The 67,759-nt window shown below is 33.8% G+C and overlaps 3 protein-coding genes and 1 long non-coding RNA gene across 5 annotated transcripts in view; 3 read left to right on the top strand and 1 right to left on the bottom strand.

The window, feature by feature from the left end:
• The first annotated feature begins 17,206 nt into the window (after positions 1–17,206).
• Positions 17,207–20,996, top strand: LOC145602923 (blue copper protein-like). Its single transcript, XM_081659067.1, has 2 exons — positions 17,207–17,419; positions 20,437–20,996. Exons 1-2 carry the CDS (start codon positions 17,281–17,283, stop codon positions 20,805–20,807), a joined length of 510 nt encoding a protein of 169 aa, XP_081515193.1. The 5' UTR covers positions 17,207–17,280; the 3' UTR covers positions 20,808–20,996.
• A 1,048-nt stretch (positions 20,997–22,044) lies between these two features.
• LOC145602687 (uncharacterized) lies at positions 22,045–32,990 on the bottom strand. Its single transcript, XM_081658852.1, has 3 exons — positions 32,866–32,990; positions 32,610–32,729; positions 22,045–22,574 (listed from the first exon to the last, which is right to left on the bottom strand). The coding sequence occupies exons 1-3, from the start codon at positions 32,899–32,901 to the stop codon at positions 22,236–22,238; spliced, it is 495 nt and encodes a 164-aa protein (XP_081514978.1). The 5' UTR covers positions 32,902–32,990; the 3' UTR covers positions 22,045–22,235.
• Positions 32,991–50,813: 17,823 nt separating this feature from the next.
• LOC145602708 (uncharacterized) lies at positions 50,814–58,043 on the top strand. Its single transcript, XR_014104592.1, has 2 exons — positions 50,814–51,051; positions 57,644–58,043. It is a non-coding gene; the product is annotated as an uncharacterized LOC145602708 (long non-coding RNA).
• Positions 58,044–60,293: 2,250 nt separating this feature from the next.
• The window catches only part of LOC145601919 (2-methoxy-6-polyprenyl-1,4-benzoquinol methylase, mitochondrial-like), a 13,081-nt gene continuing 5,615 nt past the window's right edge, over positions 60,294–67,759 (top strand). For both annotated transcript variants that reach the window (XM_081658008.1, XM_081658007.1), the window contains exons 1-5: positions 60,294–60,452; positions 61,131–61,257; positions 61,606–61,667; positions 65,966–66,115; positions 66,808–66,952. In XM_081658008.1, coding sequence (XP_081514134.1) covers positions 60,359–60,452; positions 61,131–61,257; positions 61,606–61,667; positions 65,966–66,115; positions 66,808–66,952 — 578 coding nt within the window. In that variant the 5' untranslated portion in view covers positions 60,294–60,358. The remainder of the gene's footprint in view (positions 60,453–61,130; positions 61,258–61,605; positions 61,668–65,965; positions 66,116–66,807; positions 66,953–67,759) is intronic.

The following is a 67,759-nucleotide window of genomic DNA, read 5'->3' as shown; positions in this document are numbered from 1 at the left end:
AAACACTAATCGGCATATTGCCTTAAAACATCTATGCACGACTCATATTTGAAATATGTTAACATTTATATTCTACCCAACCATTTTGTTGTGGTGTACCGACACAAGAGGTGTAAAAGAGAATGTAATTTTATTCAAATATAGATTCATGTGTTTCAATTTCATTCCATTATCACTCTGCACACATTTTACAGTAATATCAAAATATCAAATTGCCATTTAATCATAGCTAATACAGAGCAAAAAGAAGAATAAACTTCAGTTTTGTCATTCAACAATTAACCCAAACATCTCTTGAAAAATCATCAATAATAGCAAAAACATAGTGAGCACCACAAGTAGAATGTGTCTTATACAACCCTCACAAATCACAATGTATCATTTCAAAAGTACGACTAGCTCTATTATCACTGTTGGGAAAAATATCCCGAAACTGTTTAGCTTGTGGACAAACATCACATGCTTTATTCAAAATTTCGCTACCAGAACTAGCACTAATAGCAGGACCTACTTGACAACTCTATTTGACGGATGCCCCATACGACGATGCCATGGCTCAAATGTAGAAACTTCTGGATCTGTCACCGCACATACTTTGGGAAGTCACCAAAAATAGTAGAGTCCATCTATCCGTTCACCTCCTCTAATTAGGCTCCCTGAGTGTTGGTCCAGTATAGCACACAAAGAATAAGTGAATTTAACTAAAATGTGAATCATCAATTATTTTAGAGACTAATTTCAGAACAAAGAGAACATGTTCAAGAATAATTCTGTCTGTCAAATACACTCGCCCCTCCTTTGTAGCCATAGCTAAAAATGCACCATCCGGAAGACCGATGGGACACGGCGATATGGCTTGCACATCCGTCAAACAATATTCATCCCCTGTAACATGGTGAGATGCGTCGATGTAGACAATCCAAGAAAAAGAAAAATACTCACCACTCATTTTTTTTCTTGTTGACGATTCTTAACTAACCATATTCAATAAAAAAACGAACATGTTCAAGTTTGAATTCAGACAAAGCAGAGAGGGTTTATTGCAGAAGTGTAAAGGAAGAGTCACCAATAGAGCAGCCCACGATATTGGCACGCACCGTGGGTTTGCTCAGGTCAGACGCAACAGTAGAAGACGACAATGCAAGGGTCCTGTTGCTAGGTACGGTAGGCTGAGCACCCTGCTAATGAATAGGAAGCACCACCCTTCTTCTAGTATTTTTCCAACCACCTAGGAGGGTAGCCATGTAGTATAAAGCAGCCCGCATTATCATGTCCCGAGCGCTTGCAATGAGAGCAGAAAAGTTTTGACTTGTCAACGTGAGCAGGCAACTGAAATTGCCATCGATCATGAGGAAGGGCAAACACATAGGCATCCTCTATTTCACGGGTGCTTTGGCTTGAGAAATGCTCCAAAAGCACTCCTCTTGGAGGAGGGCCTGATGCGTGTTCAAGGGTTGCGAGGGGCTGTTGAGAGAGCAAATTGGTTCGAGCCACAACATATTTTCCATCATCGATGCCGACCAAAAATTGATGCAACATATCTTCATCCCTGCCCTTTTGCATATTTTGCAACCACATTACACGAACAAGTTCCACACTCACTGCCATGTGGAGGCTTAGGGCGCACGAGATCGTCAAAATAACCCATCAATTGATTATAATATTCCTCGACAGTCATGTTATTCAATTGCTTGCAATCGTGATTGCAGCCCTTAATTGTTACAAGCGAGGGCCGCTAGCTTCACAATATCGCTTCTCAAGGTAGTCCACAAGGCCGCTTGGCTCATCAAAGTAGGGTATTGAAGCAACAAGTTTCAGCTCAATAGTGCTCAATATCGAAGACATCAACATGGCATGCACCGTATCCCAATCAAGCATCTTCTTCTTCTTAGTCAGTTTGGAGATGGTGCCATCAACAAATAAAACCAAATTTGCGCCTAGATTTCAAGGACAAAGAAATAGCCGTAGACCATGATAGATAATTTTCACCCTTCATGATCACGTGGGTAATCAAGTTTCCGTGTTGATCGCCTGATAAGTGCATAATATACTGTATATTTAGTCCCTAGTATTAGTCTTATAGTCGTTTTCTATTAATTATTTTATGAAATTAATCACTTTAATATTTTTAGTTCTTATATTATATTAGTATTCTATTTTATAGCTATTATTATAATATTTGATACTTAATATTATAATGTTTGTTCTTGGTAGGAAAGTAAGAGTTAAAGAGAGTAGATTTGATCAAATAAAAAGAAGTTAGCCCATTTTGCTAACTCCAAGCAACAGAAGCATCACGTGCTTTCATCATCAAATAAAAGAAAAGCAAAGAAAATAATAAAAAAAGGAGATAAGGATGGAGTTGGCGTGAAGAACCCCAAAAAAAGGCAAAGACCAATGCAACAAATACTTAACTAATGCCCGTAATTTCGCAACTCCATCTATATCCTTCGAAGAGTAGTATGATGAATATATCAGATTCACAAGATAGAGTTTTGGCCAAGAAAAATTCGCAAAATCAGTTCATGCAATTGGTTATAAATACAGCCCGTATTTCTCCAATAAAAACACACAACTACAACCAAAAGAAATCATAGACTAAATCGGGTTTTGATCGAGTTCGTGATTGAGCAACTGGAAGAGGAGACCGCCATTGGAGGAGGGCTTAGTCTCGAACCCAAGGTAGAACGAGAGCCACGACAATTCGCGGGGTCGAATCCGGGTCTTGTACGGAGTTCTTGGGCATATAATTCATAAGTTCTTCTCGTACTTATTGTTCTCAATTGCTATTCTTTCAATATGATTTAGTACTTTGTCAGATTTACATTGTTAGATTAGTTTGTTTGGATATTATTGTTTACTTTGAGTAATTTAGCAATTCAATTGTTATTTGGACTTGCTTGTGTCTCATTGATTAAATTACGATTATGCATATTACTAAGTGAATGTATGATTGTTAATTATTGTTAACTATGTGGTTTGGCTTAGTCTAGACTGTATAGTCAAGTAACTCCTAATTTACCCAAGGTCTGCGATTATGGTTTTGGTATAAATTAGAAAGTGAGTTCAATCTGATTATTTTAAGCATTTATATGATTAGAGTAATTAGGACTAATGATGTCTCCTAGATATTAATGCTCCCAATATTAATTAAGACATGTTGCGATTATATTTGTGTTAATTAAGTTGGCTTAGAATCGATTTCGGCTTAGTTCAAAATTGGTTTAAAATAAGGGAAGACGGGGAGCCTTTGTTATCAAAGTCTCTACAATTAGTCTAATAATATCAATTGAATAATTCCTTAAAGTCGACTATCTATTGTATTAATGCTTAATTCTGGCAAAGGTGAGAGTTAAATCGATCAGTTGTGTCGTCTATTGTAAATAGTAGATTAGTATTTTTAGTCTTGTTTAGTTTGGTTACTAGATTCATTTTAAACCCCCCCATCATATGTAAATAGTGTAAATAGTTATTGTATTTTATGAGTTATTTGAGTATAGTAGATTAACAATCTCTCCGTGGGATCGACCCTTGCTTGTCCTTTTTACTACTTATAAATATTTTTGAAGGTCTAAGTTAGGTAATTAAATTATTAATTTAATACGGTAAAACGACACGTATCATATTTTGGCGCCGTTGCCGGGGAGATATGTTTAATTTTCTTAATACTTCTTGTCAACTCCGTTATTGTTGTTTAATTATTTATGCATATATTATTCTATTAGTTATATCCTACTTAACTCTACGACTCTAGGAGTATATACACGTAGGCTTGCTTTTGTATGTGCCTAAATGTGGATAGTTAGTTTGTTTTACTGTAGTTGCTTGCAAACTATAGCTGTACAAATCATTTAGACATATATTGCTTGACTAACTAGTATGGATATAAGTACCATTGTAAGCTTTTTGTTTTATCTTAATATAAATGTCATTTTGATCTAACAGTACTTATATATATAATGCTTAGTCCATTGAATCAATAATAATGACTATATTAGTAATAGCATGAAACCACATTTTTGAACTTTGAATATATAACTAAACTTAATTATATGATAGATTGGTTATAATGAGTCTTTTGCTTGTTTCTTGGTACCGTTTTTGCAAGCTTCATTCTTGTTTAACACAATCTGATTAGTGAGCTTAAACAATCAGGTATATGCATCAAAAAAAAAAAAAAAAAAAAATCCATAGCATATGCATAATCTATCATACTTATACATATACAGACTGATTTGGCTCATCAACCAATTTTGAACATGGATGATGGAAATTGGGTAGCATGTTATCATGATTATATAGAATATGTTTGTTTTAAGACCCAAATTTTTGCAAGTTTTATTGATTGGCTTTTTCTAATTATGTTTGTTTGAGCCTAACTACAATAGGACTTGCTTAATCCTCTTTGATATAACTTGGTAAAATCTGATTGACATATTGTAACTGATCCTATTAATTTATTTATTTTCTTCACCGGAATAATTGCATGCTAGCAACTTATGTTCAGCTTTTGCTTTAAGTACTCACATAACTTATTTTTGCAAGAATTAATCTTGTTTATGTAATCTGCTAGAACCATTAGAACTCAATTATGAATGTTAAAACGTGTATAATTGCTTCCTGGCAGAAACTGTATGAGGAGTTAGTTCCCTTTTATGTGTCATTCTGTGAATTATTTTTGACATATGAAGTGCATTAAGTAGCATAGATCAGAGCTTGCTTGTTTTTAGTCTGAGTTTTTGCAAATCTGATCTAATAACTGGTTTTCAAATAGAAATAGACTGAAACAATTATGCTAAAATCCCTGGCAGAATAAATTTAAATGAATATTGTCTGTCTAAATGTTGTTTTTATGCTACTGTGTCAGCAATAAGGTGAAAATCTGAAACGCATTATTTATTTAACATTCTGGCAGCATAATATACTCATTATGTACTTGTTTTATGAAATATTTTTCAGGTGCATGTACGCATACGATAAAGAAGCAAGACTTCAGCGCATAAGAGCGTACATAGACTTGATAAACGGAGCAAATCCAGAGGAGCTTCTGCATATTTTCAGTGCTGAACCAGCACTTGAAATAGAAGATCCATTGCCGATCAAATACAACAATATGGCAGAACAGACGTTGAAGGAGCTGGGAGCCCCAAAAACAGGAGAAGATCCTCTCTGCATTGTCTTTCCGGAGCTAGAAAATCCCCTCAAACTGAACTCAGGTTTCCTTAATCTTCTCCCTAAATTCTATGGGAACGCAGGTGAGAATCCTTATAGACATTTAAAAGAGTTTAAAGTTGTATGTTCTTCTATGAATCCCGAAGGAATAGAACAGGAACATATTAGATTGCATGCTTTTCCTTTTTCTTTGCAAGATCCTGCTAAAGAGTGGTTATATGAGCAACTTCCATCTAGTTCCATTAATTCTTGGGCAGAATTAGAAAAAGTTTTTCTTGAAAGATTCTTTCCTGCAAGTCGTATAGGTTCTATTAGGAAGGAAATTTGTGGAATTAGACAGAATAATAATGAGTCTTTATATGAGTATTGGCAACGTTTTAATAGGCTTTGTTCATCTTGTCCACAACATCAAATTAGTGATCAATTGCTAATTCAATACTTTTATGAGGGGTTGTCACCTAATGATAAGGGTATGATAGATGCATCTAGTGGAGGTGCATTAGTGGATAAAACACCAAGTCAAGCTAGAAAATTAATCTCTAATATGGCTCAAAACACACAGCAGTTTAGTACAAGAAATGATGTTAAAAGAGTAAATGAAATTGATATAAGTGGTATTCAGAATCAATTGCAAGAAAATTCTCAACAAATTGCTACTTTAACTACTCTTGTTTCTAAAATTGCTAGTAATGAGTCTTAATCTAGAGTTTGTGGTGTTTGTTCTGATTTTTCTCATGCTACTGATGAATGTCCAACTTTACAGAGTGAAGATGTTAATGCCTTAGGGGGTTTTTCTAGTCAACAAAATAGGAAGTATGATCCTTTCTCACATACTTATAATGAAGGTTGGAAAGACCACCCTAATCTAAGGTATGGAAATAGACCACAATTTCAACAGTTTAATCAATTTAAGCAACTTGGTCAACAAAACCCATCACCTAAACCTGCTAGCCCTTCATTAGAAGATTTGGTGAAACAGTTAGCAAACTAAATAGGACAGGTTCATGATCAAGGTGTTGAATATCAAAAGAAAACTGACATTCACTTACATCACATAGACACTCAGATAGGTCAAATAAGCAATACTCTCAGTAATTTGGAATCTCAACTCTCGAATAGACTTCCTTCTCAAACACTTGCCAATCCAAATGAACATGCTAAAGCTGTAACACTTAGGAGTGGTAAAGAGTTAGCAGAACCTAGAATGAAGAAAAGAGCAGTAGAGAAAGAAGTAGAAGTCAGACCTAAAGATGTAGATAGTGAGAGTAAGGAAAAACATGATAAAGAAAGCGAGAAAGAACCTGCAGGGAAGAGTAATTCTGATGTGAATTTTGATGTTTCTCGTTTTAAAGATGTTCCCCCTTTCCCCTCTCGTTTTGCTAAGTCTAGGAAAGAAGCTATGGACAATGAAATTCTAGAGACTTTTAGGAAAATTGAAGTTAATATTCCTCTTCTTGATGCTATTAAGCAGGTACCACGCTATGCAAAGTTTCTTAAGGAACTCTGTACTAATAAGAGACAATTTCGCCCTTCTGAGAAGGTAAGTATGGGGGAAAATATTTCAGCAGTAATTCAAAAGAAACTTCCCCCTAAATGTAAGGATCCCGGCATGTTTTCTATTCCATGTAAAATTGGTAACTCTATTTTTGAAAGATGCATGCTAGATTTAGGTGCTTCAATCAATGTCATGCCTAAGTCTGTATATGATACTTTGAATGTTGGTCCTTTGTCTAAGACTAATGTGGTTATCCAACTAGCTGATAGATCTAATGCATTTCCCATGGGAGTTTTAGAAGATGTGCTTGTTCAAGTGAATGAATTAGTTTTTCCTGCTGATTTTTATGTGCTTGATATGGGTGATAAATCTGATAGCGTTCCTTTGTTGTTGGGACGTCCTTTTCTAAAGACTTCCAAGACTAAAATTGATGTTCATGAAGGTAATTTGACAATGGAATTTGATGGAGAACTGATAAAATTCAACATATTTGATGCTATGAAATACCCTAATGATGTCAATAATGTTAGTTCTATAGATTCTTTTGATGCATGTGATTGGATGGCTCAGGATGTCTTTGATGAGTGGTGTGAAAATTTGTTTGAAAATGGTGTTTTTGGTGATATTGAAAAAACAGAATTGGTTGATTCTTTTCTAGCATCGTCTGATGTGATTGAATCTGATGTTTCTAATGGATGCAAAAAATCTTTACCCTCTGTTGTGCCTAAATTGATTCCTTCTATTGTTAAGGCACCTGAATTAGAATTGAAACCCCTTCCCTCTAATCTGAAGTATGTCTATTTGGGTGATAATGAGACTCTACCTGTGATTATTTCAAGTTCTTTAAATCAATCTCAAGAGACTAGGTTATTGAATTTGCTTAAAAATCATAAGGAAGCCTTAGGATGGACTTTAGCTGACATAAAAGGCATTAGCCCCGCTATGTGCATGCATAAAATTTTTCTTGAAAAAGATGCTAAACTAACTAGAGAGGCTCAACATAGATTGAATCCTTCAATGATGGAAGTAGTTAAAAAGGAAATTCTAAAGTGGTTAGATGCAGGAGTGATTTACCCTATTTCTGATTCCCAATGGGTAAGTCCAATTCATGTGGTACCTAAAAAGAGTGGAATAACTGTTGTAGAAAATAATGAAGGAGAGCTTGTCCCTACTAGAGTTTCTAATGGATGGAGAGTTTGTATCGACTATAGGAAACTTAATCAAGCTACTAGAAAAGATCATTTTCCCCTTCCATTTATTGATCAGATGTTAGAAAAACTTGTTGGACAATCTTATTTCTGTTTTCTAGATGGTTATTCAGGTTACACACAAGTACCCATTGCCCTTGAAGATCAAGATAAAACCACTTTTACTTGTCCTTTTGGTACATTTGCTTTTAGAAGAATGCCTTTTGGTTTATGCAATGCTCGTGGAACTTTTCAAAGATGCATGATGAGTATATTTTCTGATTTGATTCAACAAGATATGGAAGTGTTTATGGATGATTTTACTGTGTTTGGTGATTCGTTTGATAGATGTCTTCATGCTTTATCTCAAGTTTTGAAAAGATGTGTTGAAACTAACCTTGTTTTGAATTTTGAAAAATGTCATTTTATGGTTGAACAAGGTGTAGTTCTTGGTCATATTGTTAGTGCCAAGGGTCTAGAGGTTGATAAAGCTAAAATTGATGTCATTAGTTCTTTGCCTTATCCTACATGTGTTCGTGATGTTAGATCATTTTTAGGACATGCTGGCTTTTATAGACGCTTTATCAAAAATTTCTCCAAGATTGCTTCACCTTTATGTGCATTGCTTGCTAAAGATGTTGTTTTTGACTTTAATGATGAATGCAAGAAAGCTTTTGATGATTTAAAAGACAAATTGACAAGTGCTCCTGTGATTAGACCCCCTGATTGGTCTTTGCCTTTTGAAATTATGTGTGATGCTAGTAATAAGGCTGTAGGAGCAGTTTTAGGGCAAAAGAAGGATAAAGAGTCTTATGTGATCCATTATGCTTCTAAATCACTAGATTATGCTCAATGCAATTACACTGTCACTGAAAAAGAGATGTATGCTGTTGTTTTTGCTTTAGAGAAGTTTAGGTCTTACTTACTTGGCACTCGCGTGATTGTTTATTCTGATCATGCAGCTCTTAAATATTTGTTAAAGAAAAGTCATTCAACACCTAAGTTGCTTAGGTGGATGCTTCTATTACAGGAATTTAACGTGGAAATTAGAGATAGAAAAGGTGTTGAAAACCCAGTTGCCGACCATCTAAGTAGAATTGTTCCCAGAGAGGATTGGCCTTTAATAACTGAATTTTTTCCTAATGAGCAGCTTGCATCTTTATATAGTGTTGACACTCCTTGGTATGCTGATATTGTTAACTATCTAGTGACTAGAACATTTCCCCCTACACTCACTAAAGCTCAAAAGAATAAGATTATATCTGATTCTAAATATTATATGTGGGATGATCCATATTTATGGAAATCATGTTCTGACCAAATGATTAGAAGATGTGTAGACAAACCTGAATATGCCTCTATTCTTACTTTTTGTCATAATTTTGAAAGTGGAGGACATTTTGGTCCTCAGAGGACTGCTCATAAGGTACTTGAATGTGGATTATATTGGCCTACTATTTACAAAGATGCATATTTGTTTTGTAAATCTTGTGAACGTTGCCAAAAGACTGGAAATCTGTCTAAAAGAAATGAAATGCCTCAATCTGGTATCCTTATTTGTGAAATATTTGATGTGTGGGGTATAGATTTTATGGGCCCCTTTCCTTCTTCTTTTGGTAAAGTTTACATTATTCTTGTTGTCGATTATGTATCTAAATGGGTAGAGGCAAAGGCTGTGATAACTGATGATGCTAAAACTGTTGTTAAGTTTGTAAGAGTCATATTTTTAATAGATTTGGCATGCCTAAGGCCATCATAAGTGATAGAGGGACTCATTTTTGCAACAAAACCTTTGGTGCTCTTTTGGAAAAATATCATGTAACCCATAGACTTGCTACTGCATACCATCCTCAAACCAATGGGCAGGCTGAGGTTTCTAACAGGGAAATAAAATCAATTCTTGAGAAAATGGTTAATCCTAATAGGAAAGATTGGAGTCTTCGATTAGGTGATGCATTGTGGGCATATAGAACTGCATATAAAACTCCTTTAGATATGTCTCCATTTAGACTTGTTTTTGGTAAAGCATGTCACTTGCCTGTGGAAATTGAGCATAAGTCCTTTTGGGCAGTAAAGCAATGTAATTTAGACTACGACCTTGCTGGAAAAGAGAGGAAATTACAGTTGCTTGAGCTGGAAGAATTGAGGTTAGAGGCATATGAAAATGCCAAAATCTATAAAGACAAAACCAAAGCCTTTCATGATAAGAACATAGCTAGGAAATCATTTCAGGTTGGGCAAAAAGTGCTTCTTTTTAATGCTCGGTTGAAATTATTTCCAGGAAAATTGCAAACTAGATGGCTTGGTCCTTTTGTTGTTACTAATGTTTTTCCTCATGGTGCAGTAGAAATCAAAGATTTTGATACCAACAAAACTTTCAAGGTTAATGGTCACAGGTTAAAACCATTCTATGACCAAGCTTATGTGACCATGATTGAAGACTTATTCTTTGAACAAGCATGAAGGGAAGAATGTCGAGCCAACGACATAAACTAAAGGCGCTTCTTGGGAGGCAACCCAAGATTATTTTTCTGCACTTTCTTCCTTTCTTTAATAGTTCATGTTTTTGTGAGTTCTTTTTGTTTTGAAATTAGCACCAGCCTTACCCCATGTTGCTCTGGCAGATTGAACAAACAAATACAAAGGGTTAGACAGGACATTTCACTCTTTGATAAGACAAATGAACTGCTTGATGCTTCACCGTACTTCAAAGTTTAAAGTTTGCAAATCTTCCAGAACATAACACAAACTTGGGGCTGATCCACAGCATTGAAACAGCTCACATGACCAGCTAAGTTTCTCCTTCCCTTTCTTTCCTTTTGTTTTCATCGAGGACAATGAAAAGTTTAAGTGCGGGGGGGGGGGGGGATTGAATATTTGAAATTGATTTGGTTGTTATGGAGAGAATGCTATTTGAATGGATATTTGGCTGTAAAAAATAGCTCATTTTTGAGTGGATTGCTTTTAATTTAGAGGAGGTGCTGTCGAATAATAAGTTTGTTATTTCTAGTTTCATGAATAAATGAAGGAACTTTGGGTTAATCAGCAAATAAATAAATAAAAAATGTCTCTTATTTATTGCATGCTGTGGATTACAGACATGAAAGATAGATTAAACCCCTCTTTGGTATGATTAGTAAAAGTTTTTGTTTCTCACTAATAATTTTATCATGTATCAAAGCCTACCACTTACATCATCCAATATTGAGCCAATTTGAGCTTAAGTTTCTTATCATATAAACTCACAAATTAATCCAGAAAACCATTGAAACACCTTTTGGGATAAGTAGAGCATATTGTTAAATTGTGATGTAAAGTGGAATGGTGGGTGTCATTATTTGATGGTTTTCTAATGAAAAGTTTCAGATTTGAAGGCTCTGCGTACCAATGTCTGGGTTTAACAAAATTTCAAAAAAAAAAAAAAAAAAAAAAAAAAAAAAAAAAAAAAGAGGATGGTTCAAAACCCAGTTATGTACGTATGATGTTTTTATCTCATGCTTAAACAGTTCGAGTAAGTAGATCCGTAGGGGTATCTTAAAACCTAGTGCCTTGGGCCAATTGGACCGGGAGTCACTGGTTGAACACTCGCTACAAGAACTGTTTGACAGAGACAAAACATTAAGAGTCCTGAGACTAAGTAAAAAAAAAAAGTATGTTGGAGATGTGTGATATAAGTGTACTACGTATTAATGTGCTCTACTAGTCTCCACCTATACCATTACAGGCCCAAACATAGTTCCCACCTTCATTTTACCTTGTTCTTTTAATAAAAGTTCTAATGATCAGAGACATCTAATCAAATATCTAAAATAAAGGTGAGAAACGGAAATGATACGATGTCGGACATTGAGGGTGTTGAAATTTGTATAAATGTTAAATATATGGTCCATGCATGCTGGTGAGTGTTTAAATGCTTATGTTAGTTATGTTTGCTGATTGATTCAAAGATTCCAGATGAAAAGACTTTGTGGGTATGTTCTCACGTTAGAGGACTGGTTGCACATGCTAAGTGTAACCACGATTCCTACGACGGTGAGTTAGGTCTATTGCTTTTATAGGTTAGTTTTATTTAGTTTGTTCGAGGGCGATCAAAGACTAAGTGTGGGGGAATTTGATAAGTGCATAATATACTGTATATTTAGTCCCTAGTATTAGTCTTATAGTTGTTTTCTATTAATTATTTTATGAAATTAATCACTTTAATATTTTTAGTTCTTATATTATATTAGTATTCTATTTTATAGCTATTATTATAATATTTGATACTTAATATTATAATGTTTGTTCTTGGTAGGAAAGTAAGAGTTAAAGAGAGTAGATTTGATCAAATAAAAAGAAGTTAGCCCATTTTGCTAACTCCAAGCAACAGAAGCATCACGTGCTTTCATCATCAAATAAAAGAAAAGCAAAGAAAATAATAAAAAAAAAGGAGATAAGGATGGAGTTGGCGTGAAGAACCCCAAAAAAAGGCAAAGACCAATGCAACAAATACTTAACTAATGCCCGTAATTTCGCAACTCCATCTATATCCTTCGAAGAGTAGTATGATGAATATATCAGATTCACAAGATAGAGTTTTGGCCAAGAAAAATTCGCAAAATCAGTTCATGCAATTGGTTATAAATACAGCCCGTATTTCTCCAATAAAAACACACAACTACAACCAAAAGAAATCATAGACTAAATCGGGTTTTGATCGAGTTCGTGATTGAGCAACTGGAAGAGGAGACCGCCATTGGAGGAGGGCTTAGTCTCGAACCCAAGGTAGAACGAGAGCCACGACAATTCGCGGGGTCGAATCCGGGTCTTGTACGGAGTTCTTGGGCATATAATTCATAAGTTCTTCTCGTACTTATTGTTCTCAATTGCTATTCTTTCAATATGATTTAGTACTTTGTCAGATTTACATTGTTAGATTAGTTTGTTTGGATATTATTGTTTACTTTGAGTAATTTAGCAATTCAATTGTTATTTGGACTTGCTTGTGTCTCATTGATTAAATTACGATTATGCATATTACTAAGTGAATGTATGATTGTTAATTATTGTTAACTATGTGGTTTGGCTTAGTCTAGACTGTATAGTCAAGTAACTCCTAATTTACCCAAGGTCTGCGATTATGGTTTTGGTATAAATTAGAAAGTGAGTTCAATCTGATTATTTTAAGCATTTATATGATTAGAGTAATTAGGACTAATGATGTCTCCTAGATATTAATGCTCCCAATATTAATTAAGACATGTTGCGATTATATTTGTGTTAATTAAGTTGGCTTAGAATCGATTTCGGCTTAGTTCAAAATTGGTTTAAAATAAGGGAAGACGGGGAGCCTTTGTTATCAAAGTCTCTACAATTAGTCTAATAATATCAATTGAATAATTCCTTAAAGTCGACTATCTATTGTATTAATGCTTAATTCTGGCAAAGGTGAGAGTTAAATCGATCAGTTGTGTCGTCTATTGTAAATAGTAGATTAGTATTTTTAGTCTTGTTTAGTTTGGTTACTAGATTCATTTTAAACCCCCCCATCATATGTAAATAGTGTAAATAGTTATTGTATTTTATGAGTTATTTGAGTATAGTAGATTAACAATCTCTCCGTGGGATCGACCCTTGCTTGTCCTTTTTACTACTTATAAATATTTTTGAAGGTCTAAGTTAGGTAATTAAATTATTAATTTAATACGGTAAAATGACACGTATCATCGCCTGAACCAATTTGAAGGATCAACTTTTCCGTCGTCCACCATCGTTGATTAAGTCCTAGAGTATAGAAGATTAGATACATTTTCTTTTAAAGTTTTAGTCCATCTCCAATGGTGAGACTCAAGTGAGTATTTTTAGGAAAGAGAGAGTATTTTTTGCAATGTATACCAATAAGTTGATATCTAAACTTAGCAACTCCTAAAGAAAGTTGCTAAGTTTAGATACTCAACTTTGGCCCTGTTCTTTTGGGCTTCTAGGCAGAGCAGAGCAGATTAAATTTCAGCAGAGCAGATTTCAGGATAGCAGAGCAGATTTTAGGATAGCAGAGCTGAGCAGAGCAGAGCCGAACAGAGCAGATTTCCGCATTATTATTAATACTATTATTAATGTTGTTATTATTAATGTTGTTATTGTTGTTGTTGTTATTTATTATTATTATTATTATTATTATTATTATTATTATTATTATTATTATTATTATCATTATTATTATTATTATTACTATTGTTATTATTTTTATTATTATTATTATTGTTATTATTATAATTATTATTGTTATTATAATTATTATTATTATTGTTATTATTATTATAATAATTATTATTAATAGCAGAGCCGAACAGAGCAGATTTCCACATTATTATTAATACTATTATTAATGTTATTATTATTAATATTGTTGTTGTTGTTGTTGTTGTTGTTGTTGTTGTTGTTGTTATTTATTATTATTATTATTATTATTATTATTATTATTACTATTATTATTATTATTATTATTATTATTACTTTTATTACTATTATTATTATTATTATTATTATTATTATTATTATAAAATATCAAAAAAAACTTACAAAGTCAATCAATTGGTGGGGAGCCGAGATACAATATGGGCCCCCACCCCTCTAGCTATAGCAAACCCGATCCTGCTGAAGATGTGAGCAGCCGCACGAGCACCAATATCTTGAGCCTTAGCGAACGCCTGAACTCGCTTCAGCAACGCAACAGCATCCTTCTCTAATTCCCCCAACGAAAAAAAGGAGAAAGGATGAAAACCATAGCCAATAGCCCTGCAACGCGCCCCATACTTGTCCCGCTTCCGCTGAGCCGCCACAGACACAACTCGACCAGGAACAAAGTCAGACAACCCCGATTGTGTCCAAGGTGAAGACCCCGTCAAGTCAACACAAACATCCAGGCCTCTAAATATAAATATATTATTATTATTATTTATTATTATTATTATTATTATTATTATTATTATTATTATTATTATTATTATTAAGTGCATATACGATTTAGGTGAGTGAAAATATAAATATATGTATACCATATTTAACATATGTTAATAGTATAAAGATAAAAGAAAATGGTTTACTGATATTTATTTCACAAAAAATTTAAAATAAAATGATTTAATGAGTAATAATGATTTTACTTATAAATTTGTCTTAATCATATATTTTTAACCCTAAAAATAATAATAATATACAAAGTACTACTTGAAAGAAACCTCTTTTTTTAATTCTTAAAATGTATGGAAAGATTTAAAAAATAATTTGATTCAATGAACTAACAATCAATACCCACATAAGATTTTTCTAAACATTGTGATTCTAATATCAAATGTTTATAAAAGAAATTGTTATAGATTGTTATTATTATTGTTATTATTTATTTATTTATTTTGAAAGAATTGTTATAATTATTAGAAATTATTAATTAATAATATTATTAAATATTAATTCTTAATAGTTTGAATTATTAAATATTATTATTGATTATTATTATGATTAATAAATATTAATTATTATTAATATTAATAATTATTAAATTATTTTTAATATTAATAATTATTATAATTATTCAAAATAATAAATTATTATCATCAATACAATATTAATTATTATTATTAAATATTAATTATTATTGTTATTATTATTAATTATTTTTTAAATATAGAGTAGAGCCGAGCCAAGGAGAGCAGAGCAGATTTCTTTTGAGCAGAGCATAGTAGAGCAGGGCTCAGCAGAGCAGAGCAGAGCAGCTCTAAAGAACGGGGCCTTTGAGTCTCATTTGACAAAAAGTGTGGGCTCTTGTTAATATTCTAATATATTAAATTTACCTTTTTTTTAATCTTATAATAATTGATGGGTCATAAATTGAAAGTGACATTTGTATATTTAAGAGAGTCTCACCATTGAGAATTCAGACTTCACATGAGTTGTTAAATTGAGAATTGGGTATGGTATCACCATTGGAGGTAAAAAAAAACAACTCATTTTGTATTTCAATTCTCAAACTTGAGTCTCACCATTGGAGAGGGTCTTAGGGTTTAAAATTATAAAGGATCTGATACCATGTTAGAAATTGATTTCGTAGTTTGTATTATTGTATGCACAAGGTATATATACAGCCTAAGAGAGAGAGTAGGCCTTTTACATTGGCCCATTAGCTGAATACAATAGTAAATACAATGTTAGGGCTTAATAGTTGCAGTTCGATAATTGTGTCATCAAGAAAACCAAATTTGCGTCTTCCTTTCAAGGCAATTTGAATGTCAGCCGCCCATTCATCGTTATTGTCAACTTCAAGGCGAGTTGGTGTAATATAATACCCAGGTCAAGAACAAGAAAATAGGGTGAATGAGGTTCAATTTTTGGTGCAGGTGATGGTGGTTTTGTTTCATCGCCACGCCAGGCATGATTGATTATGATGAAGAAAAAAAAATTAACCTGCTCTTGGTACCATGAAAAAATAGAAGGAAAAGATATTCGAATGACATATCTTTCTCATAAATCTCTTTCCAAATATATAATTGTTACAATCGCCCTAACCTAAGAATCAAAAGATAGTTTAGAATACTAGGAAGTTGACTAAATTTACTCAAGATAATATTTGCTAATAATATTTTCACAAAAATAGGAGATACAATAATATCCAATATATTATACGATATCTCATTAATATTTAAAGTTAGTGCATTGACATATATGTCACTAACTGTGGGGCAAAGAAACTAATTAAGATACAAAAAAGAGTTGGAGGGATATACTTACTCTTTGATATTTCTAATTAAAAGACAATAATGCTATATGATTTATTGGAAAACGATGAAAATCAAGTCCAAAGAAAATTCTTATCGTATAACATCATCATATAATAACAGGAACAATTGGTAAGAATAATAATATAAAATAAAGGCGTCTAGCAACTCTAGCTACTTTGAATAATAGAAATTTTCATAGGACGACGCCTTGAGACGTGTATACCATGTTACATCATGGAGGTTACCTATTTTCAAGTCAAAAGGATTAAAAGTTGAGAAGTTAGTAAATTATACTAATATGCATAGTAGTTGGTACAAAGTTAGTAGAGTCTAGAATCATTACTCAAACGTGCATATTAGGTAAAGGAATAACAGCTACCAACCAAAAGTTGAATGTCTTTAGAATTATGTGAAAGTCGTGTTTCAATTGGTTTATATAATGATGAAGCAATTAATTAATAGTATTAGTTGGATAAACATCATTATAGCCAACTAATAAATAATCATGTTCAAATCCTTGTTTTCGCTGTCATTTTAAGACCACTTTTACTATATAATGTTACATGCAGCCCCTTTGAAGATAAACATATAGACATATAGTACACTTTTTTTTAGCTTCTCTTCTAGACTTGTATTATTTGCATCATCTAAGTCGAGAGCGAGAGCGAGAGAGATGGCGTTCGCAGCGGTGTTTCTTGTGATCCTGATGGCTGCACCGGCGGTCTTTGCCACGGACTACCCCGTTACATGGAGCTTAGGCACTGATTACTCGTCATGGACCACCAAATCGCTAAATGCTGGTGATACGCTAAGTAAGTGATCTCTCCCTTTGGCTTACAATTATAAATCTAGAACATTTCCTATACACTTTAGTTCTTAAGCGTGCCTACTACTCATAACTTCATAAGATACACATATATTAAATTGAGCCTAGAAGTAGTGAAATCTACATAATAGTTTTGACATGTGATTGTGTAACTCTTCCGCAACCAGTAATATGAACCTATGGACACACGTTAGACAAACTGTTCTAGTTTAGTTAAATCAATCAAAATAACTACACAACTAAAGATAAAGATGATTATCAACATTCAACGTTGTCATCTTAAACCTAATCTTATTAGATATATACAATTATATGGTGAAAATGACAAAAGGCAGTTGTCCAAAGTATGCCCTCCATTTCGTAATTATTGCTACATTAAGTTATGCACAAAATTTAAGGAAAATTATAGGGTGGAAACTTAAAGAGGATTCATTTTTATATATATACTTCCACCGCTATTTATTAAATGCATCACTTGAGATTTTACACAATCCATATTACTTTTGACTTAACTTTTTAACTAACATATTATAAATAAATGTTATTTGCAGTATGTTGTTGGATTAGGGCCTCTTTACTTTAGCTTAATTTAGTTCAGCTCCAATCAGTTCAGTTCAGTTCAGCTTCTAATTTCCTTCTCTCATAAAATATTCATTTCAGCTCTATTCAGTTCAGTTTAGTGTATTTCAACTCCAATCAGTTCAGTTCAGTTCAGCTCAACTCAGTTTAGTAAAAATGAACAGATCCTCAGTCACAATGTCTACTTTTATAATTTTATTTTATTATAATTTTTACTAATATCTAATTAAAAATATTGATGAAAAAAATTAAACCTCAGTAGATAATGTGTAAATTCAAGTGATGCATTTCCAAAAAAAGAAAAAATTAAAAAAAAGCGGTAATTTAAAGTATAGTTAATAGAATGGAGAAATAATAATAATAATAATAATAATAATAATAATAATAATAATAATAATAATAAGTGGGTTGGTAAGAGAGATGTAATACAATATTTGTGAAAATAGGTTTATTAATAGAGAAAGATAATAAAATAATGAGTGATAAAAGTATTGCAATTATTATGAAACCGATATAAAAAGAAATAGTTACAATGATTATGAATTAGAGAAAGTATATGTTTAATATGCCTAAAAAAAAAAAGTGTATATTTAATACAACCGGCTCTTATTTTTTACTCCGTAATTAAGTAAGCGGATTTATGTTTAATAGAATTAATTGACATTTGACAAGATTAAGATAAGGGATGGCGTGTCATTTAATATGTAGCTTATTATCACCCCATTGGTCATTGAATCTATAATATGCTAGTTGACTCGAATTAAATTAAAGTTGTCCCTTTTTATGTCGTAAGTTCTAAGTTATATTTATCTTAAGTCGTCCTCATCTAGTCATCTTATTGTTAGCTGAAAATGAAAGATAATCATACTTCTTTGTTTGTATCAAACATTAATAATGCAAGAATCAAGATAATGGTGGTCCAACAAAAAAAAATTGAAGGGTTTTTTTACATAGTACTCCTAAGGTATTCACTTTTCTAAACTGTGCCCACCCATTTTTAAATTTTCACACTGTAACCCCAAGATACCTTTAGCGTCTACGATGTAACTCTACCGTTAAGTTGTCGTTAGTTATTACCGTTAGTTTTAGTTTGCCTCCCTCACACCCTCACGACCCAACCCTAACCACCCTAACCAATGCACCTAGCCACCGCCACACCCAGCAACCGCCACACACCAACAACCACCACACCTAGCACAACTGCCACACACCAACAACCATGAAGAGAATTGAACCCAGCCCTAACCCTAACCAGCCCCACCACAAGGCACTGCCAGCAGCTACCGACACTCCCATCCCCACCTACTCCAGTCGATGCACCACCTTAGCCCAACCCCAAACTTTGCGGTTGACGCACCACGTCACCCTAGCCCAACCCAAAACACCTCAGCCCTAACCACTACTGCGCAAAACCACCCCCCCCCCCTTTTTCCTCACCCTTTAAATAGCCAAATCGGCCATTCGAGGTTTCAATGGTCGATCCGGCCATTTTGAGGGTGAAAGGGTAAAGGATTGGAGTTTTTCGTCCTTTAGGGTTCAAGCATCAGATTTTTGGTGGTTGAATCGGCAGCGAATTGTTGTTGTTTCCGCGGTGCGTTGTGCTGGGTGCGATTCGCAGGATGGGTGCAGTTCATAGGGTGGGTGCAGTGGCTTGGGTGAAGTTCGGTGGCTTGGGTGAAGTCCGCTGGGTGGGTGGGTTCGGAGGAGGGAAGGGTTGGTGGTGCGTGGGTGGTTTTGCAGGAGGAAGGTTTTTATTTTTTTTTTAAAAACAGATTTTTTAACAAAGTTAACGGTGTTAACTTTAGGATTAGTAGGGGGTTAGATCGTAGACACTAAAGGTACCTTGGGGTTACAGTGTGGAATTTTGAAAATGGGTGGGCACGGGTTAGAAAAGTGAATACCTTAGGGGTACTATGTAGAAAAACCCAAAATAGAACTAGTTAGTTGTTGTAATAAAGTGGGTAACATATTTTATTCTCCCTTAGTCCAAACCTCCTTCAATAATCTTATCTATATTTTATATAAATTTTTGAAGGGGGAAATCATATCTATAAGTAATGTTTGAGAATACAGATCTAATCGTCCCATGTAATTCCATTTACAATAATTATAGTAATAATGCCTAACGTATAAAGAGAAGATGATATAATTATAGGATCAATATATGAAGCTACAAAATGTTATCTCACAATACTATAGTATACTCTTGAATTAATCACGATAGATTAGGCCAATGTGACAACTAATCTGGACCAAACAATGATTGACTAGTATCACAACTTTGATCAGTAAAAAGGATTAGATGAGAATTTTGATGAAACATCGGCGTGATTATTGAAAACTATAGCTTTGCATTTTTACATAAAACACGTACAAAAAACTAATTGCTTAATCGAATCGGTGGTGAATTTGTGATTATACCAGCTTTTACCTACGATGGCACACACAATGTGGAAGAAGTAAGCAAAAGTGCCTACGACAGTTGTTCTTCTAGCAATGCCCTTGAAACACACACTAGTGGAAAAACCACCATTACTCTAAAGGAGGGTCCAGCATACTTCATTTGTGGCACCGCTGGACATTGTGCTGGAGGCATGAAGCTACAAGTAACTGCCAAAGCGTCCGGAGGATCAACTACCCCATCATCTACACCTACGCCCTCTGGATCAACTACTCCAGCTTCATCTACTCCAGCTTCATCTACCCCAGCTGGTAGCAATGGTGCCGCAGGGCTATCAAGTGTGGCTCCTTTGATTATTGGTTTGCCACTCGCGTTGGTTGCTTTCCTTGGCTAGAGAAGAGGCAGTGCAGATGATATATCATTGACAAGTTTAATGATTATGTGTTTTAAATAAGATTTACTAGTTTTTATTCAGTTTTAAGGAGTTTGTTGATGTGAATTTGAAGATATGTATATTGTATTTAACATTTTAACTAGTGTTTGTCAATTTCATCTGAGTTTGTAATTCTTTCCATTGTTATCATATGGCTGCTTTTACGTAGGTCATTTATATAATCTTACCTGATGCATTGAGCTATGAGTTTCGACTTTTCACAAGTATAACTAACAGAATAACAGTATTGTTCCTGATAAAAATTGATACAGAATCAGAAATTCAGAATCCTTTGCACAGTAAAACCTCAAATGCTGGTGAGTTCCCAATTGTTGTCACTGCGAGCTTAACTCTGATTCTGAATATATATGACACCACGACATTCAATTCAATAACATAACTATTCTAGTATTTGACATAAGAACTAAGCAGGAAATAAAAGTTTCGGTTAAATGCTGTTTGATTGACAAGATCATATAAGCTTGTATATGGAGAAGTATCATTTAGAGGAGGATGTTGCATAATCAAGCTCAAAGATATATTAATGATCACCCGGCGATAATTGACAGAATTCCAACTCCATGTAAACTGAAATATTTGTGTCTAACTGAACAATCACTATACTTTACCAAAGCTGATAGGCTGATGATACAAAGGCTTACATGCATAGCCAACACCTGATTCGCAAAGTTAAACAAAAATACCTTGTTAATAGGATCAGCTTCGGGGCAGGCCAACAGAAGCAATTTATTCCTGGAAGTTCGTAACTTGTCACACCCTTCCTAGATAGATAAGATAAACTTAACCTTACAAAACAGGCAGATAAGGAGAACATCCCTGATCAACACTAATGTTTTTCAAAGCACGACAGAAGCTACGGAAGCCAAGATATGAAATTGGGTGAATCGTAACAGCATACAACTATGGAGGCATTTGGTATAAAAATTGGAAATAGAATGGAAAGAAACAAATAAGAGAAAAGGAATCATTTAACTCTTACCATTTCATTTGCTTGGTTTAATCATGGGAAGGGTCGCTTAAACTTAACTCCCTTTCTTTGTTTAAGGAAGGAAGGTAAGACTGTAAGAGTAATTGAATCCATTTCAAACCTGAGAAAAACACTCTTACCAAACATGCTCTACAATTCTAATCTATCACCAAAAGCGTGCATGTCGCTGACATTCTAACAGTTAATATATACACATAAAGTTCCCTAACTTTGCAATGGGATTTTTATATAAAGAGCTAAACTTTTTAGCGACTGAGGTTACACCGTTACAGTGAAGCTGTAACTACAGAAGGGAACTAACCATCAGTACCCATAAAGGGAAACTCCAGTAAACAGCTGAACAAGCCTGCTAAACTAGCAACAGGCATTTCAACTAGTAATTATAACAAAGTTGTTTCTACAAGTGATTTGTCCAACCCTGTAGGAGGATTTGGGAGTGGAAAAGGAGATGGAACTAGTGGAAGGATATCCTCTGTGGAGGGTGGTGTTTCCTTGTTATCTTTTTGCTTTGAAAGGCCAGCCTTTTCTCTCAACATTTCAAGCTTCTCTTTGATTTTCCGGCGCATTTCTTTCTTTGTAATGCGTGCTTCAGCGATTTGAGGATATGATGGTAGTCCAATCCCACTTGCTGACAAAGTGATCAAATAGATCATTGCATCTCTTCGACTAAAACAGAGTTGCATGGATGTTTCCAGTTCTGATTCCCCCTTACACCTTACCTTCAACAAGCAGTAAACCACCATCAACAAGAATGGTGTAAACTTTTAACATACAGAACAAGAATATTAGCCTGTTTAGACCTACCCCTGAAATTCCAAGTCACATTATTGTAACATTCTGCTGACCAGTTGGATACACCAAAGTACATTGTAAAGTACGTAAAAAAAAAAGATTTTAACAGCTATCAACTAAAAAAGCAATCAGAACTGTTTTCCGACAAATCACGCTTCTATCCACACTATACATCAACCTTTCTAGATGTTTCCCCAAATATTGATTTTTAGGAAACAAAGTACAAATGGTGGTACCATTTGAGGGAGGGGATTCTAGATTACACTGTAAAAGTTATAATTACCTCTGTTTTTTTTTTATTTTTTGAGATGAATCTTTTACGCTATTCACATGTTGTACTCTTTCTTTTTTGTGATTTATACTTAAGAAAAGCATAGTCATGTGAGGTCTGTTAAATAAATTTCAATGTACATCTTAAAGTATTGGATATCTATAATTTTACCAACTGATAAAATGATAATAAAAGTTATTAATGGTTGAAGTCATGCATTGACAAGTGTGAAAATAGACGCGTTTATCCAAAAACAAATTAAAAACCTAGTATAGAAAAGTTAATCCATTTAGCTATGAAATGTTTAGATACGCACCCCCCCCCCCCCCCCCCAAAAAAAAAAAACCAAAAAAAAAAAAAAAAGGTTAATTCTGTTTATCTATAACATGTTTAGATATGCAACTGACCCCAACCCCCCAACCCAACCCCACCCCGTTAATCTATATATCTAGTAGCCGCTTCGATCCTCAAGTTTTGGTGGCTTTTTTAAGGGCATGCAAGATGTGTATTTCTTCCAGAAAAAGCCTCACTTTGGATTAGAGAACAAGGCTTTTTTAAGGCCAAGATACCATCATACATCATAGCAATGCAATGAAACCAAAGATAGCAGAGCAAAACAAGAAGGCACATCTAAAAGTTTTGTTTGGAATCTATTAACGAAAGCACATTTGATACCCCACAAAGTATTTTTCAAAAGGCTACAAAGTCTCAAACATCAAAATAACACCAGCAAGAAAATACCCCAAAAAAATCCATGGCAAAAATAAAGCAAAAGCAGAAAAAAAAAAAAAAAAAAAAAAAAAAAAAAAAAAAACAGCAGCCGAATATCAGCAGCGAGCAAGTGACAGTTGTAGCTGCAGCAAGTGGTGACGGCAACAACAATAACAAGCAATACTAATTTGATATTGCACTTTCAATTAGCACTTTCAATTAACACTTCATTACCAACATCTTCATAAATATCAATATCATAAACAAGACACCAATTTTAGGTTACTACTAACATCTCAACATTTTTTTGAGAAGAAGAGCACCCCTATATTTCATCAAATTACGACCTCCCATGCTAAATGAAGATTCAGATGCAACAGATGATATAGGGATGGCCAAAACATCTCTAGCAACACGAGATAATATAGGATACAACTTTTCAAAACGGGAGAATATCGTTGCTACTTTTGTTCGAGGTAGAGCCAAATAAACATCAAGATCAACAATTAGACTCCTTATTGAATCATCATCATCATCAGTAGCACCACACTTCTAAAATAATGATTAAAAAAAAAGGGAAGGGGGGAAACACAGGTTTTAATAAATTTATACTTCCTCCATTGAAAAGTGTAAAGAATGGAGAATGACATATGTGCCCATTAAAAAAAGCAAGAGAGCAAAAAGGTGGGGTACTAATTGTTATTATAACATGTGACCAATGGTAATTGGGGTATTTTGTGTGTGAACAAAAGCAAAAGTGAATAAAACATACCAAATAAGGAAATGATGCAATTAATATGCAACTTCCCGAAAGGGAAAATTGTACAAAAAAAAAATATTAAAAAAAAATAAAAATAAAAAAAATGAGGAAGTTGCAAAATAATTAATAAACTAACACAAATATTCACCTTATATGTAGCTGACAATGCAAGAAACCAACCTTCTTCGTCACCACCATCATCAAATTCATTAAAGGTGTACTCCCTTATAGCTAGAAGTCGGAGGTTGAGCATAATATACTAGAAAGAATACATACCAGTAAGAGCATCCTTTACCTTTTTTTCCTTTGCATCCATGGCCTCTCCAACATATAACAGGTTGTACAATTATCTCACATATTGAATCTTCTTATAACAAGGGTTAAGAACATCTAAAAGAATTAAATAATATCTCTCCCAGTAATTCTCAAACTTCTCCAACATCATTGATGTCAAAGGTACAAGCTTAGAATGTTTATGGACTTCATTGATATAATACTAAATAAGAAGCATATTCTTAAAGTACAAGTTGGCAATAGAATATTGAGAACTAGAAAACAGAGTGGTAATGTTATAAAATGGCAAAAGAAAGTCTCATACATTTTAGATAGTCTCCAACTCATCATTCGTGGGTTTATAATCAACCCCCAAAAACCTACTAATACATGTTTAGATAGTAGACTTAGCTTGTAAAGCTTTTTGAAACATCAAATAGGTGGCATTCCGCCGAGTAACAACATCAAGATACACTTTACCTTTAAATGCACATTCAACATTAAAATAAGCTTGCTCAAATTGAGTAAGCCTGGAATCAGATCCATCAATATATTTAACCACTTCACGCAACTTATAGACACATCCATCAACAAACTCTAAACCTTTTCTGATAATTAGATTCAAGACATGAGCACAGCAACGAACATGAAAAATTTTGCCTCCAGAAAGAGGAGAAAAATTCATAAAATATTTCCTAAGCAAACCAACCATCACATCCATCGAACACGCATCATCAACAATCTAAAGAAAACTTTATTTTCAAGGTTCCATTCTTTAATCAAATTAAAAACAAACTTTTTCACCTTTAAACCAGAATGTTGAGGTTACGGTATCTGAAATTTAGAATTTAAAACTTGTGATTCCAATCATCATCCACATAATGAGCAGTCAAAGTAAGATATTCATGATTAGTATAGAGGCAATCCACAAATCACAAGTAAAACAAACCTTGCTACTAGTTTTACCCAAAGTATCATACAACATAGCTTTGAATGTGTCAAACTAAACAATACAATACTTAAGAATAGTATTCCTACAAATATGTTCTACATTCTTATACAAGTAAGAATTGCTAACCTAAGATATTGATACTTAACTATTCCTAAAGGATATGCATGACAAACAACTTTAACCCGCTTACTCAACTATACTGTTTGATTAAAAGAAGATATATGTTTGATTAGAAGCATAATCTATTTCCATTTTAGGTGCATGAGGACATACTTTAATATGATATTTACATGTTAAAGTACCCATGACAGATTCTGATTTGAAATTTGCTCTACTATAATTACACGGTGTAATTATCATTTACCATCTAGTAACTTGGGAGTATCATTTACCATCTAGTAAAGTGGTAGTTGGTTTTTCATTTACCATCAAACCTTCGTATGTGATAACCACCATTAGATATACGAGCACTACCTCTAGCAACTTGGAGACTTGGGAAAGAAACAGTCTACTGTTTGATTTTGAGACTCCACTGCCTTAAAATATAAGTCTTTCGCATCATCAAATTCATATTAACTATGTAAGCTAATATTTATGTTGTTATGTTGTAGCATGTTTTTTTGTTTAAATTGAGTCTAGATTTAGGTCTATATATTGGCTTACATAGTTACATGAACCTGATCCTTATGAGTCTAATAACTATGATTTATTTGTCAATAGCATATTTTGAGGTTGCCTTGTTCTTTCCACCTTAGCTTTGTATAGAGTATATTTTATAATTTTATTAAAAAAAAAAGGCTTAGATAGGGCAGTAATATGGATGGTGTTGAAATAGAGAACATGCCTCGAGTGATTAGATCGAAGCCTAGCTATAATCCTACTGCTATGTTTAAACTACAGTTTCATTTATATATTGTTTTCTTCTTTCAGAAAATCCAAATAATGTGACTTAATTTGGAATACCACTTTTTTTATTTTGTTATTTTTGAAGTTTATAATAACCTAAATAATGTGACTTATTTTGCAATAATTTGTGATTTGGTTACTAGTTTCCTGTCTTTTCTCTTTATAATTGTTTTGTATAAGTGAATGGTCAATATGAATTTAATAATAAAAAAGACTCATATTTTGAGGTAGTGTAGTCTCGAAATTGAACAATAGAGAACCAATGCTCTACTGTTACACCCTGGTCTACAAATTGTCAAAGGTAGTGCCGGTATTTCTAAAAATTGTTCTCACAGACGAAGATCGAAATTCATGAAACATTTCACTCTATCTGGAAGGTTTGATGGTAAATACCTTAAGACATGAAAAACCAAATACCACTTATGCTAAGTGTAATTGTTATGGAGCAGATATCAAAGCAATATCTACCATGGTTACTACAACATGTAATTATCATACTAAAGTATGTACTCATGGACCTAAAATGGAAATACATTATGTTTCTAATCAATCTATATCTTCTTTTGATCAAAAAATTTGGTTAAGTGGGCTAAAGTTGTTATATGTCATGCATATCCTTTACGAGCATCAATGTTTTAGGTTAAGGATATCTTCATTGAATAAGAGTGTGAAACATATTTCTAGGAACACTATTCTTAAGTATTGTATTGTTGAGCATGACAAATTCAAAGCTATGTTGTTTGATAAATTAGGTAAAATTAGTAGCAAGGTTAGTTTACTTGTGATTTATGGATTGCTTGTACTAATCGTGGCTACCTTACTTTAACTGTTTATTATGTGAATGATGATTGGAATATCAAGTCTCAAATTCTGAATTTCAAATATTTTCAACCTCCCCATTCTGGCTTAGAGTTGGAAAAGCTTGTTTTTAATTTGATTAAAAAATGGAACCTTCAAAATAAAGTTTTTCTCTATGGTTGTTGATAATGCTTGTTCTATGGATGTGATGATTGATTTGCTTTAAAAAAATATCATGAAATTTTCTCCTCTTGTTGAGGCAAATTTTTTTCATGTTCGATGTTGTGCTTAGTCATGAATAGAAAAGGTTTAGAATTTGTTGATGGAAGTGTTTATAAGTTGTGTCAAGTTGTCAAATATATTGATGGCTCTAATTCTAGGCTTACTCAAATTGAGAAAGCTTTTTGTGACATTAAATGTGCAGTTGAAGGTAAATTATGTCTTGATGTTGTTACTCGGCACCTATTTGATGCTTCAAAAACCTTTACAAGCTAAACTTGCAATTAAAACATATATTAGTAGATTTTTGGGTATTGATTATATACTCACTGATGATAAGTTGGAGACTAATATGGAACTTTCTCTCACCATTTTATAACATCACCACTCTATTTTCTAGTTACCAATATCCTACTGCTAACTTGTATTTTGAGTATGGACTTCTTATTGAGTATTATATCAATAAAGCCTATAAACATCCTAAGCTTGCACCTATGGCATCGTGTTGGAGAAGTTTGAGAATTATTGGGAAAGCTATCCTTTAATTCTTCCAATTGTTGCTATTCTTGACCCTCGTTATAAGATTCAACGTGTAAGACAATTGTACAACTTGTTATACGTTGGAGAAGTTGTTGACGCAAAGGTAAAAAAGGTAAAGGATGCTCTTTTTGATATGTATTCTTTCTATTATGCTTAACCTCCCAATTCTAGCGCAAGGGAGTACACCCTTTACTGAATTTGATAATGGCGATGACGATGAAGGTCGGTTTCTTGCATTATTATCTGCATAGGTGCATTATTATCTACATAGGTGAACATTTGTGTTCATTAGTTTATCAATTATTTTGCAAGTCTTATCATACATAAATATATTAAAACCTATATGTTTTTTTTCCTTTCCTTTTTATCATTATGTTAGAAGTGTGGTGCTACTAATGATGATGATTCAATGAGGAGCCTAACGGTTGATCAGAAAACTTAGATATCCTATGGTTAAAGAAAGGCCAAGTTGAGTTGTATCTTACATTACCCTATGACATTTAATGCATCTGAATCTTCATTTAGCATGGGAGGCTGTATTTTGACGAAGCATAAGGGTGCTCTTCTTCCAAGAATGTTTGAGATGTTTGTAACCACCCAATATTGGTGTCTTGGTTATGATACTAATATTGATGAAGATATTCTTGTAATTGGTAATGAAGTGTTAACTGAAAGTGCAGCATCAAATTAATATATCTTGTTGATGTTATCGCCGCCACCACTTGCTGCCATTACTAATGTCACTTAATTGTTGTTAATGTTCTCGTAGACATGATGCTGTTGAATCTGCTGCTTTTGCTTTATTTTTGCCATGGAACTTTGGGGTATTTACTTGTTAGCATTAATTTGATGTTTGAGACTTTGTGGCCTTTTGAAAAATACTTTGTGGGGTATCAAATGTGCTTTCGTTTATAAATTCACTTTGAATTTGGGGCTAATCTTGTCACACTCTTATTTTTTTTTTTTTTTAAAGAGGTTTATAAGATGGCGAGCAAGACAATGTCAAGTGGATAATAAATCCGCAAAGAGCTCACACAAGAATTGAGGAGGCTTACAAAAAGCTGCTCTTCTTATTGTGCGACTTATGTGGACAATTATCCACAACCTCTATGATGAAAATAATCTCAAAGGCTGGAAAAAAACAGAGTTAAATTTCCTTCCCCCCTAGATTCAAAGTGAAGCTCTTTCTTTGTTTCCCTGTTCTTTTGTTTTTGTTTTTCAACAATGCCAAATTTAGTTGGTGGAAGGCATTAATGAGGCTTAAATAGGTGAAGTCATGGGGCCATATTTTCACATCATCCGTGACAAGCAAATTTTCAATAGAAAATTCAAATATGTTAATTTCACAAATTTGAGAGGTTTTTTTATTTCTTTTTTTAGTTCAAAAGTGTATTATGAAACTTGTTCAACTGCAAATTTGAATTACCGCTAACTTTTTGGGTGGAAATATTAAAGTGGCGCATTTTTTTGCTTAGTTGTACATAACCTAACCCCCACCCCCTTTTTCCCCCACTTACTTAAACATGAATTTTTTATTCTTCCACTTTTCAGTATTTACAATAAAATATTCCCATATTTTCAAATAATACTTCCTCCGTTTTTGTTTTTATTATTATTGCACCAAACAAGTTGGGCACAATAATTCTGGTAGTTGGAAAAGAAAGAAAGAGAAAGGTAAAAATACATAAGTGGCCATGTGTTGTAACCATAAACTAAAGAATAAGGGTGAAAAGTAAGGGTATGTTGGATACATTTGCAGTGTGAACAGAGATAATTGTTGTCCTAAAATGGAAATGATGGAATATTTGTAAGACTTCCTCACAACTTGTTTGGATGGAGATAAATGGAGGGAAGGGAAGGGGAGGGAAAGGAAGAGATGAGTTTTCCTCCATTTAGATAGCAAAAATGGGAGGTGAGGGAATTGGGAGGAAGAGAAATGGAAGGAAATTATTTCCTTCCACAATTAAGAAACAAATCTTTCCAAATTAGAGCAGATTTGGAAGGAAAACTAGTTTTAACCACAGGTTGTCATCTTCCGCCGCCATCATCTTCTTCCTTTTAAAAATTGATCTTAAGAAATTTTGTTTTCTGATATTGATTTTAAATTATAAAAATTTCAAATGTTCAGATACAAAATATCTAATTTTGATCTACAAAAATCGGTTTTTCATGAAATCTGATTTTTATTTTCATGAATCAAGTTTCATAATATTGATTATGATCTTCAAAAATCGATTTTCTAGAAAATGTTTGATTTTCGAAAATTTTTTATTTTCGAAAATTAAGTTTCAAAAATTTTGGATTTATTCTTCGAAAATCAATTTTCAGAATATGTGAACTATTGATTTTGAAAATTTGAGAAAATCAATTCATATTATCAAGCACATTTAATCAGCCATGGGTAAAAGTCACAAGAACAAGCACATTCCCTCACTGTCTCTTCCTTCATTTTCTCTGTTATCCAAATGAGGGATTTAGTTTTCTTAACCCCTCCCCTTCCTTCACCTCCCCTTCCTTCATCTTCCTTCCCCTCCCTTTCCTTCCTAAAGATCTATCCAAACACAATGTTAAAAAGCAAGTGGTGCAATATTAAAAGAACGGAGGAAGTACAAGCACTAATAAGTCTAGCTTTTAAAAAACAAAGGGAGTATCTTTTCGAAAGTTTTACTTCCCTCGTTTTTATTTAGTTGCATCACTTTTATAATTGCGAACTCCTAAGCAAATTTTAGAGTAGAAAAAGAGAGAGAGAAAAAAAAGGGCCCATATGATAGAAGAGAGATAGAGAGATTTATTAACTAAAAGGGAAAATGATGCATCTAAATTAAAACTTCCATATTTAGAAAGTGATGTATCTAATAAAAACAAATGGAGCAAGTATTTATTCTCATATATTGTGATGTGCTACTTAATGAAATTACTTTATAATTTATTTTTAAAAACTTTAGGAATAATCTGGTCCACAAAAAAATTGTCAAAATTCGTTACTAGGTCTAGGGTTGTTCATAATGTCAACAATATATAACAAAGGCATAAAAATTAATTAAGAACATATCTTAGTCCATTAAGATGTTTGACGGTAAAGTAATTGTCCAACCACACACTAAAAATCCCTCGAATAATTGCTTACTTTGCTTGGTAAGGTGGCATATGCTTTGTGTTGATGAAGCTCTAACCATCTTACATTAAAAGCATTAATTTGTCCAATCTTTTTTACTAGAAATTGGATATATAAGAATTAAAGATGTACTCTTACCATGAGAATTAAAGTTACAAATTGTAAACGGTTTGGTCATAACAAGTTATGAATTGTATAAACAGTTCAGACATAACGGGTTAAGAGGTTAACGGTTTGGTTATAATGGGTTACGAGTTATAAACGGTTCGGTCATAACGGGTTACAAGTTATAAACAGTTCGATCATAACAGATTTCTAAGAGTTCGGTCATAACAAATTACATGTTATAAACTGTTCGGTCACAACTCACAATGGGTTAAGGGTTGCCAACATCGGGTTCAATTTCGAGTTTAAAAAATTGGGTCAAGTCAGTTTTGGTTTTCAAAAAACGGGTACTTAGTGGTTTGGTTCCTTTTCAAAACAGTTTGGAATAGTCAAGTTCATCACTTCGGGTCTGTTTATTACAACTCACAACTCACTACGGGTTAAGGGTTGCCAACGGTTCGGGTTCAATTTAGAGTTTAAAAAATTGGGTCAAATCGGTTTTTGGTTTTAAAAAAACGGGTACTTAGTGGTTTGGTTCCTTTTCCAAACAGTTTTGAATAGTCAAGTTCATCACTTCGGTCTGTTTTTTACAGCTCTACAAACCATCTTTGCTCAACCTATTGGCATAAAAGTCTATCTTACCCTCTGCCTTCGAAAATCTCTCCCATTCCTCCATACATGTTTAGTCTATCTTTTCACACATATCCTCTCCTTCCAATCCACTACAATAATTCAGCCATGATCAACAGTAATCCCAAATTCTAAACCACATCTCCAATACTAAATTGGCATTTAAAACATCCAAGATGTCAGCTTGTTCAACCGCATTTCAAAAAAAAAAAAAATCATCTAGGAATCCTAACATTTAATCCCAACAAGTAGATTATTAAGTATAAATTTAAATTTATTTCTACCGTAAAATTATAGTTTCAGTATAAAAAAAAAAAAAAAAAAAAAAAAAAAAAAAAAAAAAAAAAAAAAAAAAAACTAAATACAATCAACTCCAAAAACCCTTGCTTCCTTTAGATTAGTAACTTCATCATCCTAATGAACAGCCTCTTAACTCTTACTAGTAAGACTAATTATATTTTTGCATCAAAAAAAAAAAACAAATTAAAAAAATAAAATTTACCATTCATAAAAACAACCCATATGCATGTTTTGAACCTCAATCAAAATTAATTTTGCATTACAGTCCACAATTTTCACTTAAGAGCAACTTCTATAAATCTTCCAGATTTTAAAGAACAGTTATAATTCTAAAATAAACCCACAAAATTCAATTAAGAAATAAATCAGTAAACTAATATACCTGTAATGGGCGGACAATTCTAGGTTTCAGTTCGTAATCTGAAGGCTTTAAACTGGAAATATGTGTTGGTGTAATTGCTGCAATCCTCGAAGTGCAGAAAATCAAAGCCATGTTCAGGAACTGGAGTTGCAGGCAAGAAAAAACTCCGTAAGATGTTAACGTCGTACTCAAAATATTATGAATTGTTTGATTGTGATGTTTTTAAATTTGAGAATTAGAGAAATGGAGAAAAATATGGGGGTTTATAACGTGCAACCTTAGGTTTTTGGACTGAAAATTGACCTCCTCCCATTCCTAATTGTTTGCCCTTGGTTAAGTATTGCGCATAGCTGCTAATTATGTGATATAAATAGCAGCTATAAGACAAAAGAATGATGGATTTTTTTTTTCAGTCTAGTGGTACGGCTAATTCTCTTTCCAGCACTGTGCTATGTATAGCACAAGGAAAAAATACGAAGTTAGTGTATTTGTGGGGCCCGGCTAGAGCTGTCAAAAGTTGACCCGATCCGAAATACCGACCCTAACCCTAATCCGTCTGAACCCGAAAAAAATGCTGACCCAAACCCGACCTAACCCGACCTAAAACCAACCCTAGACCCGAGTTGACCCGAGTTGACCCGAGTATTTGAGACCCGAACCCGACCATGAACCGACCTAGAGAGGACCCGACCCGAATGTGACCCGTAAATTATTGACCTGAGCCGAACCCGACTCGAACCCGAGAATGACCCAAACCCGATATAACCCGTCAAAACCCGAATTCAACCCAACCTGTTACTAACCCGTCCCGAGTTCAACCCGACCCATTCCTAACCCGACTCGAATTTAAACCCGACCTGTTACAAACCCGACCTGAAATCAACCCGACTTGTTATTGACCCGACCCAAATTCAACCCGACTTGTTATTGATCCGACCCGAATTTAAACTCGACCTATTACTAACCTAAATTTTAGGATTTAGGAATTTTAAGGATAAAAAGAGTACTCCGTATTGACTCATGAGTTTCAGGCTTTTTTTCAATTTATTAACATGGATTCCAATTATAAAACAAAAGTGGTCTTTCTCATCTTACTTGACTTATCTCTTACATAATCCTCGTCAAAGAAAAACTAAATTGGACAGCAGCCAAAAAAAAAAAATTTAAATAAAAAAATAAAAAATACACGAGACCTAGACAATAACAGGTTTTTCTCATCTTAAATGACTTATCTTTTTTTTTATATAATTATTATTATTTTAAGGGAATTCAAATTTTATTATTCACTTGTCTATTTAATATTTTTTGTTAGAAAATGTTTTAAATTACGTAATTTAATTTGGATTTTTAAAAAAATTAAAAAAAATGTAACTGGACCCAGCAATATGACCCGACCTAATATCAAACTTAAACCCATATTAATCCAATATTTGATACCCGAATTCGAACATGACCCGACTTGATTATTATAACCCGAGAAAAAAAGACTTGAAAAGGAACGATCTAATTATAACTCGAAAATTTTTGACTTGAACCACACCCGGACCGACTTGGAAATGACCCGACATGACTGTAACCCGCAAATTATTGACTTGCCAATTTGAACTCGAGAATGACCAGACAAGTTTAAAAGACCCAACTTCATTGTAACCCGCAAATTATTAACTAAACCCGACTTGAACCCAAGAATCACCCGACTTGGAAATGACCCGATTATAACCCGCAAGTTGTTGACTTGAACCGAACCCGACCCGAACCCGAGAATGACCCGACTTAATTATAACCCGCAAATTATTGACTTGAATAGAATCCGACTCAAACCCGATAATGACCCGACTTGGAAATGACCCGACTTGATTATGACCCGCAAATCATTGACTTGAACCGAACCCGACTCAAACTCGATAATGACCCAACCTGATTATAACCCGAAAATAATTGACTTGAACCAAACCCGACTCGAATCCGAACATGACCCTAACTCATTTAAACCCGTAAAAACCCGAATTTAACCCGACTTGTTTTTCACCCGACCCAAATGTAACCCGACCTTTTATTGACTCGACCTAAACCCGAACCGAACCCGAAAAGATGTATGACCTGACGTGACCCGACTCAAGCATGACCCAACCCGAATCCGACCCACATAGGTTCTGACATTGACCCGTATTGACCCGACCCGAGATGACCCGACCCACACAAACCCGACTCAAACCCGACCCATTTACCCGAATTGAGAGCTCTAGGCAAGACAGCTACGCAGTTGGTTAGTGGTGAATTATGGGAAGAATTAGTGATGTAATTAGGAAAGTATCTTAAAGTAGGGATACTTACTAGGGAACAAAAAGATTAACCCAAATAATTTAAGACCTAAAAGTGTTGATGTTATCTTAAAAGATAAGGTAACTAAATCTTTTGAGAAAAATATGAACACCAAAAATATCCTTTAAAAAGTAGCACTAGCACTAACATAAATCTTCCCCTCACTTCTTTGTGGAGAGAATTTGAATTCAGGGTGAGTGAAACAATGAGTACCAATAACTTCCAACACTCAAACCCCCTGAAAATCTCCCACCATCGAAAGGGAGGGTTTTCGGGAGTGAGGTGGCCATGGATGGTCATTTTCGTTGGTGGAGACGTGGGATGGTTAGCAAGGGGGTTCGATGATGAGGGTTTCATTGGGGGGGGTGTTTCGAGGGTCAGGGTTGCGTGGGTGGAAATCGATAATGAATCTTTAATAAATAGCATGAGCATAGTGCAAGGGAGTAAAAAGATTCTTGAGTCATTCGTTTACGTTTTATATCTAAAGACCTATTGTTTTTGCTGGGATTTGGGCTTCCCACCCCGGTCTTACCGAATTTCTTGGTAGCGGCAGCTTCACGAGCGCCGGCCTTCAAAGCTTCAAAGACGGAGGGAGGAGAAATTAGCTTCATAGTTCAATCCTAACGATCATCAATACAGAACAATTTACACACCATGAACAATTACAGAACAATTTAGCTTTAAATATGAATCTGAAACCGGATTCATCATTATCTCCCGTTGTTGTGTCGTTGCGTGTGGGCCGGAGATCTTTCAAATGGTTGCTTGTGCGGTTGTGCCACTGCAGTGGGACCGACTGTTGGCCGAAGATCTCTGGCTTGTGGTTCGATTTGTGCGCATGTCAACTGTGTATATGATGCTAGGAAGTTTGATTGTCGACCGACGGTGTGTGTTTCAACTTTAAAGGAATGAGAGAGAGAGTACAACAATACAACGGCTCAATTCTAGTTTTTAAGCGGGTCGGGTACCCAACCCGTAAAAATGAGAAAAATTCAAAATAATACCCATCGGGTATTTCGCGAGTCAACGGGTCGGGTTTTTTTAAACACCCCTAATTGATTACAAAAAGAAACAACTTACTTCAGAAGTTGCTCAATGGGGATAAGACATCGTCAAGTGCGCTTCAATGGAGAACGTGGAGATAGAGGTAGGAGGAGGAGGAGCCGAGAAGATCAGGCTACGTTCATACGGTTTTTATTTTTTTCTTACAATCACAATGGGGAGCAATAAGTAGACTTAGACGTTAGACCCGGGAGGAACTGTGAAGAAGAAAAAAAAAGTCCCTAACCTAGGGTTAGTGAGTCCCGAGTTAGGGTTTCGTGAGTGAGAAAAATCTTCCAATTGACGTGCAATCAAACACAAGCAATAATTTGTGAACCTTCAATTGATGAGAATGGGGGATGATTTGTTGAATGATTGGAAAAAACTTCGATTGACAAACGATGAAAGAGTTGTTCTTGGGGGTGATGACATTGAAACGGTGACTGATGATACAAAAAAATCAATTACAACTTACATTAGTTTGGAAATCGTGGACTGTTAAACCATAAAATTTAGAGGCAATGAAACGTACTCTGATAATGTATGGGAGATAAAGGAGAATTTCGCTGTTATGGTCGTGGAGACGAATTTGTTTGTTTTCCAATTTTCTGTGCGGAGGATAAAGAGCGTGTTATGGAAGGAAGACTGTGGTTTTTCGATACAAAATTACTCCTCACAAAAAGTGTAGGGGAATGAACAACCATCAGAAATTACTTTTAAACATACCCCTATGTGGGTACGCCTGCTGCACGTGTCTCTCGATATGAGATCAGTTAGGCCCTGTTTGATTCACCTTAATTTTGCTGAACTGAACTTATTTTTACTGAATTGAACTTAATTTTACTGAACTGAAATTATTTTTACTGAAATTAAATTATTTTTACTGAACTGAAATTATTTTTACTGATTTTCTATTATAATTCTTCTTTAAGAAAACATAATTTTACTGAACTGAACTTATTTTTACTGAACTGAAATTATTTTTACTGAACTGAAATTAATTTTACTGAACTGAAATTATTTTTACTTAACATTATTTTTTTAAGGTGAAAAGAACAGGGCCTTACTGTGATGTATGATGCAGGGGAGTTTCTTGGGGGTTTTATGGATATGGATGATTCTGACTCCTTAGGATGGGGGGAGTCGATCTATTCGAATAAAAGTTCTGGTGGACATTTACAAACCTCTACATAGGGGGTTGTTTCTTGCTATGGGACAAAGTAAGTCGTGATGGATTGACATAAAGTATGAGCGGTTAGCAGATTTTTGCTTCTTTTGTGGTAGGGTCGATCACACGGAAAAAGAATGCCATCACAAGACAGAATTGATTAAGCTGCCAATTGGGAAATATGACGCCAAAAATACAGACGACCAAATATTCTGCTCAGTCAATTAGCAACATAAATGTTATATAAAGCCTGAGAAATTACAACTTCGATTGTTCTGTACATTAGTTATTTCCGTTTAACTACACAAAATTCTTGCGGAAATGTTAGCATCCCCTTAAGAGAATCTATCCAAAAGCTCTACTTTACAAACCAGAGGCACACCTAAGTGACCCAACCCGCTGCTATAAGCCATCATAACTCGAGTCAACCACAAGTCACCTTAACTAAAAATATGTGCCCTTGACATGTTAAACTACGCCTCCTTAATTATTAGTTAATAATAAATGTTCTATTAAAGTGTCATACATGTGCTGTACAGTGCCTAGCTTAACCAGAGCCCAGTAGTTCATTACATGGTAGTCACTAATCTTCGTCTATGACTGTGACATAGGGCTCCTCTTTAGTAGTCTTGACTGCAAGATATAGAGGGGCAAAATCAAACAAGTTTACAATAGAAACTAGATAAGGACCATTTGAAATTTGAAATTTGAATGCAATTCACACCTTTGCTTTCGTCAATTTTCGGCTTCCTGGACTATGCGGTTGAGATTGATATTCATATTTTTTGATAGAATTTATACCAACTGTCAGGTAAAACGCTCAGAATTCTGGAATTAAGTTTGTGAAATATTTGAATAAACCTTTTCGTGATCAGAACTAACAAATCTAAACAAATTTAGTACCTTGCCCTCAAAACTAGACTGCAAAAAACCCACAGTAACTGCAATTCTATTGGGATCATACACAAGAACTACAAGAGGTTCCAGTGAAATCCTTGCTCTCCGATCCTAGGCAAGTCTTAACCTCCAAACGATCATAGTAGAAGAGTATCTGCACAAGAGAAAATAATTTAATAACATTGAAAGAACAAGATAGCAAAGAGACTAATTTTGTCACACTTGCCTCCCGTCCCAAAAATAAGATGAGTGAGATATATTAAAGAGGTTAAATCACAAAAGTATTAGCCTGCAGGTACTTGTGGTAAGCATAGTTATTAATAAGCAAAGTCAGACTATAGGCTTTAAAGGACCTTGGGCATCTAAGGAGAAGATCCCCTACGATGAGAACACCCTCCTTATATATATATATATATATATATATACATCAATATTTAAAATCGAATAAAAATTACACAATTTTAATAATTAAAGTACAGTACAAATACATATAAATAAATCTATTTTAAGTACACTTACATCTACTTTCTTTTTAACTGGTTGGTATTCAAACACAATATTCGGCAGCCGCAAAATTTGCAAAGAGTTTTCCGTGTAGAACGATGGAGATGTGCAGTTGTAGACACCCAATTGTGTCTCCCCAAAAACAAAAAAACAAAGATGAATATCTTTCACGTCGAATGATAATCGAATGAAGTGAAAGTGCGAAAAGTTTAGTGATGCGATTATTTTTAATAAAACCCTTCTTTCGATTTTCGAAAATCCACTCTATTTATAAACACGTCCATTCTAGTTTAGTTTAGTCCATGATCAGGGTCCAATAATGGTGTAGTTGGATAGGGATCAAAAAGACCTTTCCAACGATATATTATTAGCTCGATTCCGATGAATAATGAGGAAGTTATAGCCAAAATACTAAACTGGGCCCAAACCGGATTTTACCTACGACCCAATGATCAAGTGGAGGGTCCAAAGGTTTAATCCCATTCCTAAACCAATTAGGACTAACTAAAAGCTTCTATAAGTTTCTAAAAGATTTTAATTATCCTTTTTGAAAAGATAAGATTAAGGAATTTGAATTAAATAAAAACTTTCCTTTTTTAAGTCTTAATTCTATTCGAATTTTAAGATGTTCAAAGACAGTCAGATATTATTTTTGTGCCTCATAATCATTATCCAATTTTTATATGTTTGGATATATCTTGAAATTATCTTTTCAATGATATATTATAATATTAATTCCGAGCTATAACGAAAAAGATATGAAAGAAATACGAAACTATATCCAAAACTGACACCATCCAACTATTTCGGCCATATCTTCTTATATACAAAAGATTTAAATCTGATTAAAATTATTTTGGAAAGTATACTTCAAAATCTTTCCAACGACATATTATATAATTTATTTGAACTTCTGGATCAAAAGATATGATAAAAACCAAATTCGTAAAAACTTCTGTCTACGAGTTTTATTTCGAATTCGGATTCTTTTCTAGACTCTCTTTTTTCCTATAAATAGAGTTCATATCTCCCCTTTTTCAAATCATCAAATTCTCACCCAGAATTCTCTAATTCTCTCTTCTCTCTTGAGCAATTTCTGAGGGTTTGGCCCCAAATCCAGTCTAAATTTTTTAGGGTCCGTTTGGCATCGCTGCGGTTTTCTGTTTTTTGGTTTTTTGTTTTTTAAAAGTATATTACATATGTTACATAATGGATCAAAAAATATTTAGACTTATTAAAATCATGATAATTTTGAAAACTGACAACAAAAAAGTGAAAAACACTTTTTACTTGTTTCTGTTTTTGGTTTTTAGTTTTCAAAAAAACATGAAACTGAAAACCAAAAATGATGCCAAACAAGCCCTTAACTCTTTCTTTTAATTCTTTGATTTAATGGTTTGATTTTGTTTTATTGAAGTATACTAATGCGTGTATTTTGTTATTAGAAAGAGGTACGAGGCATCAAAGTAAGTAATTAACTTACTTATCTATTATTTTGATGTAGAGAGCATGCTTAAATTTGTTTAATTCCTAGTATTATGTTAGGATGTTTTTATCGCTTTTTAGTATCATGTTTAGGGTGCTTTTTACTCTTTCTAATATCATGTTAGTACCATGTTATGTTTAAAGCTTTGATCTTTATTTTTTAAGTGACATGCTAGGATTTGTTATTAATTGTGTTAGAATCATGCCTAGGATCTTGCTATTATTATGCTTTATTGTTAACATGATTATTATGATTGTGATGTTGATTGTTATAATGATTATCATTATGTTGCTTGATTTATATTATTGTTATTGTTTGATCACGCATTTTATGCAGGTTTAAAGGGAATTTGTACTTGAAATCATGCCTAATAAGATAATTTTGTTTAGGCTAATATGATTTTAATTCAAGTAATCGCCAATAATAGATTTATTTGTGCATTAATATTCAACCAACATAGATAAACAGGTTTAGGATTAACCTAATGATTGCATGTTAGTCAGAAAGCGCACATGAATACGAGTAGAATAAAGTAGAGGCCTATTTTATAGGGCGGAGTCTTTCTCTTTTAGATTGGATTCGTACCCTCATCCCCGAACACCAGTCATGGTTCCAGACCTATTGGAGTTGACGATCTCATTGATCTTTAAGGGGTGTAACCTTCATCCTGTGAACGATTACAAGTTCCTAAAACTTGTTGGCGACTCTTTTGCTCTTGTTTCCTTCCCTTTGGATGCCACCATACTTAAGTGTATGATCACAGTAGGTAAAGATGGGCACGGGCCGTGCCGGCACGCGGGCGGCACGGTCCTGGCACGGCACGGCAGCCCACCTATGATTCATGAGCCGTGTCGTGAACAAAAATCTCCTTAATAACATTCTCCACCTGATTAATCGACTTCTGCAAATCACCAGCCGTGTCTGCATCATTAATCTACACATTTTCCACCTAAGCCAAATTCTCCATAACTTTTGGATTGGCTGCATATATGATCAAAATGATCACAAAATCAGATTGCAAGCTGTAAAATTTATACTTATTTAAACAACTGACTACTACATAGATTTGGAAGCTGTAATAACCTTCTCTTAAATTTGGAGCACGACCAAACGGCCGATCGGTGGTTGCCATTCTTCTCCTCTTCACAGTTTTGGGATTACTATCCAATTCCTCTTCATCCGGTTCAACATCCACTTCAGCATTCAATACACTCTTCAAAGAATTTAGAACCTAAGGTTAAGATTAATAAATCAAAAATTAGCATTAACACACAACCTCAATCACAAACACTAAACAATTATGAAAAAACACAAGCCTCAACACAATCTTTTGATCTTTTACTCCTACAAGGCAAGATGTTTCCTGCCTTTAAGGGGTGATCCCGTCCATAATTCACATTAACACAATAGCAAAAATTTAACACAAATAGTTAACATATTTGTAATTACAACATATTTGTATGTCTAAAGTTTGTAAACACTTACACCAAGGGCTTCATAATCACCACTTTCAAACTGGTCAGCAGATAATGCCTTGTTCATCTCCTGCCTCGACCACACTTTGATCCTAGGAAACTCACCCTATTTAAGGGGTGAGCGATTAAGCCGGTCCAAATAAAACACCTACAAATTTACATAGGCTGTTATTAAACACTCATTGATATCAGCATCATATCTATCATTGCAATTTGAATTAAACTTACCGCCAAGAACAAGGTACATCCACCACTACTTGCATTAAAATTAAGATCATCACCATAGAACCTTTTACTAAACTGCCCTAGAGCTTTCATTAGCTCATCAAGTACAAAATCACATGAATTATACAGAGGAGCATTGTCTGCCACTGATACACCATGAAGAAATTGCTTCTTCATACCATGGCATGTCAATGAACAGAGTACACTCAAAACATACATTAGAAACACCTTCTTAAACTCATCTTCATCCACACAAGGACCCTCCAGATATTGCATAAGTGTCTTCCTAGTTATGCCTTTTGTCCCGCATGTTGTTTTTGTGCTATATGTATTCTAGAGTCTATCCTCCAACTCCTGGTTCACTACCTTCTTTGGTACTACTTTAGGACCATATGGAAGGCCCAACACCCAATGGACCTGAATTAGGTCCAATGGTAACACTTGTCCATCAACAGTCAACATGCATTTTCTACTCACATCAACCCTTGTACAAAGCTAGAAGGCCAACTGTCGTGGCAGCCCCTTGAGATAATACAAGCCACCAAAACCCATTTCCCTGACGACACGCTGCTTGCTTTCATCAAAATTGCCTAAAATACTACCTAATGTCTCCACGGGGTAGTTGACATTCATTGCCTGCAAAAAAAAAAAAAAAAAAAAAGTGACACAAAAACATGATTACTATTCCCAATTTCTAGCATTTTGATACTATTCTCAAAACACAATAAGGGATTTGATTTAATACCTTTTTCTTGTTCTTAAAAGAAGCAATGACAATCCCAGTCCTTCACCTTTCCTCCTAAATTTTTGGAATTGTCCTACACCAGAAAATTGCATTAATACCCCCACAACTATAGGAAATTGGATGCCTGCATCATATAAGCAAACCAACTCACCACAAACACCTTCGGATCAATCTTCCTTTTTCTTCTCGCTTTGCGTTGTGCCTTCCTAACTTGCATATCAATACATATACATCATTCCACATACATGTAATCATGTATTACCTCAACAGAAATCACAATTCCTACTACAAATTCAACTCTTACCTCATCACCACTGTTGTAACATTGACTAACATCATCACTACACACAGAACTATATTGCATTACTGGATCAACTTCTGGTTCAGGTTCATACTCAAAATCAGATTCTGACATCGATCCACTTGATGATGATTCACAGGATGATTCATCACATGATTCTACCTCAGACTCAATCACTTGTTTCCTGTTGCGACCCTATACTCTCATACCTTCTTTTCCATTACTCCTACCTTTCCCTCCTTTCCCTTTACCACCTTTACCTTTACCTTGACCTGAATATCAAAGAAGGACTGAATATTAAAGAAGGACTAACCCACTTCATATAATGCCTCTTAACAATGCCTCTTAAAAATGCAACTTAAAACTTCACAATTCATCAATATTCAATCAACTTCAACCTTTCAATTCATGAATATTCAATAAAATATTCAAACTTCACAATGCAACTTCACAATTCATGAATATTCAATCAAATATTCAATCAAAGATTCAGTCAAATACCGAATCAAATATTCAATCATATATAAATCAAATACTCAATTTACAACTACACACTTCACAATTCAACCAAATATAAATCAACTACAAACTGCATGCATGAATATCAATTACCAAACTGCACAAAATCAACAACACGACTTCACAAAATGGCCACACATACAACTCTACATCACAACTTCACAAAATCTAATACTCAGATTAATCTCTACATGCGGCCGGGTTCTCACTAAACATCACAAAATCAGATCATCATTAATTTCAAACTAATAAATTATTTCATACACTAAATATCACAATTATGTAATTACTCTTATATATAAAACATTATTTGATTAATTCAATTACCAATTTCGCAAAACCCCAAACCCTAATTTCAAAATTACTTCTTAATTCAGAATTGCATTACCAATTACATTAGTGATTAATATCAACTAAAGCCCTAATTACACAATTCACTAATAATTCAATCAACATTTGACCCATTCAGTGTCGCAAAATCGCACCTTTAAAACCCTAAAGTACAACTACTACCATTTGAAACTTACCTCGTCCCTGCATTGGAAATGCGAAGGCTACCCCGATCAATAACCCTCCTCTCGTGGACAAAATTGTGAAGAACAGACCTCTGCACTAACTCTACACAAGCGGGAAAACTTAAGCTAGGTGGGAGATGAAGAAACGGAAAATCTAATTCAAACGGGTACGTATGTTGTGTTTTTATATTTGTACTTATATACGTATGAAGTATTAAAATACACTCACTTAACTGAGAAAACCCCAAAATGCCCCCGTGCTATTTACAGCACGGTGCAGGGCTGAGACATACTCATGCGGTACAAATATTGTACCACTATTACCCACTCCCTCCGTTTTTAAATACTTGCTCTATTACTCCATGCACGGAGTTTTAGGAGAAATTGGAGAGAGTAATAAAATATGGAGGTTGTGGGGTGGGTGGAAGAATAAAAAATTGTAAAAAGCAAAAGTAGTGGAGAAATCAAAAGAGAGAGAATATGAAATTACTATAATAAAATATGATATTTGTTGGGTCCACTAGGTGAGAGAAATTAATTAAATTTTGTAAAAGCTTTCCAAATAAGGAAATGGAGCAAGTATTTAAAAACGGCCGAAAAAGGAAAGTGAAGCAAGTATTTAAAAACAGAGGGAGTATAATGACTATAAATAGTACTATTAAAACAAACTATACTATAATAGTATAAATTACATGTACAATAGTATATTAAAAATACCACTGTAAGTATAATGGAACATTAAAAGTACCACTGAAACGACAAAAACTCAAAATTAATAAAAATACCAGTTTACCCTCCTATATACATTTCAAATCAATAGTAACTATGCGCCTAGTTGCACTCTTTGCCCTATACATTCAAGAATGACTCTAAATTTGGTAATTATTAAAAAAAAAATTAATAAAATCAAAACTTCATTCATAAAAAATCTTTAAGACCTGTTCCCTTCAGCTTAATTTCAATTCAGTTCACTTCTTAATTTTCTTCTCTCAAAAACAATTCAGTTCAGTAAATCAGAACAGGTCGTATGTACGAGTAGAATGGAGAATGGATTGAAAATTTCCAATACCTTACTCTGTATTAATTATCGGTTACAAAAGAGTGTTAAAAACGTTTTTTCACAATTAAAGCACAATAGTACACCCAGTTCCATTTTTGAATATGGAAAACGATTCATTCAAACGTACTCCGAGAAGAAAATGAGAAAGTTCATGGTCCTGAAGTACCATATCTAAGTGCAATTGGTGCCTGAGTGTTAGATAACAAATACTAAACTCGACATAGTTTATTCTATGAACTTGTTATTCAAATACATACAACAACTCGTCAACTGATACACATTTGAAATGAATAAACACAAATATTCGATACCTATAAGGAACACAAGATATTGGTTTTTCATCAGTCAAGACAAGATGTCACTCTCATCAAATATGCATACGTTAGATATTATCAAGCCCACAAAATGTCAAGTCACAAATTGGATATATGTTTATTTGTGGTGACACTGCATTATCTTGGACATTATCAAATTATGTCAGGTTAGTTGATCGCTCTTTATGAAATAGGACATGAATGTGTATGGCTTATATCAATGATCAGCAATATCCAAGAAGAGTGTGAATGAAAGGAGTAACTAAGAATCCAATCATCATTTTCGAAGACAGTAATATTGCATGCAACTCGCAAATAACCAAAGGATACATCTAAAAAAGGACTAAACACATATCCCCCAAAATGTTCTTCAACACACACGATTTGCAAAAAGAAAGGAAGATGAATGTCTTGCAAATTCAATCATGCGAATATCGTCGACTTCTTTCGAAGAAATTTGAACAATTATTGCACAAGATAGGGATATGTCGTCTTTGTGAGCTATATATGTTAAAACCAATGGGGGTATTATATGCACTGCAGTCTTTTTTTCTTTCGATCAAGTTTCTTATCCCGTTGGAGTTTTCCTGAAAATGTTTTTAATGAGATTGTATACCAAAGCATATCATAACATATTATTGTACTCTTTTTCCTTCATCCCAAAGGGCACCTAACAAGAATTTAATAATGCAACCCCATAATAGTATGGGCATTCTAGGGGGAGTGTTAAGAGCTAGCTTAATTAGTCAATGTAATGTGAATGTCCACACCATCGTATTTGTCATTGATGCTTATCCACCCTTCTTGCCACCCTCTAAGAATGTACTCGTAACCCACGATGTAATAGTGAATTTCACTACTTTAGATACCCCATGCAAATTCACCTTGTATTATGTACAAAATTAGAGGGCGTAATAACTCATAAATTTTTTTTTAACATTTATTTTTAAAAAATAACACATAAATTGTTATGTATTTATGAAAAATCCCTTATTTATCACCTTAACAAAAAAAATCCAATCAGCATTACATTTTAGTTATATCAATAATTATAGGACCCATTTTTTTTAATTAAAAACTAGTGGGTAGCCCAGACGTTGCCTCGAGTTACTATTTTTACTTGCAAAGGCTAAGTTTTAAGAGCATCTAATAGTTTTGTATGTAGTATGCGTCTTCAATACTTTGTAGTATAATATTATTTATTGTGCAAGGTTAGCATAATTGATAGTTAGCCTCGATGATTAAATAATAACCTTTCTTCTAAGAGATCAAGTGTTCGAACCTTCTCATCCATATATTTTTTTTTTCAACATAGTTGAGACAAATGGAGTATTGTTAAAATTGTGTGGAATTGTGGATGACGTGGCATATTGAGGAGTTGAATGGATGACGTGGCATAATAAGAAGTTGAGTAAGTAACGTGGCGAAATGAGGGTTGAGAAAAATGGAGTATTGTTGGTTGTGTGGATGACATGGCATATTGAGGAGTTGAGTGGATGACGTGGCATAATAAGAAGTTGAGTAAGTGACGTGGCAAAATAAGGGTTGAGACAAATGGAGTATTGTTGGCTGTGTGGATGACGTGGCATATTAAGGAGATGAGTGGATGACGTGGCATAATAAGAAGTTTAGTAAGTGACGTGGCGAAAAGAGGGGGTTTACGTGGCGTATAAATGTTCTTAGGAACGCCTTTTAATACTACCTCCGTTAACAGTTATTTGCAACGAAAAGGACATGCGTTGGCTCCTAGGCAAAACTTCTTAAACATGATTATTGAAAGTTATGGATATGTAATTAACTACATTATTTTAATTAAAAAAAAAAAACCAATTCCAATTAAAAAGAACATCCCAGAACAACCACCACACGCCACCAAGAACCCACGAACCACCACCCACGCCACCCACAACTCACCGACAATCACCCACAACTCACCGACAACCACCCACGAACTGACGGAATCCACCCAGAACCGACGAACCACCACCCACAACTCAACGAAAGTCACCCACAAACCACCGAAATCCACCCAAGAATCACGGAAACCACACAATAACTATGAAAACCACCCTAGAAACACCAGATCTGAAACCCAAAAACTAAACCCATCCACGAAACTACCCCCACGAACCGCCTAAAACCACCACTACCGACACCCACCCACGAATTGAAACAACCATCCGCGAATAACACCCACCCACAAACCACAAAAACAACCCCCGGACCATAAATTACCACCTAATCTGCCAAACCCACCCACAAACCATTAACATCCACCACGATCTGAGAAGAAATGACGATACAGAAGAAGATGAAGAGGGAAGAAGATAAGAGATGAAGAGGGAAGAAGATGACAGATGAGAGAAGATGATGATGGTGAACATAAAGATGAATATCGAAAAAGATGAGAGATGATGAACTTAGAGATGAAGATGGAGGAGAGAGATTGTAACACCCCCGATTTACTAGCTAATAATAGTCAAGAAATAAGGAAAATAAACAACCTTTAAATAAAATTGCGGAAGCATACACCTAAATCGGAGGTATTACTGCCACACTTGACAACCTATCAAGTGCTAAGGCTTACAAAAATCCCAATAATTACAACCCAATAAAAACTAGGTGAGCTATTTATACAACTTTACAAACTCGTTATAGCATACTAATCGAAACACTTGAGCTCCTTTAGCTACGATCACTTGATCAACCTGCTAAAACAATCTTGTCTGCTCACCATTAAGGACAAATTTCAAAATAGATCGTCGCAGGGCCACCATAAGAAAAAAAACATGGCCGCAAACACAAGTAGCACAACAAAATAACACACACGTCAGCAAGAAGCTGAGTAATCATCACATATCAGAAGACAAAGAATAATATAATAATTAAAATAACTAGATCAATTAAACAATGTAGTTCGAAACTACATTACACATTGTACTCTGAAAATAACCTTATCAACTCAACCTCAAATAATAATACAATACATCACTCAATCAACTCATTTAACCCATAAGTGTGACATGCTCATTGTTCTGTACCTAGCCTTGGACATGAGTAATTCGAATAACAAACCAACAAGTATAAAAACTTGAATACTCTCAATAACCATAAAACACCTTGAACCAGACCACATACGGGCCAATTCCCACTATAGGGGACCATAGAAAAATAAATAATAAAGATTGTACCTCATTCTTAACTCATGATTATCATCCTCTTACCAACATGCCAAGGATTAAGGTACATAACGCCGAGCCTCAAACCATGAACAAAATAAAAATTCTCAACCTTTTGATCTCATACATCGATCAAATAACCATTCACAAATTAATAAAGTAGTATCTCAATAATGGCACAAATTCCCAAACAACATAACAATTCGATTCATAAATATCTCAACTCTTATGGTAATAATACTAGCACCCAAAATTAATTAATTCTCAACCCTAAATAATACTCTGCATTAATAACCCTAAACCTCGATAAAACAATACTCCCTATAACAACAACATTAAAACCCCTAGAAATAATAACACAATCAATATAATCAATTATATAACAAAATAATACGACAATTAAATTATATGTATACCACGACATATTAACCAATATACATACAAAACTTGATCATATAAATAACGAATTGTAAAATTGCACAAAATAGTATGAAATGTAATTCAAACATGCATCTTCAATAAAAGTTTTGTGTGATTACCTTTCCGACGAATACCAAAACATTGAGACAAAACTAATAATCATACAGAAACTGCTACTCTAGAAATTTAAGGGCCACGCGCATTGATGAACATTGCGGATGATGATCAAATAATCAATACAAAACATCCAATCAACTTCAATCAAAGAAAAGGGACGGCAAACTTATTGCTTTTGAGAGATTAAGAAAAATGAATTGGTAAATAATTAATAATTTTTGCCGACCCTCGTCAAACTCACGCATAGAAGAATAGGAAAACTGACGAAAAGCGTGAATAAATAACACTTTTTTTTATATATATATATAAACAAGCAGTAAACTTTATAAGGGATTAAGATAGTTTATATACGCTTAAAGAATAAAGAGTTATACTAAAATAGGGTTTTAAACCTTTCCAAACTCTAAAATAAAAATATGAGATTAGGAAAGTTATTTAATATATAAAAATAACTATTTTTTAATATAAAATATAATATATAAAATCATAAAATATTCGGGTATTACAATCTACCCTTCTTAAAATAAGTTTGACAGAGATGGTGGGTAGATGAGATTAATCTGATTTTTTGAGGGGAAAAGTTAAATTAGATAATTAAAAGTCAGATTAGAGTTATAATAATTTGTAATTGTGTGTAGTATTATGTGTTAATAATTTTTAAATGAGGGTATTCTGGTCATTTTACCAGAAAAAAGTTACTATAATAGGAAACAAAAAGATTTGTTGCAAATAATAAGTAGCATCCTATTTTGGTAAATGTTGCAAATAACCGTTAAAGGAGGTAGTATATAAAACTAGTATTTGGGCCCGGGCGATGCCCCGGGTCATTAATATTTTTCTTGTAAATAATCTGTTTTATATATTTCTAAATTTGTCTCAAAAGATAACATAAAATATTCTATAGCTTGGTGGTAAGAGTCTTAACTTTAGGCATGTTCAAATCTTGTGGAGAACACTTTTTTTTTAAAATAAGTGCATGACATGCAATGAGAAATATGTGGAAGGTAGAGCCACGTAGCGTTGGTTGGGTGACATGGCATAATAAGAAGTTAAGTAGATGATGTGGCATTATGAAGGGGGCTACATGGCACATAGATTTTTTTAGAAACGCCTTTTAATATATTGGTATAGATAAAATAAATAAATTTATAATTAAATAAATTAATAATAATTATTATTATATAGATTATCATTTTTGCCATTTCATAAACAATTTTTCCCCTTCACCTCAACAAAAAAAAAACCCTTGTATTGTATCATGTATTTCTGCATCTTCTCTACTCTTACCTCTTCTCTATATATACTTCATTCGTTTATATTAATTACATCATTTTTCCTAAAACAGAAGTTTTAAATTAGTTGTTTTACTTTCCATTTTAGTTAATAAACCCAATCTAACTATCTCGTATCACATGTATATATTTTTTAATTTTCTCTATCTTTCTCACCATAAAAAAATAGTTTAGAAGTTTGCAATTTGCAAATGATGTAACTAAATAAATCAAGGAAGTATTTCTTAACGAGTTGTGCCCAGTTAATATGCCATATTAACAAACTTAGTTTATATGCTTCTCTCTCCTCCCCTCCAAAAGCAATTCCTTTTCTCTCCTCCCCTCCCAAAGCATTTATGTATGTCTCTCTCCTTTGCACAACCACAGTTGCACCCGACCACATTTGGAGGTATAATCCAGCCGAAAGGCCAAACAAAAAACACCCTAGCTGTAAAACATGTAATTTGGGTCCATAATAATCCTTTAAGAGAAGGAACACTACTAGAATTTAAGTAATTAACAACGACATAAAAATTTCATTGTTAAAAGCATACTTATAACGAGGACTAAAAATGTTTCTCGTGAGTTTTAGACTATTGTCTGCACAATGACAAAATAATGTTAAATGTCTGTCGTTAATAATCTAGAAAAATAAAAAACCAAATCGTCGTTAATAATATATGACGCGGTGGGATTAAAATTTAGAACCGCTAAATTTCTATTTTTCACTCTTACCTCCCGCTGCATTGAACTCTAAAAAGAAACCCTTGTTTTCCCAATCAAAACCTATTCACTCTAAAATTCCCAATTCGACGATAATCGGAAGCTGTATTCCTAAATCTTGTTGATCAAGGTCTATTCTTTCTCAAACTTAGAAACCAACGAAGGATATATTCAATATTCGGTATGTTATTATATCTCTTTTGAATTACAAAATTGTAGTTTAAGTTTTAGTTTCAATTTAATATATTGACGGACTTGTTAATTTGTTAAAATCTAAAGTTTTTCCTTTGTTTGATTTTAATTTTAGGCCTAATATATCAATCTGGTTCATCAATTTTCCCCCTTTTCTATTGTAGTTTCATTTGATTTTTAGTCAAATTACTCAAGTTTGATGTTTTATTGATACCTTGAGTTAACAATCTGATTCTTTTTTCTAATTTATTTAACTATTTGCATGTATCTCTAAATTATTTCCTTTAATTTGTCTCTTATAATTTGTTATCTACGCATACAGGATGCAAATTTTTTTCAATACTTTTAATTTTATAGTTTGTTGGCTGGAATATTAGCTGTGTAAATTAGCATATATATGTTGCTATAGATAATCGGTGGATGTTATATATATATATATATATATATATATATATATATATATATATATATATATATATATATATATATATCAATCTCGACATACACATCTGATCTGAAATTATGACATCCATAGTTGTTCTAATGATATAAATAGCATATAAATTTTGTTTTCATCATTATATTTTCGCGGGTTATTGGTCTGATATTAGTTTTGTCAGGCTATTTTTGGTGTGTATGTAAGATGATGTTAATTACATCATGTGTGCTAGAGTATATTGGGAGACTACAATAATAAATAAATTAGGAATAATTAAAGGAAAAAGTGAACCTTAACCTTTTATTAAACAAGATAATGGTTGGGCACTTACTTTAGATTTGATTGTTTAAAGGCTGTTCAATGCACTTCCATTAAAGTAATAATAATATTTCTTTCTTGATTTCTTGAAAAATTGGATATATATGTTGTTTCAATTACACTATGATATTTTGATTGCGTAAAAGGATAAGAACAACTGAAACCCATAATCTGAAAATGTAAGACAAGGATTTGATAATGTATACTAAATTCATGCCTTTTGGATTGTTTGCGGTTTCCTTTGCAGATTTTTTTGGTTTTTATTCTATAATTTTATTTTACTTCGTGAAAATGGCTCCTAGTAAGGATTGGATGGCAATCGAGGATTATGTTAATGACCCATCATATGAGGAGGGAGTTGACAATTTCTTAGACTATGCTTTTCAAAATGTGAAAACCCATACAATTCGTTGTCCTTGTTATAAATGTATTAATGGAGAATCCGGTGATCGTGAGAAAGTTAGAGAACACCTACTAGTTTATGGAATAGTAAAAAGGTACACCTTTTGGTACCATCATGGTGAGGGGTTAAATGAGCCAAAGCTAGTGTCAACTGGGGATGATGTAGTAGAAAATGAAAACCCTGATGAAGTGCATGATATTTTAAGGGATTTATTTCCCGAGTACAACAATGTCGATGTCAATGACGTTGAGGAGCCAAACGATGATACTAAAAGATTTTATAAATTAATGAAAGATTCCCAAGATCCGGTATATGAAGGTTGCAAGACTTCTAGAATGTCAGCCCTCTTAAAACTTCTTCATATTAAAACTCTTGGTCGTTGGAGTAATGAGTCATTTACTATGCTTCTAGAATTCTTGAAAAATGAACTTCTTCCCAAGGGATCAAATTTGCCTGATTCTTATTATGAGTCTAAGAAGGTAATGAAAGACCTTGGCCTATCATATCAGAAGATTGATGCATGTGTTAATGATTGCATTTTATATTGGAAGGAAAATGAGATGCTAGATGTGTGCAATATATGCGGTGCATCAAGATGGAAAAGCAATAAGCATAGTGGGGAAGATAAGTGTAAAGCAAATGGTAAAAGAATACCTCAAAAGACACTAAGATACTTCCCACTAAAACCAAGGCTACAACGATTATTTATGTGCTCAAAGACCGCATCGCTTATGAGGTGGCATCATGGTAAGAAGAAAACTGATGGTACAATGAGACACCCTGTTGACGGATCTGGTTGGGAATCATTCGACAAAGAGTACCCTACTTTTGCATCTGACCCTCGTAATATTAGACTTGGGCTTGCTAGTGATGGTTTTCAACCCTTCACAAATGCGAAAAAACCATATAGTATATGGCCAGTGATCCTAATTCCTTATAATTTGCCGCCTGAGCTTTGTATGAAGCAGCATAATATGATTCTTTCAATGCTAATTCCAGGTCCAAAAGGTCCCGGTGATGCAATTGACGTGTATTTGCAGCCTCTTATTGAGGAGCTGAAGGAGCTATGGGAAATTGGTGTTCAGACTTATGATGCAGCATCACAACATCATTTCCAGCTCCGTGCATGTTTGATGTGGACTATTAATGATTTTCCAGCATATGTAATGCTTTCAGGATGGAGTACTAAAGGGTATTTGGCTTGTCCTTGTTGTTTAAAAGGTACTCGGTCAGAGAGGCTATCTTACGGGGGTAAAGAATGTTATATGGGCCATCGATGCTATTTGCCAAAGAATCATAAATGGCAAAAGGATAAAGATTCATTCGATGGAAAAGTTGATCATAGTCTACCTCCAAAACCATATTCAATTGATGATATTCTTTATCAACTTGAGGACTTGGAGAAAATTATTTTGTCTAATGATCCAAGCGTGAAGACAAAAATATCTCATGACCTTAGGGGGGACAATTGGAATAAAAAAAGTATTTTCTTTAAGCTTCCATATTGGAGGACACATCTATTACGACACAATTTAGATGTGATGCATATCGAGAAGAACATATGTGATAGTATTCTTGGGACAATTATGAATATCAAAGGGAAGACCAAAGACAATTTGAAATCACGTCTTGACTTAGAAGATATGGGGTTGAGGTCTACGTTGCACCCAATAAAAGAAGGGGACAAATGGAAAATTCCTCCTGCTCCATATACTTTTTCCCCATCTGAAAAAAAACATTTTTGCAATTTTTTGAAAGAGCTAAAAGTTCCTGATGGTTTTTCATCAAATATTTCTTATTGTGTGAATTCAAAGGAATCAAAAATTTCGGGATTAAAGAGTCATGACTGTCATGTAATACTCGAGCATTTGCTTCCTTTAGCAATAAGCGGTCTTCTCACACCACTGGTACGTAAAGCACTAATTGAGTTGTCCATGTATTTTACATTATTATGTGCTAAAACACTTAAGGTTGATGAATTAGAGCAACTAGAGTCTCAAATTCCTATCACTCTTTGTAAATTAGAGAAGGTTTTTCCTCCCTCCTTCTTTGATGTGATGATGCATTTACCTATACATTTAGCCAATGAAGCAAAGATTGGAGGGCCGGTTCAGTTTAGATGGATGTATCCTATTGAGCAATATATGTATAAGCTGAAGTCTTATATACAGAATAGGGCCCATCCAGAGGCTTCAATCGCAGAAGGTTATTTAGTAGAGGAGTGTATGAATCTTTGTTCAAGGTATATGCATAATGTAGAGACAAGATTTAATCGTCTTGATCGAAATTATGAAAATGTCCAAGGTCATGTTGATGCTCTGCCTATTTTTAGTCATCCTGGTCGAGCTTTAGGAGCTGCTACTGTTAGAGATCTAGAGAAGAGTGAGCTTGATGAAGCTCACATTTATATTTTGAAGAATTGTGACGAGGTCCAACCTTTTCTTCAGTAAGAACCTAAGACCTATCTAACTTCATTCTTTTTCTATATTAACTTATCAATATTTAGAAGTGTATTTGTATGATTACTTTACAGAGAGTATGCTGAAATTCATGAATCAATGGATCATAGAATCACAGAAGAAGAATGGTGTGAAAATTTTAAAATTTGGTTCAAGAATAAAGTAAGAAAATATTCTTTTGATTAGGTTTTGAGGTATATGATTTGACATTCTGTTAAATTATAAAATTTATGTTTTATTTGTTTTCATGGTAGGTTGCCCAATTATATGAGACTGATAAGAGCATAGACATGGAAAATTTGCTTTCACTTTCACGAGGGCAAACACAATATGTTACATCGTTCACTGGTTATATTGTTAATGGATATAGGTTTCGCGTAGAAAGTCGTGATAAAACCTTGAGAACACAAAATAGTGGGGTGGTTGTGATTGGAAACACAGGGAATGAAGAGGAGAACATTGATTATTATGGAATAGTGATTGATATAATAGAGATCCAATATCTTGGGCAAAATCGAGTAGTACTATTTCGTTGTAATTGGTGGGACGTATATGATAATGTTAGAGGAGTCAAAACCGATGAATATGGAGTTAGTGTTAATTGCAATAGGCAATTAAAAACTAATGAACCATATATATTAGCTAGTCAAGCTAGACAAGCTTTTTACGCCATCGACAATCTAAATAAAGGTTGGAAGCTTGTGTCAAAGACTCAACCGCGCAACTATGATGAAAGTGATGATAACGAAGAAGGTGATGCATATCAACATGGTGAATTATTCAAACCTACATATGCGGCATCCTCTTCAACAATGGCAAGTTATGAAATTTGTAAGAGCAGGGATGGCATTGATCCAATCTTTGTGACAGAGAAGAGCACCAAAAGTGGAGAACAAGGACCTTTAAAGAGGCGAAGAGAAGAATAAAATAATCTTATTTTTAATTCTGTTTTGTTTTGTTTTTTTTTCATGAATTTACTTGAATCATCTTATTTGATAAATTTTTACATTGGAGCTTGTTAATGACTTTTTACATATTGTTTTTTACTTGCCCTTGTGCTTTTGTTTCATGGGATGATTGTTATTGCTACAATAGATTATTTGAAACAAAAAATATGTATGCATGATCTTCAGAGCTCTATTAATATGCAAATGAAAATCTAAAAGGGTGTAGTAAAAATATGGGGCTGGTACACTAATCAATATTATATAGTGCCAGTAGTATTAAGAATTAGAGGCATATATTCCTGCTCTTTGTAAACAAATGATTCAAGAGTTGAATATTTTGTACAGGTATTTCTCACTTAATTTTTAATTTGTTTGGAATATGTTGTTATACCTTTATCTCATATTATTTTTTTTGAATAGCATACCTTTGTCTCATATAAATATTTATAACGAGGTACAAATTTTCTTAATTTATTGCAGGTTAAATGGTTCGGCCAAGCGAGAAAGGAGTTCGTCTAAATGAGAAAAGTATTCGACCAAGTGCAAAAGTGGCTCATTCAAATGAAGTTGCACATAAACCTTCTTTGGTAGGATCGAAGAGAAATTATGTACCACCCCAATTGCTTGCTAGGGGACGTGGACAAAGGTTAGCAGACATGTATTCTGCCAAAAGACAAGTTCTGTCTAACTCTTTCAATGCAACTAGAACACACAATGATGTTTTGAAGTCTCTTCAAGGTCAAAAGAATCATTCTAGAGGTATTCCTAATAAGGATAAATCTAATGTAAATGATAGAACTTCCTTCAATCCATTATCTTCTCCCCCACATCAATTATCAAGAAATGATGTGGAAGATTATAATTCATCATCTGAGTCAATGCAAGAGGACAATGATGATAATGAAATCTATTCCTCCCCTGAATACGAGGATATGCATATTCCACATGATAATGAGGATTTAAGTGATCATGATTTTGAGGCAAATGAAAATATGATTGATCGTCATAATGACAATGAAAATGAGAGGGAGATATCTACTGATGTTCAAGAAAATGGAAATGGTAATATTTTTAGCAATTAACAATATATTTGATTTATCATGTATCTATTATTTTTTTTTTTTGTTGCAAATGTATCTATTAATTTGATACTTCTAACTATTTTTTTTAATAGATGGGGGTGCATCTTCTACCACTAAGAAAGCTATGATTGGAAAAAAGAGGGGAAGAAACAAATGTAAAGAAATAGCTAAGCTTAAGCCTAATGAGAAATTAGAGATTGAATTCTATAATAATAGAGCTGTGGGAACAAATCACACGGTATTTGCAAGGCATCTTGGGATAATAGTTCGAGACTCAAATATCTGCCCAGTTAGAGTCTGCAAATGGAGTGATATTGGAGATAGAGAAAAAGAACACATGTGGACTGCTGTTACGGTAAGTATTTAGTCTAGTTGCTAAGATATTGATTTATATACTATTATTTATTAAAAGAAGTGGAGTATATAAAAAATACTACTTCAAACCCATTTCATAAAATGCAGAATTTAAGATGTATTATGAAACTTTTGCGTATTCTCTCATTACTTTGTCAATTGTCCTAATCCTAAAGTCATGAAACTGTTAGCTCAAATTGTAATGCATATGATAGCGCTGCACTTCATACTAGCCTTTTACAGGTTAGCAGACATGTTAACTGCCAAAAGACAAAGGTTAGCAGACATGTATTCTGCCAAAATTCTTATTATTGGTCTAAAATCTCTTTACTAGTCTTTCCCTTAGTTGAAGGACAATTCCTAATTTGATTAAGAACTGAAAACTTACTACTGTCTTTGTGAGCTGGTTGTGATCTTAAAGGGACAGTTCCTAATTATGTTTTAATTTTTTTGTATTGATTAAATTGATAGATCATATCTGGTAGTGCTAGAATTAATTATATCTTATGTTCCAACATTAATTGATAATCTATCTTATGTTAGGACGTCTTTACTAATGAAAGCATTGGCGCTTACAAGGAGCATGTTCTTAACCATATGAGAGAGCTATGGACAAATTGGAGGTCTGATTTATTAAGGTATAATGTCACCAAGAAGAAAATTACCTTAGCAGCTGCATACAAAGGTAAGCCACCAAACGGAGTTGAAGAGAATGATTGGAAGTGGCTAATCAAGGAGGTTTATTTAGACGATGATTTTCAGGTAAATCCACAAAACTAGAATTTTTTGCTATTATTTTTATATGATATAATGATACATATTGTTAATAATCTACAGAAAAGAAGCACTAGGAACTCTGAGAATAGAGCTCATTATCCTAAAGAGCTAATGCATCGAACAGGAAGCAAGCCTACTAGACAAGTCATTTGGGATGAATTGGTATGTTGATAATAATAAAATTTTGCTTTCATGTCTTAAAGTATTGTATGTGATTTACAATAATTTGACTATAAGTGAATAATTATTGTGTTATGGAAGGGAGCAAATAAGGGAAATAAACCAAGTTTAGTTGATGTGTTCCATGCGACTCGTAAGAAAGGCACCAACTTTCCAAATGCAGAGACGAAACAAAAATATGTATGTTCATTGAATGCTTGATTTAGTTCGAACTTTGTTTTTTTTTTTTTTGTATTTATTTTAATTTGGACATGATGATTATATTATTTATGTTGTAGGATGAAATTCGAAAATAGAAAATGAACCATCACTTTCTCATGTACAGGTATATATATATTATTTTTGTCATATATTCCATTACAAGAATGTAATGTACTCCCTATATATATTTCATAATTTGTTATATGTAATGTTAAGATGTGCAAAAATTAATGTATATGAAAAACATGTAGGTTGCACAGAAGGTTTTTAAGTCAAAGTCTCGTGATCGGGTTGTGTGTTTTGGAGGAGGTATAACACTTAAAGAAATAACAGGACCACAACCTAGTAGAGTGGAACTTCAAACTGAGTTGACAACGGCAAAAAAACAAAATCAAGATCTAATTAATCGCGTGGACATGGTACAAGCAGAGAATGATGAGCTCAAGGGACGAATGGGTGCATTTGAAGCTGAATTAAAAGCATTCAAGGATTTTATGATGCAACAACAACAATAAGTGGCTGCTACTTATTGTCAATAATAAGACATTTCTTATGTTTTTTAGGCTTAAGGACAACATTTTATAATTAGTAAACCTATTGTGTTTCAATATCTAAGCAAAAGGCTTAACTCTCACGACTAAGTGTATGTGATTATTGGTTTCATCAATTTTTAAGGTCAAACCTTTTGTGATAAATAAATTTGTCATTGGCTATGTTTTTTTTTTAATGTCATTAATTTGATTTGATTTTTTTTTTTGTGCTAATTAATTTGATTTGATAATGTATGTAGTTACCTTTTCAAATTACGACAGATTAGAAATGCCTCTTGTTATTTGCATTTGTAATTAACAGCGAAAAATTTGGTCTTATAGATTCAAATTCAAATTTTATATAACCATTCAACAACGGAGATAATTGGTCGTTATTGTCTAAAAGTTTGTTGTTGAAAGATTATATATTAACGACCATTACTTTGTTTGTCGTTAATGTTTAACGACGAAGTAATAAGTCCTCGTTAACAAGTAACGATGAACATCGTCGTTAAAACCAATAACGACGGAGCCTGTTACAACGAACAAACGACGAAAATATTTCGTCGTTAAATGTTTTAACGACGGTTCAAAGGCAATATAACGACGAAAATATTCGTCGTTAAAGACCCTTTTTCTAGTAGTGGAAGTTGCTCGTGCGACGGTGTTAATGGTCGTGGTGGTGGCGCTAATGGTCGTAGTGGTGGTGCTAATGGTCTTGCGGTGGTAGTGTTAACGAACGTACGTTGGTCGCGCGTTGGTGTTAATGGACGTACGGTGGTCATGTGGTGTTGGCAATAATTGTGTAGTGGTGCAGTGGGTGGCGTGTATGTTTGTGAGGTGGTGACAAAGGTCGGCTGACGGTGTAGAGAGAAGAGACAGAAAGGGAGTAAAGCTAAGAAAATACTGGCTGATGGTGTAGAGAGAAGAGAGAGAAAGGGGTAAAGCTAAGAAAATACTAAAATACCCTTATACTCCCTCTGTTTTTAAATACTTGTTCCACTTTCCATTTGCGACCGTTTTTAAATACTTGTTCCATTTTCTTATTTGAAAAGTTTTTACAATATTTAATTTATTTCTCTTACCTAGTGTGCCCAACATACATTCTCTCCCATCTAATTCTCTCCACTACTTTTGCTTTCTACAATTTTTATTTTTCCACCAACCTCACTAACTCTATATATATGGAGGGAGTATCAAACTTTTTTTTGTTACTCCATCCGTTTTTAAATACTTGCTCCATTTCTCCATGCGCGGAGTTTTAGGAGAAATTGGAGAAAGTAATAAAATATGGAGGTAGTGGAGTAGTTGTAAGAATATAAATTCTAAAAAGCAAAAGTAGTGGAAGTATAGGAGGAGAGAGAGTATTATGTTGGGTTCACTAAGTGAAAAAAATAAATTAAATATTATAAAAGTTTTGCAAAAAAAAATGGATCAAGTATTTAAACGGCCGAAAAAGGAAAGTGGAAGAAGTATTTAAAAACAGGGGGAGTAACAAGTATTTCGTCATTTAACACTTCATTTTTTTTCTTCAACCAAATGCTATTTTTCCCAACTACTCTGTATCAAAGACTTGCGGCAATTGAACATCCACATCACACCAACAATGGCGTTGCGAGCTTTTACCAGAGCTTCGCGCTCTAAGCTTTTGCCTCTTCTCTCTTCCGTTTCTCGTCTGCATTCCCACGCCACTAGTTTCGGTAAATAATCACCTTTTTCAATTGAATGTTTGTGTTAATAATCACCTTTTTTGCTGATTAAATTTGGTTAATTTTCCTCTTTTTTATTATTTTTGTTCTGATCTCAATTTCTGGCTAATTAGTTTTTATAGCTTTTAGGGAAAATTAATTGAATTCTAGTTATCCTGAATTAATTTGAATTTTTGTGTAGTGTTACCAATATGTATATATCGAGTGGGATTGTCATTTGAATTTTTCGGTTTAAAAAAAGTTGATGAGTGTATGTGTATGTAATCTGATTTAGTTTTCTTCTTTAATCGTTGTTTGGTGTGATATTTGTGGATTCTTGAATGTGAGGCTAGTATGAATACGCAAGAGGATTTAGTATGTGGTATGTCAAACATTATGAATCCAAACTAGCGTTTTTTTTTTTTTTTTATTATCCCATTTAGTGTTTCATAATGCATCCCATTTATGTATATCACAATTTTAATAGCGGTGAAGAGTTTTTAAATGGCACATTTTCAACTGGGTATGAACCAACTGGCTGTCTTGTGCGATACCTTTTTCCGGGTTTCTGCAAATTCGGTTGAATGGCTGTCTACAGTGATTTCCTCATGCAATGGAATAATTGTTGTTTTTTACTTTGTACTGCTTACAACCATGCAATAAATTCACAATCTTTATAATTTCTTTCAGGTTTTAAGGAAATACGTGAAGAGGAGAAAAGTCAGATGGTTGGAAATGTCTTTTCAAATGTTGCTTCAAGTTATGATTTGATGAATGACTTAATGAGTGGTGGTCTGCACAGATTATGGAAAGATAGGTTTGTTTCTGATTGTAGTGGACTAGTCACTGAAGTTGCTTATCATTTACAGTGTGATTTAATTACGGCATTTAGGGGAAGAGACATCGGAGGCCTCATTTTGTAACTGGTTTGTATGTGGAATGAGGAAAGCTTAGAGGGAAGGGAAATGGAGGGATCCAATCAAACCTTTCTAACTTTGGAATGTTTGGAAGGAAATTAGAAGCATAACTTTCCCCCCTCATTTTCTGCCTCTTTACTCTCACTTCCCCTTCCCTCTATGATTTCTGATCAAACTCATTTTCAGCTGTTAATCTGTCATGGTTTTCTCTTCAATTGCAATCACAATGTTGTATCTTATGCTGTCAGATTGGTAGAAGAACTGAATCCATTCCCTGGAATGAAGCATCTGGATGTGGCTGGTGGAACAGGTCAGTTCTCATGCTCTGACTTGAGCTATTATTGTATGTGTTGGAATTCAGTGTAGGTGTTGTAAAAGGCGTGAGAGAAAACATGATGATAACTGTAAGCATGATCAACTTTAGGAGAAGAATTCTCCAAGCACATGATTTGTGGAATTAGGAACTTGTGTAACCATTATCTTGAACTACTGACATCCTTATTGGTTTGATAATCTCAGTGCTTCCCTCCTGGCATATTCTAAATTATAAAATTAGACAGTTAAACATTTTGGTTTTCATGTAGTGATAATAAGAAACATTGTTTCGTGCATATCTTGTCACTCAAAAGCACCAGCTTGTACTTAGTTTTTTTCTTTTCAATTGCTGAATATTATTGTAATTTTTAGTTTAGTTTAAGGATTTTTTGACTTTACCACCAAAAAAAAATCAAGAAATTGTTTTTTACCACCAAATTTTTTAAAAGTTTTATTTTATTACCAAATAAAAAATTAAAAATTGTTTTTTACCACCTGTCGTCAAAAATCTAACGGGTTTTTTTTTTTTTAAATTATTTGATTTTCATGTGCAAACATGTTCTTTAAAGGTTTAGAGGGGCATTTTGGCCTTTGGTCTGAGGTCAGAATTGATAAAAAATGCCTCGTTTTGCGTGTTTAAAAATACCTCGAATTGCGTGAAACACGCAAAACGAGGTATTTTCGATAATTTTTTGTCAATTTTGACCTCAAATTGGCCTGGAAAAATTCTTCAATTCTTCAATTTGCGTTGAATTTATTTTAACATCGTTAGCTTTAACGGTTTTCTTAACGGTAGGTGGTAAAAAACAATTTTTAGAATTTCATTTGGTGGTAAAATAAAACTTTTAAAAATTTTATTGATAAAAAACAATTTCTTGATTTTTTTGGTGGTAAAAATAAAAAAAACCCTTAGTTTAATTCAACATATAAGTGCCACTTTAATCTAATATATTGATGATAGATAATTCATAATTGTCAGTGGTGTACATTCAATCCAGAGGGATGGACTGCGGATGTCTCATAATTTGGCATAAACTTTAAACAAAAAAAAATAAAAAAAAGAAAAACAAAAAAAAAACCTTTACTTGAACACATAAGTAGTTCAATACTTATACAACCCAAAAATTTAAGATACTTGCACTACTAGAAAATATAGCAAAGTTAGACGCTTTTGCTTCGATACTTTTGGAAAGGTCGTTGAGAACATGGGGTCTGTGAAAAAAAAAATGTAGACACTGTAGCAAATTTGGATGCTTTTCCTTTAACAAATGTTATGGTTTTGTTTGAGGGGAATGGCATGATGATGTTGGACTTTAAGATCTAGCAGTGTTTTGTTTGTCATAAGGCAGAGGAAAGCTTGGGGTTTCAAAATATTTTGCTTTGGTAGAATTGTAGAAGGGGTTTGGGGGAAAGTTTCCTCTTGAGGAGTGGTCATTTTAGTATAACTTCACTAAAAACAATTAATTTTGTGTAAAATTAGATTCTAAGGATGGATGACTCACAATCGCCCAATGGAAAGTCATTTCACAAGTTTCTCAGTTAGTTACCCCAATAGTAAGGTTCAAGATAGAGTTCGTAAAAGAATCCACTTTCGGGATTTTGAGTAGACGTTTGGATAGTATAGAAACCTCTTTCTACCTTATAACCACGTCTATTATTTATCCACTCTACATTCGTGTTTTGGCTAAATTGCAAGTTTGTGTGGTACTTACACTTTAGGATCCTCTTGCCCCCCAAAATGATCAAGAGTTCTAGCCTTCTAGGGGCTAGGGATGGCAATCCAGTCCGGATCCGATCCTACTCCGCCCCGATCCGAGGAAAAAAACCCGCTCTAAGTCCAAGAAATAAGTAATCCAAGTCTGAATCCATTAAAATAATCCGACGTTGAGATAATCTAACCTGTAATCTCACTCCAACTCCGACTTATATATAATTTTTTTTAGGGTTATGTGTAATTTTACACTTCAATTGTGGAGTCAATTAGTGTATTGTTTATATGATCATTGTATGTAGTGTGGGTTGCAAGGGCCTTAATAGTCAAATTTCTCAAAGTAAATTGAATAACCAAAAAAAACTCACTTTGGGTTGAATCGGAGTCGGAGTTGGAGGCCGGATATTAAAGTCGGAGTCGGAGGCTGGATATTACGGATGTCGGAGTTAGATTCAGAGTCAGATTTAGCCTCCGACTTCCTTCCTGTCGGAGTCGGATTTAGCATAATTCGCTCCGAGTCCGACCTGTTGCCATCCCTACTAGGGGCTTTCCTCTCCGTGTGACATTTTGGATATTCAATTTGAAATTGAGGAGAATTTAGAGTGTTAATGGGAGATTGTTAAAGGAATTTTGTTGCATTTCATTTGTCTTAATTGCCTCAAATATCTTGCCCTCCCCTTAGAAAACTTATCAAGAAAGTGAAGGTTCTTTCTAAGGTGAGATTTTTGTGTGGACTTTAGCTTTGGAAGTATCAATAGGTATGATTTGCTCCAAAAAAGGAGATTAAAATTTGCTTGTTTTACCGAGCTACTAGCGAGTCATGTTCTCATGATTTCCTTTGGTCAGTTCTTTCGATTATGAAGGACTATAGGAGTGGTTTTGGATTCACTTTGTGGGATTTGGTAGGAGGGTGGAGAATTTGCTTTGGAGAAATGTAGTGATGGTTAACCTTTGAGGCTTTGAGGTGTTTAAGTTAAGTAGAAAATGACAAATGTTCAATGGCTATGGTGTCGTGTTTGATATATTGTGTGATAAAGTCACTTTGGTGGCTTCTTTGTGGATTACCAGCTCCCCATATTATTCTATGGGATAAATAAAAGGCATTTGGCTAATTTGTAGATATGTTTATCCATTATTCCCTCTGTCCCACAAAAAAAACTCTCCATTTCTCTCTTATTGCATGTCTCACATAAGACATTCCATTTCTCCCTTGACTTGAGTCTAAATAGTATTTTAATGTTTTCCTTTTTCCTCTTCTTATATCTTCATTCTACTCCCTTAAAGTATTATGGGTCCTACTTTCTCGTACCTGACTTGAAAAAAAACAAAGAATACCTGCTATTCAGTTTTTTACATACTCATACTTCACAATCCCCAACACCAAAACTTTTTCAAAAATACTTGTCCAAGTAAAATAAAAAGTTTTGTGTGAGACAAAGGGATTATTTTGCAGCCTTGCAGGATACTTTGTCTTAATTAACCTTGCATTTTTATATAAAAAAGTCATATAAAAATGCATATGAATAGTTATTAAAGTGAAGCCTTATGTTTTTGTGTGTGACTAAACTTATTAGTAAACTAATCCAAATGTTTTAATAAGTTAGTTCTTTAGTTTGATGTGGTCTAGTCTTTAAAATGATTTTATATAGGGGTTTTTGATCTGGGTACCCTTAGTTTGCGGTAGTTGATAAACCTCCAAGTCAAGTGATTAGGTACCCGAAAGTTTAACATTAACTAAAGAACTTAGCACGCTTTATCGTTTCATGATTCCAAGAAACAAAGACTAATTCCCAATCCATTTCTAATTCTCAAAATTGAATAAACACTTTTTGCTACCCACTATGTAAAATTATAACTGCTTAACTGCTTCAAAAAATTCATTATTCAATATTGATATTATCCTAGCACTATTTTGTAATTGGTTTTTGCAATTCGCTCCATTTAATTTAACTTTGTAGACAAGTTCATTCCTCTTTAATGCACTTGTTTAGTTGCCTGCAACTCTAGAGAACTTGGGAGAGAGAGAGTTTGTAAGGAGGAAAGAGTTTGCAAGTGAGTATAACAGGTAAATATAGTAATAATTTTCATATTTTCCCGGATGTTTATGCCCTGTGCTTAGTTGCTTACATGTTGTAAGACAAGGTTAATTTCTTTGGCACTGTGAGGTATCTTGGGCTTTCCGGATTATGTTGTTTTCAATTGTGGCTTGATCAACATCATGATTTAATTTAGAAATAATTTGTTTCGTGCGGAGGATTTTTTTTCAAAAAATTTTATTTTTAAGTTCCATTTCTTTTTCTTTAGCTTGAGGTCTCATCTTTATAAATGCACACTTTACTAGTCAGATAAGGTGTGTAGAGCCTAGATTATAGTCTTGCATGAAAACTCTTCTTGTTTATCTCTACCTATTTTGTATATATTTATATAAAAAAATGATGAACCATCAAATCAAGAGGGAAGTCAGATAGGCATATACATTGTTTTTTTTGAAGATTTGTAATGTGGGGCCATAAAATGGATTTAGTTTTGGAGTGAAATGAGTTGTAAGCTATTTGTAATAGTTGCCTTTTCTTATTTGGCAGGTGATGTTGCTTTCAGGGTTTTGGATTCAATTAAGCGCAAAGCATTGCTTAATGCATCTAAAGATTATCTACTGGAAGAAACTAAAATCTATGTTTGTGACATCAACCCAAAGATGTTAGATGTTGGTAAAAAGAGGGCTTTGGAAAGAGGTAAAATTATGGACTTATATTATATCACTATGTTTCCACCTGTTTCTTCTCTTTTTGTATTATACTTGATTTTCTATTTAAAACTATTGGGAAAATTGAAAAGTCTTGCAATTTATTTATTTCTCATCTAAGATGTCAAATCTGTTTCCACCCTCAATTGATGAAGCTTATAAGGGAAGTGGGCTTGCTCTGAGTTCAAGAGTACCTGGACAGTTGCTTTCTAAGCCACACTTTCTTAGAGTTCATGTGCTTGAACTACTGCTAAATTTAACTATGCTGAAAACTTATAGTGAAACTGTCATTAGGCATACCTAAGTGAGTGAGCTTTGTGTCATTCATGGCTAGTTTATTTGCAAAGCTCCTTAACAAGAGTTATTTCTTATTTTTACTATTATTTAATTTATCAGTCTTTTTATATAGTTGTGCCTGCAATTGGTTATGTATTAACTGTTATCAATAAATTGTATTGTTTAAGACTAGATCCTTTTGTAAATAAACCAACATATGCAAGCTTTAGGCAAGCTCTAACCCAAAATCTTTAGCTTGTCTGCTATTCCACTTTACCCTATTCTTTGGCTATCCTGTTTCTTCCTTTTTGTACTCACTAAATTTCCTCTTTGCGCCTTTCTTTTTTTTATATCAAGCGTATCTAACCTTTTGTGCTTACTGTTGTGATGTTTACAACGGTATAGGTCTTGGAGGAGATACGTCTTTAATATGGGTGGAGGGTGATGCTGAAGCTTTGAAGTTTGAAGATAATTCAATGGATGGCTACACTATTGCATTTGGGATCAGGAATGTTACGCACATAGAAAAAGCTCTTGCAGAAGCCTACAGGTTAGTGATTAACTGCTCAAAGATAAGAGCCTTTGAATGTTAGTACAATATTTAGATTAGGAAAATCCTGTAATAACGCATTGATTTATTGAAACAACTGGATGTACAGTGTATATATGGTTGTGTTCTTCTTTTTAAAGGGCCATGAACAAGAATTTTATGTTTTAAGGGGCTTTTATAGCCTTCTTGAGACTTGAGTACATTCTTAGCCTGGTAAACGAGCGACACGTGTCCGTGTTGCTCAATATCAACTGACACATAATACATTCTTAGCCTGGTAAACTAGCGATACGTGTCCTTGTTGGCTCTATATCAACCGACACATAATAGTGTGAAGACTGCGAACCACTGAATGGAATACTTTGATTTGTAACTTATTGGCTACTTGGCTGGTCTTGCTAGCGCATACTAATATGCAGTAAGCACAAGTTGCATTTGTAAGAGGCTGGATTGTTCCGAAATTCTATGTCTGTGAACTACTGATGTTAGTCGATAGTTTATTGTGAAACTTACTGTCACTACAAAAATGTAACTTTAAACGATTTAGAGTTTATTTTCTGGAACAATTACATTTTGACTTCTATCATTCAATGAAGCTCTGATATCAACGTAAATCATTAAATCAACTAAAATTGGCACTCAAAATAACCCTTAAAATAGCTTCAATAACAGAGGAACTAATAGAATATTTTTTGGCTTCCAGTATCCTTCTTCCACTGCAAAGTATGGTTTTAGTTTATGAAATTGTAGAAGTTTTCTTCTACTTAAATTTTCCTCCAATTGTTTTGTTGGATACTTTTGTAGTTG

The sequence above is a fragment of the Chenopodium album genome, chromosome 21, assembly GCF_948465745.1.
Source record: "Chenopodium album chromosome 21, dcCheAlbu1.1, whole genome shotgun sequence".
Classification (NCBI taxonomy): Eukaryota; Viridiplantae; Streptophyta; class Magnoliopsida; order Caryophyllales; family Amaranthaceae; genus Chenopodium; species Chenopodium album.
Note: the sequence above shows the minus strand (reverse complement) of the source record. Positions and strands in the feature narration are given on the sequence as shown.

What these genes read in the sequence shown, in the direction of transcription:
- LOC145602923 (XM_081659067.1), top strand. Translation starts at nt 17,281, where the DNA reads ATGGCGTTCGCAGCGGTGTTTCTTGTGATCCTGATGGCTGCACCGGCG. An exon ending in AAATGCTGGTGATACGCTAA is followed by an intron (nt 17,420 to 20,436) that starts GTAAGTGATCTC and finishes TGATTATACCAG; the next exon opens with CTTTTACCTACGATGGCACA.
- LOC145602687 (XM_081658852.1), bottom strand. Translation starts at nt 32,901, where the DNA reads ATGGGAGGAGGTCAATTTTCAGTCCAAAAACCTAAG. An exon ending in TTTCAGTCCAAAAACCTAAG is followed by an intron (nt 32,730 to 32,865) that starts GTTGCACGTTAT and finishes CTGCAACTCCAG; the next exon opens with TTCCTGAACATGGCTTTGAT. An exon ending in GAATTGTCCGCCCATTACAG is followed by an intron (nt 22,575 to 32,609) that starts GTATATTAGTTT and finishes TGCTTGTTGAAG; the next exon opens with GTAAGGTGTAAGGGGGAATC.